A 68664-nucleotide genomic window follows, 5' to 3' on the forward strand; every position below is an offset into this window, starting at 1 on the left:
GTGTACACCTGTATATCCGGCTCCCCCCCGTGTCTGTGTATACCCGTATATACCGCTCCCCCCGTGTCTGTGGACGCCTGTATATCCGACTCCCCCCGTGTCTGTGTACACCTGTATATCCGGCTCCCCCCGTGTCTGTGGACACCTGTATATTCGGCTCCTCCCGTGTCTGCGGACGCCCGTATATACCTTTCCCCCCTGTCTGTGTACACCTGTATATCCGGCTCCCCCCTGTGTCTGTGTATACCCGTATATACCGCTCCCCCCGTGTCTGCATACACCTGTATATCCGGCTCCCCCCGTGTACACCTGTATATCCGGCTCCTCCCGTGTCTGTGGACACCTGTATATCCGGCTCCCCCCGTGTCTGTGGACACCTGTATATCCGGCTCCCCCCGTGTCTGTGTACACCTGTATATCCGGCTCCCCCCGTGTCTGTGTACACCTGTATATACCGCTGCCCCCGTGTCTGTGGACACCTGTATATCCGGCTCCCCCTGTGTCTGTGTACACCTGTATATCCGGCTCCCCCCGTGTCTGTGTACACCTGTATATCCGGCTCACCCCGTGTCTGTGTACGCCTGTATATACCGCTCCCTGGTGTCTGTGTACACCTGTATATCCGGCTCCCCCTGTGTCTGTGTACACCTGTATATCCGGCTCCCCCCGTGTCTGTGTACACCTTTATATCCTGCTCCCCCCGTGTCTGTGTACACCTGTATATACCGCTCCCCCCGTGTCTGTGTACACCTGTATATCCTGCTCCCCCTGTGTCTGTGTACACCTGTATATCCTGCTCCCCCCGTGTCTGTGTACACCTGTATATTCGGCTCCCCCCGTGTCTGTGGACACCTGTATATCCGCCTCCCCCCGTGTCTGTGGACACCTGTATATCCGGCTCCCCCCTTGTCTGTGTACACCTGTATATCCTGCTCCCCCCTGTGTCTGTGTATACCCGTATATACCGCTCCCCCCGTGTCTGCATACACCTGTATATCCGGCTCCCCCCGTGTACACCTGTATATCCGGCTCCCCCCGTGTCTGTGTACACCTGTATATCCGGCTCCCCCCGTGTCTATGGACACCTGTATATCCGGCTCCCCCCGTGTCTGTGGACTCCTGTATATCCGGCTCCCCCCGTGTCTGCGGACGCCCGTATACCCAGCTGCCCCCCGGTGTCTGCGGACGCCCATATACCCGGCTGCCCCTCCCGTGTCTGCGGACACCTGTATATCCGGCTCCCCCCGTGTCTGTGTACACATGTATATCCGGCTCCCCCCGTGTCTGTGTACACCTGTATATCCGGCTCCCCCTGTGTCTGTGTACGCCTGTATATCCAGCTCCCCCCGTGTCTGTGTACGCCTGTATATCCGGCTCCCCCCGTGTCTGTGTACGCCTGTATATACCGCTCCCCTGGTGTCTGTGTACACCTGTATATCCGGCTCCCCCCGTGTCTATGGACACCTGTATATCCGGCTCCCCCCGTGTCTGTGTACACCCGTATATACCGCTCCCCCCGTATCTGTGTATACCCGTATATACCGCTCCCCCCCGTGTCTGTGTACACCTGTGTATCCGGCTCCCCCCGTGTCTGTGTATACCTGTATATCCGGTTCCCCCCGTGTCTGTGTACACCTGTATATCCGGCTCCCCCCCGTGTCTGTGGACGCCTGTATATACCGCTCCCCCCGTGTCTGTGTACACCTGTATATACCGCTCCCCCCGTGTCTGTGTATACCCGTATATACCGCTCCCCCCGTGTCTGTGGACGCCTATATATCCGACTCCCCCCGTGTCTGTGGACACCTGTATATCCGGCTCCCCCCCATGTCTGTGTACACCTGTATATCCGGCTCCCCCCGTGTCTGCATACACCTGTATATCCGGCTCCCCCCGTGTACACCTGTATATCCGGCTCCCCCCGTGTCTGTGTACACCTGTATATCCTGCTCCCCCCCGTGTCTGTGTACACCTGTATATCCGTTCTCCCCCCGTGTCTGCATACACCTGTATATCCGGCTCCCCCCGTGTCTGTGGACACCTGTATATCCGGCTCCCCCCGTGTCTGTGGACACCTGTATATCCGGCTCCCCCCGTGTCTGCGGACACCTGTATATCCGGCTCCCCCCGTGTCTGTGGACACCTGTATATCCGGCTCCCCCCCTGTCTGTGTACACCTGTATATCCGGCTCCCCCCGTGTACACCTGTATATCCGGCTCCCCCCGTGTACACCTGTATATCCGGCTCCCCCCGTGTCTGTGTACACCTGTATATCCGGCTCCCCCCGTGTCTGCGGACGCCCGTATATACCGCTCCCCCCGTGTCTGTGTACACCTGTATATCCTGCTCCCCCCCGTGTCTGCGGACGCCCATATATACCGCTGCCCCCGTGTCTGTGTACACCTGTATATACCGCTCCCCCCGTGTCTGTGTACACCTGTATATACCGCTCCCCCCGTGTCTGTGTACACCTGTTTATACCGCTCCCCCCGTGTCTGTGTACACCTGTATATCCTGCTCCCCCCGTGTCTGTGTACACCTGTATATCCTGCTCCCCCCGTGTCTGTGTACACCCGTATATACCGCTCCCCCCGTATCTGTGTATACCCGTATATACCGCTCCCCCCCGTGTCTGTGTACACCTGTGTATCCAGCTCCCCCCGTGTCTGTGTATACCTGTATATCCGGCTCCCCCCGTGTCTGTGTACACCTGTATATCCGGCTCCCCCCCGTGTCTGTGTATACCCGTATATACCGCTCCCCCCCGTGTCTGTGGACGCCTGTATATACCGCTCCCCCCGTGTCTGTGTACACCTGTATATACCGCTCCCCCCGTGTCTTTGTATACCCGTATATACCGCTCCCACCGTGTCTGTGGACGCCTGTATATCCGACTCCCCCCGTGTCTGTGTACACCTGTATATCCGGCTCCCCCAGTGTCTGTGGACGCCTGTATATCCGACTCCCCCCGTGTCTGTGTACACCTGTATATCCGACTCCCCCCGTGTCTGTGTACACCTGTATATCCTGCTCCCCCCGTGTCTGTGTACACCCGTATATACCGCTCCCCCCGTATCTGTGTATACCCGTATATACCGCTCCCCCCCGTGTCTGTGTACACCTGTGTATCCAGCTCCCCCCGTGTCTGTGTATACCTGTATATCCGGCTCCCCCCGTGTCTGTGTACACCTGTATATCCGGCTCCCCCCCGTGTCTGTGTATACCCGTATATACCGCTCCCCCCCGTGTCTGTGGACGCCTGTATATACCGCTCCCCCCGTGTCTGTGTACACCTGTATATACCGCTCCCCCCGTGTCTTTGTATACCCGTATATACCGCTCCCCCCGTGTCTGTGGACGCCTGTATATCCGACTCCCCCCGTGTCTGTGTACACCTGTATATCCGGCTCCTCCCGTGTCTGCGGACGCCCGTATATACCTTTCCCCCCTGTCTGTGTACACCTGTATATCCTGCTCCCCCCTGTGTCTGTGTATACCCGTATATAACGCTCCCCCCGTGTCTGCATACACCTGTATATCCGGCTCCCCCCGTGTACATCTGTATATCCGGCTCCCCCAGTGTCTGTGGACACCTGTATATCCGGCTCCTCCCGTGTCTGCGGAAGCCCGTATATACCTTTCCCCCCTGTCTGTGTACACCTGTATATCCTGCTCCCCCCTGTGTCTGTGTATACCCGTATATACCGCTCCCCCCGTGTCTGCATACACCTGTATATCCGGCTCCCCCCGTGTCTGTGGACACCTGTATATCCGGCTCCCCCCGTGTCTGTGGACACCTGTATATCCGGCTCCCCCCGTGTCTGTGTACACCTGTATATCCGGCTCCCCCCGTGTACACCTGTATATCCGGCTCCCCCCGTGTACACCTGTATATCCGGCTCCCCCCGTGTACACCTGTATATCCGGCTCCCCCCGTGTCTGTGGACACCTGTATATCCGGCTCCCCCCGTGTCTGTGTACACCTGTATATCCGGCTCCCCCCGTGTCTGTGTACACCTGTATATCCGGCTCCCCCCGTGTCTGTGTACGCCTGTATATCCGGCTCCCCCCGTGTCTGTGGACACCTGTATATCCGGCTCCCCCCGTGTACACCTGTATATCCGGCTCCCCCCGTGTCTGTGGACACCTGTATATCCGGCTCCCCCCGTGTCTGTGGACACCTGTATATCCGGCTCCCCCCGTGTCTGTGGACACCTGTATATCCGGCTCCCCCCGTGTCTGTGTACGCCTGTATATCCAGCTCCCCCCGTGTCTGTGTACGCCTGTATATCCGGCTCCCCCCGTGTCTGTGTACACCTGTATATACCGCTCCCCCCGTGTCTGTGTACACCTGTATATACCGCTCCCCCCGTGTCTGTGTACACCTGTATATCCGACTCCCCCCGTGTCTGTGTACACCCGTATATACCGCTCCCCCCGTGTCTGTGGACGCCTGTATATCCGACTCCCCCCGTGTCTGTGTACACCTGTATATCCGACTCCCCCCGTGTCTGTGTACACCTGTATATCCAGCTCCCCCAGTGTCTGTGGACACCTGTATATCCGGCTCCTCCCGTGTCTGCGGACGCCCGTATATACCTTTCCCCCCTGTCTGTGTACACCTGTATATCCTGCTCCCCCCTGTGTCTGTGTATACCCGTATATACCTTTCCCCCCTGTCTGTGTACACCTGTATATCCGGCTCCCCCCGTGTACACCTGTATATCCGGCTCCCCCCGTGTCTGTGTACACCTGTATATCCGGCTCCCCCCGTGTCTGCGGACGCCCGTATATACCGCTGCCCCCGTGTCTGTGTACACCTGTATATACCGCTCCCCCCGTGTCTGCGGACGCCCGTATATACCGCTGCCCCCGTGTCTGTGTACACCTGTATATACCGCTCCCCCCGTGTCTGTGTACACCTGTATATACCGCTCCCCCCGTGTCTGTGTACACCTGTATATCCTGCTCCCCCCGTGTCTGTGTACACCCGTATATACCGCTCCCCCCGTATCTGTGTATACCCGTATATACCGCTCCCCCCCGTGTCTGTGTACACCTGTGTATCCGGCTCCCCCCGTGTCTGTGTATACCTGTATATCCGGCTCCCCCCGTGTCTGTGTACACCTGTATATCCGGCTCCCCCCCCGTGTCTGTGTATACCCGTATATACCGCTCCCCCCCGTGTCTGTGGACGCCTGTATATACCGCTCCCCCCGTGTCTGTGTACACCTGTATATACCGCTCCCCCCGTGTCTGTGTATACCCGTATATACCGCTCCCCCCGTGTCTGTGGACGCCTGTATATCCGACTCCCCCCGTTTCTGTGTACACCTGTATATCCGGCTCCCCCAGTGTCTGTGGACACCTGTATATCCGGCTCCTCCCGTGTCTGCGGACGCCCGTATATACCTTTCCCCCCTGCCTGTGTACACCTGTATATCCTGCTCCCCCCTGTGTCTGTGTATACCCGTATATACCGCTCCCCCCGTGTCTGCATACACCTGTATATCCGGCTCCCCCCGTGTCTGCGGACACATGTATATCCGGCTCCCCCCGTGTCTGCGGACACCTGTATATCCGGCTCCCCCCGTGTCTGCGGACGCCCGTATATACCGCTCCCCCCGTGTCTGTGTACACCTGTATATCCTGCTCCCCTCCGTGTCTGCGGACGCCCGTATATACTGCTGCCCCCGTGTCTGTGTACACCTGTATATACCGCTCCCCCCGTGTCTGTGTACACCTGTATATACCGCTCCCCCCGTGTCTGTGTACACCTGTATATACCGCTCCCCCCGTGTCTGTGTACACCTGTATATCCCGCTCCCCCCGTGTCTGTGTATACCTGTATATCCTGCTCCCCCCGTGTCTGTGTACACCTGTATATCCTGCTCCCCCCGTGTCTGTGTACACCTGTATATCCGGCTCCCCCCGTGTCTGTGGACACCTGTATATCCGGCTACCCCCCGTGTCTGTGGACACCTGTATATCCGGCTCCCCCTGTGTCTGTGGACACCTGTATATCCGGCTCCCCCCGTGTCTGTGGACTCCTGTATATCCGGCTCCCCCCGTGTCTGCGGACGCCCGTATACCCAGCTGCCCCCCGGTGTCTGCGGACGCCCATATACCCGGCTGCCCCCCCGGTGTCTGCGGACGCCCGTATACCCGGCTGCCCCCTCGGTGTCTGCGGACGCCCGTATACCCGGCTGCCCCCCCGGTGTCTGCGGACGCCCGTATACCCGGCTGCCCCCCCGGTGTCAGCGGACGCCTGTATATCCGGCTGCCCCCCCGGTGTCTGTGGTCGCCCGTTTACCCGGCTGTCCCCCCGGTGTCTGTGGACGCCCGTATACCCGGCTGCCCCCCGGTGTGTGTGGACGCCCGTATATCGGGCTCCCCTCGTGTCTGTGGACGCCTGTATGTCGGTGGTATGAGTTCTGGCCTGTGTGGTCTTTCTGGGAACAGCCAGGCCAGTGGACAAGATCATCTATTGACCCACATTTCCCACAACCTCATGTTGGACAGATTTGTGGGATGTTCTCAGGCCTTCAGGATTTTATGAAATCCCAACTTACAAGATATCTTTGCCTCTTAAGGTCCCGGCCGTTCCGCACTGACGTGATATTTTTGCCGGCCGTTCCGCACTGACGTGATATTTTTGCCGGCCGTTCCGCACTGACGTGATATTTTTGCCGGCCGTTCCGCACTGATGTGATATTTTTGCCGGCCGTTCCGCACTGACGTGATATTTTTGCCGGCCGTTCCGCACTGACGTGATATTGTTGCTGTCCGTTCCGCACTCACGTGATATTTTTCCCGGGTGTTTCGCACTGACGTGATATTTTTGCCGGCCGTTCCGCACTGACGTGATATTTTTCCCGGGTGTTTCGCACTGACGTGATATTTGTTCGGGGGCATTTATGCATATAGCATTTATGCATACTTTATCGAAGTGCCATAGTTTATCAAAGTGTCTCGGCAGTTAGATATGGCAGTTCTAATATTCATCTCTCTTCTCTTCTTACAGGTATATATATCTCACTCCTCTGCTCCGTGTAATCTCTTCTGAAATCTACATTGTATCTCCATGTTACTTGTAATGCTCTGCAGCTAATCAATCACTGGTATATATTTCTCACTCCTCTACGTTGTTTAATCTATGATACTTTAAGGCCATCACACTTACTTTAACAGTTTATGATCCATGTAGAGTTGCCAGTCTGGTTTTTTTTTCTGCAGTTTTATGGTCTCCTGTTGTCTTAAGCTAGTTGATTGATTGCTAACGAGTTAAATCTGTGTAGATCTAAGCAGATACGGCTCCCCCCGTGTCTGTGTACACCTGTATATCCGGCTCCCCCCGTGTCTGCGGACACCTGTATATCCGGCTCCCCCCGTGTCTGCGGACACCTGTATATCCGGCTCCCCCCGTGTCTGCGGACACCTGTATATCCGGCTCCCCCCGTGTCTGCGGACACCTGTATATCCGGCTCCCCCCGTGTCTGTGGACACCTGTATATCCGGCTCCCCCCGTGTCTGTGGACCCCTGTATATCCGGCTCCCCCCGTGTCTCTGGACACCTGTATATCCGGCTCCCCCCGTGTCTGTGGACACCTGTATATCCTGCTCCCCCCGTGTCTGTGTACACCCGTATATACCGCTCCCCCCGTATCTGTGTATACCCGTATATACCGCTCCCCCCCGTGTCTGTGTACACCTGTGTATCCAGCTCCCCCCGTGTCTGTGTATACCTGTATATCCGGCTCCCCCCGTGTCTGTGTACACCTGTATATCCGGCTCCCCCCCGTGTCTGTGTATACCCGTATATACCGCTCCCCCCCGTGTCTGTGGACGCCTGTATATCCAGCTCCCCCCGTGTCTGTGTACACCTGTATATACCGCTCCCCCCGTGTCTTTGTATACCCGTATATACCGCTCCCCCCGTGTCTGTGGACGCCTGTATATCCGACTCCCCCCGTGTCTGTGTACACCTGTATATCCGGCTCCCCCAGTGTCTGTGGACACCTGTATATCCGGCTCCTCCCGTGTCTGCGGACGCCCGTATATACCTTTCCCCCCTGTCTGTGTACACCTGTATATCCTGCTCCCCCCTGTGTCTGTGTATACCCGTATATACCGCTCCCCCCGTGTCTGCATACACCTGTATATCCGGCTCCCCCCGTGTACATCTGTATATCCGGCTCCCCCAGTGTCTGTGGACACCTGTATATCCGGCTCCCCCCGTGTCTGTGGACACCTGTATATCCGGCTCCCCCCGTGTCTGTGGACACCTGTATATCCGGCTCCCCCCGTGTCTGTGGACACCTGTATATCCGGCTCCCCCCGTGTCTGTGGACACCTGTATATCCGGCTCCCCCCGTGTACACCTGTATATCCGGCTCCCCCCGTGTACACCTGTATATCCGGCTCCCCCCGTGTCTGTGGACACCTGTATATCCGGCTCCCCCCGTGTCTGTGTACACCTGTATATCCGGCTCCCCCCGTGTCTGTGGACACCTGTATATCCGGCTCCCCCCGTGTCTGTGGACACCTGTATATCCGGCTCCCCCCGTGTCTGTGGACACCTGTATATCCGGCTCCCCCCGTGTCTGTGTACGCCTGTATATCCAGCTCCCCCCGTGTCTGTGTACGCCTGTATATCCGGCTCCCCCCGTGTCTGTGTACACCTGTATATACCGCTCCCCCCGTGTCTGTGTACACCTGTATATACCGCTCCCCCCGTGTCTGTGTATACCCGTATATACCACTCCCCCCCGTGTCTGTGGACGCCTGTATATACCGCTCCCCCCGTGTCTGTGTACACCTGTATATACCGCTCCCCCCGTGTCTGTGTATACCCGTATATACCGCTCCCCCGTGTCTGTGGACGCCTGTATATCCGACTCCCCCCGTGTCTGTGTACACCTGTATATCCGACTCCCCCCGTGTCTGTGTACACCTGTATATCCGGCTCCCCCAGTGTCTGTGGACACCTGTATATCCGGCTCCTCCCGTGTCTGCGGACGCCCGTATATACCTTTCCCCCCTGTCTGTGTACACCTGTATATCCTGCTCCCCCCAGTGTCTGTGTATACCCGTATATACCGCTCCCCCCGTGTCTGCATACACCTGTATATCCGGCTCCCCCCGTGTACACCTGTATATCCGGCTCCCCCCGTGTCTGTGTACACCTGTATATCCGGCTCCCCCCGTGTCTGCGGACGCCCGTATATACCGCTGCCCCCGTGTCTGTGTACACCTGTATATACCGCTCCCCCCGTGTCTGCGGACGCCCGTATATACCGCTGCCCCCGTGTCTGTGTACACCTGTATATACCGCTCCCCCCGTGTCTGTGTACACCTGTATATACCGCTCCCCCCGTGTCTGTGTACACCTGTATATCCTGCTCCCCCCGTGTCTGTGTACACCCGTATATACCGCTCCCCCCGTATCTGTGTATACCCGTATATACCGCTCCCCCCCGTGTCTGTGTACACCTGTGTATCCGGCTCCCCCCGTGTCTGTGTATACCTGTATATCCGGCTCCCCCCGTGTCTGTGTACACCTGTATATCCGGCTCCCCCCCGTGTCTGTGTATACCCGTATATACCGCTCCCCCCCGTGTCTGTGGACGCCTGTATATACCGCTCCCCCCGTGTCTGTGTACACCTGTATATACCGCTCCCCCCGTGTCTGTGTATACCCGTATATACCGCTCCCCCCGTGTCTGTGGACGCCTGTATATCCGACTCCCCCCGTGCCTGTGTACACCTGTATATCCGGCTCCCCCAGTGTCTGTGGACACCTGTATATCCGACTCCCCCCGTGTCTGCGGACACATGTATATCCGGCTCCCCCCGTGTCTGCGGGCACCTGTATATCCGGCTCCCCCCGTGTCTGCGGACGCCCGTATATACCGCTCCCCCCGTGTCTGTGTACACCTGTATATCCTGCTCCCCTCCGTGTCTGCGGACGCCCGTATATACCGCTGCCCCCGTGTCTGTGTACACCTGTATATACCGCTCCCCCCGTGTCTGTGTACACCTGTATATACAGCTCCCCCCGTGTCTGTGTACACCTGTATATCCCGCTCCCCCCGTGTCTGTGTACACCTGTATATAACACTCCCCTGGTCTGTGTACATCTGTATATCCGGATCCCCCCGTGTCTGTGTACACCTGTATATACCGCTCCCCCGTGTCTGTGTACACCTGTATATCCCGCTCCCCCCGTGTCTGTGTATACCTGTATATCCTGCTCCCCCCGTGTCTGTGTACACCTGTATATCCTGCTCCCCCCGTGTCTGTGTACACCTGTATATCCGGCTCCCCCCGTGTCTGTGGACACCTGTATATCCGGCTCCCCCCCGTGTCTGTGGACACCTGTATATCCGGCTCCCCCTGTGTCTGTGGACACCTGTATATCCGGCTCCCCCCGTGTCTGTGGACTCCTGTATATCCGGCTCCCCCCGTGTCTGCGGACGCCCGTATACCCAGCTGCCCCCCGGTGTCTGCGGACGCCCATATACCCGGCTGCCCCCCCGGTGTCTGCGGACGCCCGTATACCCGGCTGCCCCCCCGGTGTCTGCGGACGCCCGTATACCCGGCTGCCCCCCCGGTGTCTGCGGACGCCCGTATACCCGGCTGCCCCCCCGGTGTCAGCGGACGCCTGTATATCCGGCTGCCCCCCCGGTGTCTGTGGTCGCCCGTTTACCCGGCTGTCCCCCCGGTGTCTGTGGACGCCCATATACCCGGCTGCCCCCCGGTGTGTGTGGACGCCCGTATATCGGGCTCCCCTCGTGTCTGTGGACGCCTGTATGTCGGTGGTATGAGTTCTGGCCTGTGTGGTCTTTCTGGGAACAGCCAGGCCAGTGGACAAGATCATCTATTGACCCACATTTCCCACAACCTCATGTTGGACAGATTTGTGGGATGTTCTCAGGCCTTCAGGATTTTATGAAATCCCAACTTACAAGATATCTTTGCCTCTTAAGGTCCCGGCCGTTCCGCACTGACGTGATATTTTTGCCGGCCGTTCCGCACTGACGTGATATTTTTGCCGGCCGTTCCGCACTGACGTGATATTTTTGCCGGCCGTTCCGCACTGATGTGATATTTTTGCCGGCCGTTCCGCACTGACGTGATATTTTTGCCGGCCGTTCCGCACTGACGTGATATTGTTGCTGTCCGTTCCGCACTCACGTGATATTTTTCCCGGGTGTTTCGCACTGACGTGATATTTTTGCCGGCCGTTCCGCACGGACGTGATATTTTTCCCGGGTGTTTCGCACTGACGTGATATTTTTCGGGGGCATTTATGCATATAGCATTTATGCATACTTTATCGAAGTGCCATAGTTTATCAAAGTGTCTCGGCAGTTAGATATGGCAGTTCTAATATTCATCTCTCTTCTCTTCTTACAGGTATATATATCTCACTCCTCTGCTCCGTGTAATCTCTTCTGAAATCTACATTGTATCTCCATGTTACTTGTAATGCTCTGCAGCTAATCAATCACTGGTATATATTTCTCACTCCTCTACGTTGTTTAATCCATGATACTTTAAGGCCATCACACTTACTTTAACAGTTTATGATCCATGTAGAGTTGCCAGTCTGGTTTTTTTTTCTGCAGTTTTATGGTCTCCTGTTGTCTTAAGCTAGTTGATTGATTGCTAACGAGTTAAATCTGTGTAGATCTAAGCAGATACGGCTCCCCCCGTGTCTGTGTACACCTGTATATCCGGCTCCCCCCGTGTCTGCGGACACCTGTATATCCGGCTCCCCCCGTGTCTGCGGACACCTGTATATCCGGCTCCCCCCGTGTCTGCGGACACCTGTATATCCGGCTCCCCCCGTGTCTGCGGACACCTGTATATCCGGCTCCCCCCGTGTCTGCGGACACCTGTATATCCGGCTCCCCCCGTGTCTGTGGACACCTGTATATCCGGCTCCCCCCGTGTCTGCGGACACCTGTATATCCGGCTCCCCCCGTGTCTGCGGACACCTGTATATCCGGCTCCCCCCGTGTCTGCGGACACCTGTATATCCGGCTCCCCCCGTGTCTGTGGACACCTGTATATCCGGCTCCCCCCGTGTCTGTGTACACCCGTATATACCGCTCCCCCCGTGTCTGCGGACACCTGTATATACCGCTCCCCCCGTGTCTGTGGACACCTGTATATCCGGCTCCCCCCGTGTCTGTGGACACCTGTATATCCGGCTCCCCCCGTGTCTGTGGACACCTGTATATCCGGCTCCCCCCGTGTCTGTGGACACCTGTATATCCGGCTCCCCCCGTGTCTGTGTACACCTGTATATCCGGCTCCCCCCGTGTCTGTGGACACCTGTATATCGCTAAATGGCTGTGGAGAAAATCTAATCTGCCCGAAGATTTCCTCCATTATAAATTCATGCTGAAAACATATAACTCTGCGCTTCACCTCTCCAAACAAACCTACTTTAACAACCTCATCATCTCACTTTCCAATAATCCTAAACGACTCTTTGACACGTTTCATTCTCTCCTCAATCAAACAGCACAGGCCCCGACCACCGACCTCAGCGCTGACTATCTGGCCAATTATTTCAAAGAAAAAATTGACAGGAAATTTTCTCCCAATCCCCAAACGTTATGCATGCTTTCCCCCGCCACATTGTATCTTGCTCACTTTCTGACTTCGAACCGGTCACGGAAGATGAAGTGATCAGGCTCCTTGCATCTTCTCGCCCTACCACCTGCACCAGTGATCCTATTCCCTCACATCTCCTTCAGTCCCTTGCTCCAGCTGTCACCTCTCACCTAACTAAAATTTTCAACCTCTCCCTCTCATCTGGTATCTTTACCTCTACAAGCCAGCATACATCCATTACTTAAAAAACCATCCCTTGACCAGAACTGCACGGCCAACTACAGACCTGTTTCCAATCTTCCCTTTATCTCTAAACTCCTGGAACGCCTGGTCCACTCCCGTCTCATCCGCTATCTCTCAGACAACTCTCTTCTTGACCCTTTACAATCTGGTTTCCGCTCTTTACATTCTACTGAAACTGCCCTCACTAAAGTCTCTAATGATCTACTTACAGCTAAATCTAATGGTCACTGCTCCCTGCTGATTCTCCTGGATCTCTCCGCAGCATTCGACACTGTGGATCACCAGCTCCTCCTCACTATGCTCCGCACTGTTGGCCTCAAGGACATTGTTCTCTCCTGGTTCTCCTCCTATCTCTCTGACCGCTCCTTCTCGGTGTCTTTCGCCGGCTCCTCCTCCTCTCTCCTTCCCCTTACTGTCGGGGTTCCTCAAGGATCAGTCCTAGGCCCCCTTCTTTTCTCCTTATACACCGCTCCTATTGGACAAACAATCAGCAGATTCGGTTTTCAGTACCATCTCTATGCTGATGACACCAATTATACACCTCTGCTCCGGACATCACCCCTGCATTACTACAAAAGACCAGTGATTGTCTTTCTGCTGTGTCTAACATTATGTCCTCCCTCTACCTAAAACTGAATCTGTCAAAAACTGAACTCCTCGTCTTTCCTCCCTCCACTAACCTACCTGTGCCCGATATTGCCATTTCTGTTTGTGGCTCAACCATTACTCTCCAGCAACAAGCCCGCTGTCTTGGGGTCATGTTTGATTCAGATCTTTCCTTCACTCCTCACATCAAATCACTCGCTCGTTCATGTCATCTACACCTCAAAAACATCTCAAGAATCAGGACTTTTCTCACCTTTGACTCGGCAAAAACTCTTACTGTAGCTCTTATTCATTCTCGTCTTGACTATTGCAACTCTCTACTTATCGGTCTCCCTCTTACTAAACTCTCCCCTCTCCAATCCGTCCTTAATGCAGCAGCCAGGATCATATTCCTCGCCAACCGCTACACCGATGCCTCTTCCCTGTGCCAGTCATTGCACTGGTTACCCATCCAATATAGAGTTCAATTTAAACTTATCACGCTTACCCACAAAGCGCTCCATGCTTCAGTACCCCCCTACATCTCCTCCCTTGTCTCAGTCTACCACCCTACACGTGCCCTCCGTTCTGCCAGTGACTTAAAACTAAAATCCTCCATAATCCGAACTTCCCACTCTCGTCTCCAAGATTTCTCATGTGCTGCCCCAATTCTTTGGAATGCACTACCCAGGACAGTTCGATTAATTCCCAATACCCACAGTTTCAAGCGGACCCTAAAAACCCATTTCTTTAGACTGGCGTATCGTCTCCACACACTATCTGTCCGTCCCAGTTTTCCCCCATATTAAAATCTTCTTCAACTTCAGGTTCATACCATCCATGTACTTAATAGCCTCTGTCAGGACTGTACACATACTGGCAGGCGACCAGTCCATGTATTATTATCTATCCTATTTCGTATATCAAGGCTGCAATATGCAATATATGTACATTCTACCTTTTGTGTCTCCCCCATTTCCTCATAGACTGTAAGCTTGCGAGCAGGACCCTCACTCCTTTCGATATGAGATATGTTTATTCTGTATTGTCTGTATATGTCCCCCCTAAAATTTGTAAAGTGCTGCGGAATATGTTTGCTCCATAAAAATAAAAAATTATTATTATTTTTCCCGGCTGTTCCGCACGGACGTGGTAGTTTTCCCCGCCGTTCCGCACTGACGTGGTAGTTTTTCCCCGCCGTTCCGCACTGACGTGGTAGTTTTTCCCCGCCGTTCCGCACTGACGTGGTAGTTTTTCCCCGCCGTTCCGCACTGACGTGGTAGTTTTTCCCCGCCGTTCCGCACTGACGTGGTAGTTTTTCCCCCGCCGTTCCGCACTGACGTGGTAGTTTTTCCCCCGCCGTTCCGCACTGACGTGGTAGTTTTTCCCCGCCGTTCCGCACTGACGTGGTAGTTTTTCCCCGCCGTTCCGCACTGACGTGGTAGTTTTTCCCCGCCGTTCCGCACTGACGCGGTAGTTTTTCCCCGCCGTTCCGCACTGACGCGGTAGTTTTTCCCCGCCGTTCCGCACTGACGCGGTAGTTTTTCCCCGCCGTTCCGCACTGACGCGGTAGTTTTTCCCCGCCGTTCCGCACTGACGTGGTAGTTTTTCCCCCGCCGTTCCGCACTGACGCGGTAGTTTTTCTCCGCCGTTCCGCACTGACGCGGTAGTTTTTCCCCGCCGTTCCGCACTGACGCGGTAGTTTTTCCCCGCCGTTCCGCACTGACGCGATAGTTTTTCCCCGCCGTTCCGCACTGACGTGGTAGTTTTTCCCCGCCGTTCTGCACTGACGTGGTAGTTTTTCCCCGCCGTTCCGCACTGACGTGGTAGTTTTTCCCCGCCGTTCCGCACTGACGTGGTAGTTTTTCCCCGCCGTTCCGCACTGACGTGGTAGTTTTTCCCCCGCCGTTCCGCACTGGCGTGGTGTTTATCGGGATTTTACAATTACTTCGGGACCAAATATGACCTGGTTCGCACCATCTATCAGGACGTTATTCAGTTGGGGGCATTGTAGTGGCCTTCCAGTGCTGTGACTTAATGCATCATATCCGTCCCTTTGCTATGATGCCAGAAATCTCTATTCCATAAATATTGGATCGATACAAAATCCAAATGTTCATGTGTGGACAATGGAGATGCCACGACTGGACCCTCTCATCAGGATTCTTGCATAGGAGGTGTTAGATTCTCGCTTCCCTTCCGCTTTGTATCTATAAGCCCCAGTCTTGGTGGCCGTTTCCCACAATACATATCCTGCTTTAATCACCTGTCTACAGCAGGGAGTCCCAGCGTAAAGAGGTTGTCCACTACTAACAGGGCTGGGTGGCAAATTTTAGCCTGGGGGGTGTGAGGCAGTGATGAGGATCATATACGAGGGACGTTATATCTCCCCCAGAATGTGTACAGAGACCTATTAAATCCATTGGCGTGCACTGTAGTCACAGACACAGCTGCGGCTGCAATGCAGGAATGAAGGTGAGCATTGACCTGGTCAGGCTATCAGGCTAAGGCAGATTAGTAAAACCCGGCAGGGCCTTCATTTCTTGGAGGAGGCTACAGGAAGGCAGTGGGGCGGCCTCGACCCTCCAACCCGGGTTTTCCAGTGGCTCTTACCACAGGTCCTTTAAATCCCTGCACTAAGGATTAGTGTTGTTCAGTGTTGGGACCTGCTAGGAGCACAGCAGGGAAGCTCAGCAGGATGGAGGTGGCTGAACCACCGCCTGGGAAGCCTCTGCACCCGTCAGGCTCTGAGCGGCCCGGCGCGGCCGTTCCGTTGTTTATGGACTCGTGTTAACCCGGCTGTGAACCGGAGGACTTTTCTGTTTTACCCGTGAGTTGCTGAATAAAGCTGTTTATGTTGGACTTGCTTGTGTTACTGCATCAGTTACTGCATGGTGTGAACACCGCCGCCTTACAGGGGTAAGCACACAACAGCGGCCCACGAGTTGCTGCGGCCCGTCTTTAACCTACTTACCTCAGGCTGCTGCATAAAACAGTAACCAAGCTCACTAAATAGATACAGGAGCAAAACCGAGCTTAATACATGGATATGGGAAGAGAACGAAGCTTATTACACAGATACAGAAGTGGTGACGAGTTTCTATTAAACTTTTACTCTGATTGTTCCTCCTGGTTTTGGCTACAAATACTGATGTACAATACTGACCAAATACCCAACGTGTGAACAGGGCCTTAGGCCGGGGTCACAAGAGCGTATGTCCTCTTGTGCGAGAGAATTGGGGCCCATTATACAAATGACAACTCTGTCAAAGTGAGCTGAGTGTCATCTTACTGTGGTCTGATTGTCTCGCATGAGAGAAACGTAGCACAGGTGTGGAGAAGATGGCGAAAGTAATCTCCCCATCTCCTCCATTGCCTGACTCAGCAGATATCGGACTGCACTGGGATGACATCTGAGTGCAGTCGGGTGATTCACACGCACCCATAGACTTGTGATGTGATTCTCGGATGCTCCCACAGCATGCTGTGATCGTTCTCTAATACCATAACGGCATGAGAAATAAACCTCGGCGACGCGGATGCTCGACCTCGGCGGCATGCGTGCTCGACCTCGGCTCCATTTGGACAGGTCTCTTCACAGCACCAACCTTGGGATTGGTGGGGTCCCAACAGTTGAGAAGCTATCCCCTATGTGATGGATAGGAAATAACCTACAAAATTGTCACAATACTTTTTATAGGGGCGACCATTGCTTCAGGGTAGGAGATTGACGTTGGGCCTCTCAGATTAGCCCCTTCACGTATATTTACATCATATGTCACGTCCCTGAGTTTGGTACGGGCTCTGCTGCTGAGCCTGCATCTTACCCAACACATGGCAGCTGATTTAATCAGGTGTCATATGCCTTTAACAGTCACGGGACGATGGGAGCTCCACCCACAGTTGTTAACCAGTTAAATGCCAGCTGTAAGCGCGTCAGAAATCCCACCCATCAGCGCACTTGTCACGTGATCGGGGGACGCCGATGGGCTGTCATGACAGCCGGTGGTCTACTCATAACCCCCCCCTATGCCTGTCATTATGATACACCTGTTTATGCTGGCTCAAAGCCGGTGTTCATGGGAGATCGTCATTTCTGGTAAGGGGACTGTTACATACAGTAAAAAAAATAGGAAAACAGTTTTTAAAATTATGAAAAAATACACAAAAAAACCCTTTTTGCCACCAAATCCCCAAAAATGTAAATGCTAGGGGTCTTCGAAAATGGGGACAAATGCACAAAAAAATGTTCATACAAGTTTTGGATTTTTTCTTTACCACTTAAGTATAAATGCTTGGAATCTGCGTACTCGTACTGACCTGGAGAATCAGACTGCCGAGTCAGTTTTACCATATTGTAAACATAGTAAATAAAAAAACCAAAAAACAATTGTGGAACTGCATTTTTTTTGCAATTTCACAGCACATGGAATTTTTTTTCCACTTTTCCAGTACACTCTATGGTAAAAAAAAAAATGGTGCCCTTCAAAAGAACAACTCGTCCCGCAAAAAAACAAGCCCTCATAAGGCTAAGAGGACAGAAAAATAAAAAAGTTATGGCTCTTGAAAAAAAGGGGGAATGGAAACAAAAAATGGCAGTGGCGTGAAGGGGTGAAAGGGCGCTCCAAAATCACATCTGAATTTCATCCTGAATGTCTCTTTAATGTAGTAATTGGACCAGTTTTCTATAATACATTGAATACATATGTCCTGCTCGCTCTGCTGGGACTCCCAGACTTTTTCTTCCACTTCCATTCTCAAGACATTTAGTTATGAATCCCCAGTGCATGCTGGGATACTCACACGGGATGTTATCAGGGGGCTGCGGTCATTAGGAAATTGTTTAAATTATATTAGAACAATTATTCTAATTATTAAACTAAAGGGATTGTCTGGTCTTAAACTATAAGTCTACATTCACTCTGTGACTGCAGACTTGTGAATCCTCCCATCGCGCGCACTGCACACTGCAAGGATTCTCCGATCCCGAGAGCGGCGGACACATGACTGCAGGTATGTGATTTACATACTTCCATCCACATTCCTACTAGACTGTTTCCAGCCTCGCGCAATCTGCTCCCATCTAGTCGGCATGTGACTGCATATCTGCAAATCACACATACTTACAGTCGATGTGCCCACCGCTCCCAGCACCGGAGAATTCTCACAGCGTGCAGTGTGTCTTGTAGGAATGTCCCCATCGTGGTCCCCACCTTGTAGGTATCTGTCCCCATCGTTGTCCCCACCTTGTAGGTATCTGTCCCCAGCGTGGTCCCTACCTTGTAGGTATCTGTCCCCATCGTTGTCCCCACCTTGTAGGTATCTGTCCCCATCGTGGTCCCCACCTTGTAGGTATCTGTCCCCATCGTGGTCCCCACCTTGTAGGTATCTGTCCCCATCGTGGTCCCCACCTTGTAGGTATCTGTCCCCATCGTGGTTCCCACCTTGTAGGTATCTGTCCCCATCCAGGTCCCTACCTTGTAGGTATCTGTCCCCATCGTGGTCCCCACCTTGTAGGTATCTGTCCCCATCGTGGTTCCCACCTTGTAGGTATCTGTCCCCATCGTGGTTCCCACCTTGTAGGTATCTGTCCCCATCCAGGTCCCTACCTTGTAGGTATCTGTCCCCATCGTGGTCCCCACCTTGTAGGTATCTGTCCCCATCGTGGTTCCCACCTTGTAGGTATCTGTCCCCATCCAGGTCCCCATATTGCGGATACAATGGGGAAAAAAAGTACTTAGTCAGCCCCCAATTGTGCAAGTTCTCCCACTTACAAAGATGAGGTCGGCCTGTAATTGACATCATAGGTCGACCTCAACTATGAGAGACAAAATGAGAAAACAAATCCTGAAAATCACATTGTCTGATTTGGAAAGAATTTTTAAAATTTTGGTGGAAAATAAGAATTTGGTCAATTACAAAAAAGCCAGATTTCTGTCTCTCACAGACCTGTAACTTCTTCTGTAAGAGGCTCCTCGGTCCTCCACTCATTACCTGTAGAACTGGCACCGGTTTGAATCTGCAATAGGCAAGCAGCTTGGTGTGAAGAAATCAACTGTGGGAGCAATAATTAGAAAATAGAAGATATACAAGACCACTGATAATCTCCCTTGATATGGGGCTCCACACAAGATCTCATCCTGTGGGGTCAAAATGATCTCAAGAACGGTGAGCAAAAATCCCAGAACCACACAGGGGGACCTAGTGAATGATCTGCAGAGAGCTGGGACCAACGTTACACAGGCTACCATCAGTAACACACTATGCCGCCAGAGACTCAGATCCTGCAGTGCCCGACGTGTCCCCCTGCTTAAGCCATTACATGTCTGGGCCCTTCTGAAGTTTGCTAGAGAGCATTTGGATGATCCAGAAGAGTAATGGGAGAATGTCATATGGTCAGATGAAACCAAAGTACAACTGTTTGGTAGAAACACAACTCGACGTATTTGGAGGAGAAAGAATGCTGAGTTGCATCCAAAGAACACCATACCTCCTGTGAAGCATGGGGGTGGCAACATCATTCTTTGGGGCTGTTTCTCTGCCAAAGGACCAGAACGACTGATTCGTATACATGAAAGAATGAATGGGGCCATGTATCGTGAGATTTTGAGTGCAAACCTACTTCCATCAGCAAGGGCATTGAAGATAAAACGTGGCTGGGTCTTTCAGCATGACAATGATCCCAAGCACACCGCCAGGGCAACGAAGGAGTGGCTTCGTAAGAAGCATTTCAAGGTCCTGGAGTGGCCTAGCCAGTCTCCAGATCTAAACCCTATAGAAAACCTTTGGAAGGAGTTGAAAGTCCGTGTTCCCAGCGACAGCCCCAAAACATCACTGCTCTAGAGGAGATCTGCATGGAGGAATGGGCCAACATACCAACAGCAGTGTGTGCCAACCTTGTGAAGACTTACAGGAAACGTTTGAACTCTGTCATTGCCAACAAAGGATATACAGTTATATGAAAAAGTTTGGGCACCCATATTAATCTTAAGCTTAATGTTTTTTAAAAATTGGTGTTTTTGCAACAGCTATTTCAGTTTGATCTATGTAATAACTGTTGGACACAGTAATGTTTGTTCCTTGAAATGAGGTTTATTGTGCTAACATAAAATGTGCAATCTGCATTCAAGCAAAATTTGACAGGTGCATAAGTATGGGCACCCTTATCATTTTCTTGTTTTAAATACTCCTACCTACTTTTTACTGACGTACTAAAGCACTTTTTTTGGTTTTGTAACCTCATTGAGCTTTGAACTTCATAGCCAGGTGTATGCAATCATGAGAAAAGCTAGTTAAAGTGGCCACTTGCAAGTTGTTCTCCTGTTTGAATCTCCTCTGAAGAGTGGCATCATGGGCTCCTCAAAACAACTGTCAAATGATCTGAAAACAAAGATTATTCAACATAGTTGTTCAGGGGAAGGATACAAAAAGCTGTCTCAGAGATTTAACCTGTCAGTTTCCACTGTGAGGAACATAGTAAGGAAATTGAAGAACACAGGGACAGTTCTTTTTAAGGCCAGAAGTGGCAGGCCAAGAAAAACATCAGAAAGGCAGAGAAGAAGAATGGTGAGATCAGTCAAGGACAATCCTCAGACCACCTCCAGAGAGCTGCAGCGTCAACTTGCTGCAGATGGTGTCACTGTGCATCGGTCAACTATACAACGCACTTTGCACAAAGAGAAGCTGTTTCTGCAAGCACGCCACAAACAGAGTCGGCTGAGGTATGCAAAAGCACATTTGGAGAAGCCAATTTCTTTTTGGAAGAAGGTCCTGTGGACTGATGAAACCAAGATTGAGTTGTTTGGTCATACAAAAAGGCGTTATGCATGGCGGCAAAAAAAACTCAGCATTCCAAGAAAAACACTTGCTACCCACAGTAAAATTTGGTGGAGGTTCCATCATGCTTTGGAGCTGTGTGGCCAATGCCGGCACCGGGAATCTTGTTAAAGTTGAGGGACGCATGGATTCCACTCAGTATCAGCAGATTCTTGACAATAATGTTCAAGAATCAGTGACAAAGTTGAAGTTACGCAGGGGATGGATCTTTCAGCAAGACAATGATCCAAAACACCGCTCCAAATCTACTCAGGCATTCATGCAGAGGAACAATTACAATGTTCTGGAATGGCCATCCCAGTCCCCAGACCTGAATATCATTGAACATCTGTGGGATCATTTGAAGAGGGCTGTCCATGCTCGGCGACCATCAAACTTAACTGAACTGGAATTGTTTTGTAAAGAGGAATGGTCAAAAATACCTTCATCCAGGATCCAGGAAATCATTAAAAGCTACAGGAAGCGACTAGAGGCTGTTATTTTTGCAAAAGGAGGATCTACTAAATATTAATGTCACTTTTCTGGTGAGGTGCCCATACTTATGCACCTGTCAAATTTTGTTTGAATGCAGATTGCACATTTTCTGTTAGTACAATAAACTTCATTTCAAGGCAGAAACATTACTGTGTCCAACAGTTATTACATATATCAAACTGAAATAGCTGCTGCAAAAACACCAATTTATATAAAACATTAAGCTTAAGATTAATAGGGGTGCCCAAACTTTTTCATATAACTGTATAACAAAGTATTGAGATGAACTTTTGTAATTGACCAAATTCTTATTTTCCACCAAAATTTGAAAAAAAATTCTTTCCAAATCAGACAATGTGATTTTCAGGATTTGTTTTCTCATTTTGTCTCTCATAGTCGAGGTCGACCTCATCTTTATAAGTGGGAGAACTTGCACAATTGGGGGCTGACTAAGTACTTTTTTTTCCCCACTGTAAGTACTTCTTAAAGCATATCTAAACTTTCAATAAACTGTGCATAAATCAATAGTTCAGTACACGTTGTCTCTGTATGCTTGATGTTTTAGTTTGTTTTTCCTCTTAGCTCTATTTTATGTTCTATCTAAATGGTTTGATTATTATATCATAATAATGATTAAAAGCCTGAAGTCACCATTTTACTACAGTAAATTTATCACTTAACCATGAGCCGTGTATAAGGGAGTCGGAGGTTTGGCTTTCCGACTCCACAACCCTGGTTTACCCACAATTTTGGAAAGGTGCAAAGAATTTTGTCTGTCCCATTTTTGTGGTTGTGTGAAGTTACAGTGGGTACGGAAAGTATTCAGACCCTTTTAAGTTTTTCACTCTTTGTTTCATTGCAGCCATTTGGTAAATTCTAAAAAGTTCTTTTTTTTCTCATTAAAGTCCACTCTGCACCCCATCATGACTGGAAAAAACAGAAATGTAGAAATTTTTGCAAATTTATTAAAAAAGAAAAACTGAAATCTCACATGGTCATAAGTATTCAGACCCTTTGCTCAGACACTCATATTTAAGTCACATGCTGTCCATTTCCTTGTGATCCTCATTGAGATGGTTCTACTCCTTCACTGGAGTGCAGCTGTGTTTAATTAAACTGATAGGACTTGATTTGGAAAGGCACACACCTGTCTATATAAGACCTCACAGCTCACAGCGCATGTCAGACCAAAGGAGAATCATGAGCTCAAAGGAACTGCCCAAGGAGCTCAGAGACAGAATTGTGGCAAGGCACAGATCTGGCCGAGGTTACAAAAGAATCTCTGCATTACTCAAGGTTCCTAAGAGCACAGTGGCCTCCATAATCCTTAAATGGAAGAAGTTTGGGACCACCAGAAGTCTTCCTAGACCTGGTCGTTCAGTCAAATTGAACAATCGTGGGAAAAGAGTCTTGGTGAGAGAGGTAAAGAAGAACCCCAAGATCACTGTGGCTGAGCTCCAGAGATGCAGTAGGGAGATGGGAGGAAGTTCCACAAAGTCAACTATCACTGCAGCCCTCCACCAGTCGGGCCTTTATGGCAGAGTGGCCTGATGGAAGCCTCTCCTTAGTGCAAGACATATGAAAGCCTGCATAGAGTTTGCTCAAAAACACATGAAGGACTCCCAGACTATGAGAAATAAGATTCTCTGGTCTGATGAGACGAAGATAGAACTCTTTGGTGATAATTCTAAGCGGTATGTGTGGAGAAAACCAGGCACTGCTCATCACCTGCACAATATAATCCGAACAGTGAAACATGGTGGTGGCAGCATCATGCTATGGGGGTGTTTTTCAGCTGCAGGGACAGGACGACTGGTTGCAATTGAAGGAAACATGAATGCAGCCAAGTACACAGATATCCTGGATGAAAACCTCTTCCAGAACGCTCAGGACCTCAGACTTGGCTGAAGGTTCACCTTCCAACAAGACAATGACCCTAAGCACACAGCTAAAATAACAAAGGAGTGGCTTCAGAACAACTCTGTGACCATTCTTGACTGGCCAGAGCCCTGATTTAAACCCAATTGAGCATCTCTGGAGAGACCTGAAAATGGCTGTCCACCAACGTTCACCATCCAACCTGACGGAACTGGAGAGGATCTGCAAGGAAGAATGGCCGAGGATCCCCAAATCCAGGGGTGAAAAACTTGTTGCATCATTCCCAAGAAGACTCATGGCTGTTCTAGCTCATAAGGGGCTTCTCCTCAATACTGAGCAAAGGGTCTGAATACTTATGACCATGGGATATTTCAGTTTTTCTTTTTTAATAAATTTGCAAAAAATTCTACATTTCTGTTTTTTTCAGTCAAGATGGGGTGCAGAGTGTACTTTAAAGAGAAAAAAAAAATTAACTTTATAGAATTTACCAAATGGCTGCAATGAAACAGTGAAAAATGTAAAGGGGTCTGAATACTTTCCGTACCCACTGTATGTCCAATTTTCCATTTTTTTTGTGTTGTTCAAATACGCAAATGTATTTATTTACTGCTTAGTATATATGTGTTTATAGGTATATATACAGAACAGACCAAAAGTTTGGACACACCTTCTCATTTAAAGATTTTTCTGTATTTTCTTGACTATGAAAATTGTACATTCACACTGACGGCATCAAAACTATGAATTACCACATGTGGAATTATATACTTAACAAAAAAGTGTGACACAACTGAAAATATGTCTTATATTCTAGGTTCTTCAAAGTTGTGTTGTGTTGTGCAGAAGTCTGGTGGATACACAGCTGATAGTCCTACTGAATAGACTGTTAGAATTTGTATTATTGCAAGAAAAAAGCAGCTAAGTAAAGAAAAACGAGTGGCCATCATTACTTTAAGAAATGAAGGTCAGTCAGCGCGAAAAATTGGGCAAACTTTGAAAGTGTCCCCAAGTGCAGTTGCAAAAACCATCAAGCGCTACAAAGAAACTGGCTCACATGAGGACCAACCCAGGAAAGGAAGACCAAGAGTCACCTCTGCTTCTGAGGATAAGTTTATCCGAGTCACCAGCCTCAGAAATCGCAGGTTAACAGCAGCTCAGATTAGAGACCAGGTCAATGCCACACAGAGTTCTAGCAGCAGACACATCTCTTCAACAACTGTTAAGAGGAGACTTTGTGCAGCAGGCCTTCATGGTAAAATAGCTGCTAGGAAACCACTGCTAAGGACAGGCAACAAGCAGAAGAGACTTGTTTGGGATAAAGAACACAAGGAATGGACATTAGACCAGTGGAAATCTGTGCTTTGGTCTGATGAGTCTAAATTTGACATCTTTGGTTCCAACCACCGTGTCTTTGTGCGACGCAGAAAAGGTGAACGGATGGACTCTACATGCCTGGTTCCCACCGTGAAGCATGGAGGAGGAGGTGTGATGGTGTGGGGGGGCTTTGCTGGTGACACTGTTGGGGATTTATTCAAAATTGAAGGCATACTGAACCAGCATGGCTACCACAGCATCTTGCAGCGCCATGCTATTCCATCCGGTTTGCGTTTAGTTGGACCATCATTTATTTTTCAACAGGACAATGACCTCAAACACACATCCAGGCTGTGTAAGGGCTATTTGACCAAGAAGGAGAGTGATGGGGTGCTACGCCAGATGACCTAGCCTCCACAGTCACCAGACCTGAACCATATCGAGATGGTTTGGGGTGAGCTGGACCACAGAGTGAAGGCAAAAGGGCCAACAAGTGCTAAGCATCTCTGGGAACGCCTTCAAGATTGCTGGAAGACCATTTCCGGTGACTACCTCTTGAAGCTCATCAAGAGAATGCCAAGAGTGTGCAAAGCAGTCATCAAAGCAAAAGGTGGCTACTTTGAAGACCCTAGAATATAAGACATATTTTCAGTTGTTTCACACTTTTTTGTTAAGTATATAATTCCACATGTGTTAATTCATAGTTTTGATGCCTTCAGGGTGAATGTACAATTATCATAGTCATGAAAATACAGAAAAATCTTTAAATGAGAAGGTGTGTCCAAACTTTTGGTCTGTACTGTAGATATATTGCTTTGTGTGTATACAGTGCATATACTGCCATATGTATGTATATACATGTATGTGTGTGTATATATAAATTACTGCTCTGTACTCTGGTCTTCTCTCCAGAGGTGGTGTTGATGCAGGATATGGCGGCTCTGGGCTCCTCTCCACAGGTCTGTGCGCCTCTGCGCTTGTGGTGATTACTCGGGGGACGGGGGCTCCGGGCTCCTCACCATGTGTGGTGGTGACATGGGGGTCAGCAGATCTCTGCTCCTATGGTGGTAACGCGGGTGACGTCGTCTCTGGACTCCTCTTCACGCATGGTGGTAACGCGGGTAACGTCGTCTCTGAACTCCTCTTCACATATGGTGGTAACGCGGGTGACGTCGTCTCTGGACTCCTCTTCACATATGGTGGTAACGCGGGTGACGTCGTCTCTGGACTCCTCTTCACATATGGTGGTAACGCGGGTGACGTCGTCTCTGGACTCCTCTTCACATATGGTGGTAACGCGGGTGACGTCGTCTCTGGACTCCTCTTCACATATGGTGGTAACGCGGGTGACGTCGTCTCTGGACTCCTCTTCACATATGGTGGTAACGCGGGTGACGTCGTCTCTGGACTCCTCTTCACATATGGTGGTAACGCGGGTGACGTCGTCTCTGGACTCCTCTTCACATATGGTGGTAACGCGGGTGACGTCGTCTCTGGACTCCTCTTCACATATGGTGGTAACGCGGGTGACGTCGTCTCTGGACTCCTCTTCACATATGGTGGTAACGCGGGTGACGTCGTCTCTGGACTCCTCTTCACATATGGTGGTAACGCGGGTGACGTCGTCTCTGGACTCCTCTTCACATATGGTGGTAACGCGGGTGACGTCGTCTCTGGACTCCTCTTCACATATGGTGGTAACGCGGGTGACGTCGTCTCTGGACTCCTCTTCACATATGGTGGTAACGCGGGTGACGTCGTCTCTGGACTCCTCTTCACATATGGTGGTAACGCGGGTGACGTCGTCTCTGGACTCCTCTTCACGCATGGTGTTGATGCAGACAACGATGACTCTGGGGGCTCCTCCCCATATGTGGTGGTGACATGTGGTGTGGGACAGCAGCTGTGATCCACCAGTCAGGACAGTCTCCTCCTACCACTTACTACCAATTATGGAGCCCGCAGTAAAGAAGCAACAGATTTAATATGAAAAACTGTTAACAAAATATAGAAAAATGTACACAAGGTGTGCGCACGAGTCTGCAGGTCCCTTTCATGAATGGATGCCGATTTACCAGTGAAGTGACATTATATTTTGGAGGGAAGGCGCCCCATGACAGACCAGTCACGTGATCAGGTCCAGTCTTGATGATGGAGGCTTGGTCCCTTCCTGGCTCCAGTCGTGGACATGTTAGTAATGCAGTTGGGTCATGCTGCGGCCGGGGCTCCGCCACATGATATATGCGGCAATTACAAACTGTATGCGTGGTTAGTAATTCACAGCCTCGTGTATGTATAGTATATACACCCAGTATATCTACGCTTAACCAGGCTATGAGGAACCCCTTCCACCCTCTCATCATCCTAGATCAGTGCCAATCCCCCATTACATGGCATCTCAGGTCACCGACTCTTTCTTCCTTCTGAATGGAGACCTCAGCCGCTTCCACAAAGAAGATTTGGGTTTGGATTTGCGTTCGCTCGCCAGAGCCGCCTCCTTCTCTTTCCTCCGGATCTCACGGACCAGAGCGTGGAAAACATCATCGATGTAATAACGGAAAGCCGCCGACGTCTCAAAGAATGGACAGCTGAACTCTCGCGCTAACGAGATGCCTTCATCCTTGGAGACCTGAGAATGAGAAGATGTGAGGTCAGGACTGAGGGCGTCACTTGTCCGTATGTAATGAGAATTCCCCGCACTATACCTGGCGGAGCCGGGAGAGATCTGACTTATTTCCCACCAGCACCACGGGCGTGTCATCTGTCCGCCGCACGCGATAGATAAGCTGCTTGAATTCACGAACTTCATGAAAGCTGCGGCGGTCGGTGATGGAGTAGCAGATGATGAAGCCTTCGCCGGCTCTCATGTACTGGTCCCGCATTGCTGTAAACTCAGCCTGCATAAAAAATAGCAGAGGAACAGCTGAAGGAGCACTGCATAGGTCAGCCATAACACAGCCCCACGCCAGAGGGAGTGTCACCACATAAGACGACTTGCTAGAGAGCCTGCAGGCTACTACAACCCCTGGCAAAAATTCTGGAATCACCGGGCTCGGAGGATGTTCATTCAGTTCTTTAATGCTGTTGAAAAAAAGCAGATCACAGACATGGCACAAAACTAAAGTCATTTCAAATGGAAACTTTAGGGCTTTAAGAAACACTAAAAGAAATCAAGATAAAAAATGTGGTACTCAGTAAGGGTAATTTTTTTCAGACCAAGCAGATGGAAAAAATTATGGAATCACTCAATTCTGAGGCGAAAATTATGGAATCACCCTGTAAATTTTCATTTCCAAAACTAACACCTGCATCAAATTAGATCTGCTCGTTAGTCTGTATCTAAAAAGGAGTGATCACACCTTGGAGAGCTGTTGCACCAAGTGGACTGACAGGAATCATGGCTCCAACACGAGAGATGTCAATTGAAACAAAGGAGAGGATTATCAAACTCTTAAAAGAAGGTAAATCATCAAGCAATGTTGCAAAAGATGTTGGTTGTTCACAGTCAGCTGTGTCTAAAATCTGGACCAAATACAAACAACATGGTAAGGTTGTTAAAGGTAAACATAGTGGTAGACCAAGGAAGACATCAAAGTGTCAAGACCGGAAACTTAAAGCAATATGTCTCCAAAACAGGAAATGCACAACAAAACAAATGAGGAACAAATGGGAGGAAACTGGAGTCAATGTCTGTGACCGAACTGTAAGAAACCGCCTAAAGGAAATGGGATTTACATACAGAAAAGCTAAACATAAGCCATCATTAACACCGAAACAGAAAAACACAAGGTTACAATGGGCTAAGGAAAAGCAATCGTGGACTGTGGATGACTGGATGAAAGTCATATTCAGTGATGAATCGCGAATCTGCATTGGGCAAGGTGATGATGCTGGAACTTTTGTTTGGTGCCGTTCCAATGAGATTTATAAAGATGACTGCATGAAGAGAACATGCACATTTCCACAGTCATTGATGATATGGGGCTGCATGTCAGGTAAAGGCACTGGGGAGATGGCTGTCATTACATCTTCAATAAATGCCCAAGTTTACATTGATATTTTGGACAGTTTTCTTATCCCATCAATTGAATGGATGTTTGGGGATGATGACATCATTTTTCAAGATGATAATGCATCCTGCCATAGAGCAAAAACTGTGAAAACATTCCTTGAAAGAAGACACACAAGGTCAATGTCATGGCCTGCAAATACTCCGGATCTCAACCCAAGTGAAAATCTTTGGTGAAAGTTGAAGAAAATGGTCCATGACAAGGCTCCAACCTGCAAAGCTGATCTGGCAACAGCAATCAGACAAAGTTGCAGCCAGATTGATGACGAGTACTGTTTGTCACTCATTAAGTCCATGCCTCAGAGACTGAAAGCTGTTATTAAAGCCAGAGGTGGTGCAACAAAATACTAGTGATGTATTGGAGTGTTCTTTTGTGTGTTTGTTTTTGATGATTCCATAATTTTTTCCATCTGCTTGGTCTGAAAAAAATTACCCTTACTGAGTACCACATTTTTTATCTTGATTTCTTTTAGTGTTTCTTAAAGCACTAAAGTTGCCATTTGAAATGACTTTAGTTTTGTGCCATGTCTGTGATCTGATTTTTTTCAACAACATTAAACAACTGAGTGAACATCCTCCGAGCCCGGTGATTCCATAATTTTTGCCAGGGGTTGTATATGTCCCATCCGCCCTACCTGTCCGGCAGTATCCAGGATGTCCAGGTTAGCTGGTTCATCATCAATCCGTATGCGTATTTTATAAGCGTCCTCTGGAAATTGGGAGAGAATCCAAAAGTCACTCGTGAGAGAAGAGAATGCGTTAAATCTGTAGCCAATAGGAAGGGTCCTACTCACCAATGGTGGGGTCATGATCCTCCGGAAAGCGATGGCTGATGAACTGCATGGTCATTGCTGTGTACGTAGATGTGCACATTACAGAGCAGCCACTCACCACAGACACCCAACAAGCTCCAACTAACCACAGAGCAGCTCCTGTGTGCCAACTCATACTCACCGCTCTTCCCCACACCGCCCGCTCCCAGCATGACCAGCTTGTACTCCCGTGGCTGTGCCGACTGTGCCGGAGTGGTGGTGCGGCTACTAACTGCATCCATCTGGAATAATGGCCCACTATAAGTATGAGGAGGGACAACACAAGATGTGAAGCACAGCCCTACCATATTAGTACCCATATTCCCACCCTGCATCCCCCTCCGTGTGCCTGTTGTATCCCTGTCCTCCACCCTAAGCCCCTCGTATTCCCGTCCACTGCCCTGTGCCTCTCTTGTCCCCTTCCTCCCTCGTGTATGCCTCGGGTCTCCTTCCTCCCTCGTGTGCCCCTTGCGTCCCCTTCCTCCCTAGGGTGCCCCTTGCGTCTCCTTCCGCCCCTCATATCCACATCCACTGTCCATGTCCCTGTCCTCCGCCCTATGCCCCTCGTGTCCCCTTCCTCCCGCGTGTGCCCCCTCACGTGCCCCCTCACGTCCCCTTACTCCCGCGTGTGCCCCCTCACGTCCCCTTACTTCCTCGTGTGCCCCTTGCGTCGTTACCCCCTTTGCCCTCGTATCACCTTCTCTGACTTGTGCCCCTCGTGTCCCCTTCCTCCTTAGTGTGCCCCCTCACGTCCCCTTAATCCCTCGTGTGCCCCTCATGTCCCCTTCCTCCCGCGTGTGCCCCCTCACCTCCCCTTCCTCCCTCGTGTGCCCCCTCACCTCCCCTTCCTCCCTCGTGTGCCCCCTCACCTCCCCTTCCTCCCTCGTGTGCCCTTCCTCCCTCGTGTGCCCCCTCGTGTCCCCTTCCTCCCTCGTGTGCCCCCTCCTCCCTCGTGTGCCCCTCGTGTCCCCTTCCTCCCTCGTGTGCCCCTCGTGTCCCCTTCCTCCCTCGTGTGCCCCTCGTGTCCCCTTCCTCCCTCGTGTGCCCTTCCTCCCTCGTGTGCCCACTCACGTCCCCTTCCTCCCTCGTGTGCCCCTCGTGTCCCCTTCCTCCCTCGTGTGCCCCTCGTGTCCCCTTCCTCCCTCGTGTGCCCCTCGTGTCCCCTTCCTCCCTCGTGTGCCCCCTCGTGTCCCCTTCCTCCCTCGTGTGCCCCTCGTGTCCCCTTCCTCCCTCGTGTGCCCACTCACGTCCCCTTCCTCCCTCGTGTGCCCCTCGTGTCCCCTTCCTCCCTCGTGTGCCCACTCACGTCCCCTTCCTCCCTCGTGTGCCCACTCACGTCCCCTTCCTCCCTCGTGTGCCCCTCGTGTCCCCTTCCTCCCTCGTGTGCCCCTCGTGTCCCCTTCCTCCCGCGTGTGCCCCTCGTGTCCCCTTCCTCCCGCGTGTGCCCCTCACGTCCCCTTCCTCCCGCGTGTGCCCCTCACGTCCCCTTCCTCCCGCGTGTGCCCCTCACGTCCCCTTCCTCCCGCGTGTGCCCCTCACGTCCCCTTCCTCCCGCGTGTGCCCCTCACGTCCCCTTCCTCCCGCGTGTGCCCCTCACGTCCCCTTCCTCCCGCGTGTGCCCCTCACGTCCCCTTCCTCCCGCGTGTGCCCCTCACGTCCCCTTCCTCCCGCGTGTGCCCCTCACGTCCCCTTCCTCCCGCGTGTGCCCCTCACGTCCCCTTCCTCCCGCGTGTGCCCCTCACGTCCCCTTCCTCCCGCGTGTGCCCCTCACGTCCCCTTCCTCCCGCGTGTGCCCCTCACGTCCCCTTCCTCCCGCGTGTGCCCCTCACGTCCCCTTCCTCCCGCGTGTGCCCCTCACGTCCCCTTCCTCCCTCGTGTGCCCCTCACGTTCCCTTCCTCCCTCGTGTGCCCCCTCACGTCCCCTTCCTCCCTCGTGTGCCCCCTCACGTCCCCTTCCTCCCTCGGGTGCCCCTCACGTCCCCTTCCTCCCTCGGTTGCCCCTCACGTCCCCTTCCTCCCGCGGGTGCCCCTCACGTCCCCTTCCTCCCGCGGGTGCCCCTCACGTCCCCTTCCTCCCGCGGGTGCCCTTCCTCCCGCGTGTGCCCCTCACGTCCCCTTCCTCCTGCGTGTGCCCCTCACGTCCCCTTCCTCCCTCGTGGGCCCCCTCACGTCCCCTTCCTCCCTCGTGGGCCCCCTCACGTCCCCTTCCTCCCTCGTGGGCCCCCTCACGTCCCCTTCCTCCCTCGTGGGCCCCCTCACGTCCCCTTCCTCCCTCGTGTGCCCCCTCACGTCCCCTTCCTCCCTCGTGTGCCCCCTCACGTCCCCTTCCTCCCTCGTGTGCCCTTCCTCCCGCGTGTGCCCACTCACGTCCCCTTCCTCCCTCGTGTGCCCCTCGTGTCCCCTTCCTCCCTCGTGTGCCCCTCGTGTCCCCTTCCTCCCTCGTGTGCCCCTCGTGTCCCCTTCCTCCCTCGTGTGCCCCTCGTGTCCCCTTCCTCCCTCGTGTGCCCCTCGTGTCCCCTTCCTCCCTCGTGTGCCCCTCGTGTCCCCTTCCTCCCTCGTGTGCCCCTCGTGTCCCCTTCCTCCCTCGTGTGCCCCTCGTGTCCCCTTCCTCCCTCGTGTGCCCCTCGTGTCCCCTTCCTCCCTCGTGTGCTCCTCGTGTCCCCTTCCTCCCTCGTGTGCCCCCTCACGTCCCCTTCCTCCCTCGTGTGCCCTTCCTCCCGCGTGTGCCCCTCGTGTCCCCTTCCTCCCTCGTGTGCCCCTCGTGTCCCCTTCCTCCCTCGTGTGCCCCTCGTGTCCCCTTCCTCCCTCGTGTGCCCCTCGTGTCCCCTTCCTCCCTCGTGTGCCCCTCGTGTCCCCTTCCTCCCTCGTGTGCTCCTCGTGTCCCCTTCCTCCCTCGTGTGCCCCCTCACGTCCCCTTCCTCCCTCGTGTGCCCTTCCTCCCGCGTGTGCCCCTCACGTCCCCTTCCTCCCGCGTGTGCCCTTCCTACCGCGTGTGCCCCTCACGTCCCCTTCCTCCCTCGTGTGCCCCTCACGTCCCCTTCCTCCCGCGTGTGCCCTTCCTCCCGCGTGTGCCCCTCACGTCCCCTTCCTCCCGCGTGTGCCCTTCCTACAGCGTGTGCCCCTCACGTCCCCTTCCTCCCGCGTGTGCCCTTCCTCCCGCGTGTGCCCCCTCACGTCCCCTTCCTCTCTCGTGTGCCGCTCACGTCCCCTTCCTCCCGCGTGTGCCCCTCACGTCCCCTTCCTCCCGCGTGTGCCCCTCACGTCCCCTTCCTCCCGCGTGTGCCCCTCACGTCCCCTTCCTCCCTCGGGTGCCCCTCACGTCCCCTTCCTCCCTCGGGTGCCCCCTCACGTCCCCTTCCTCCCTCGGGTGCCCCTCACGTCCCCTTCCTCCCTCGGGTGCCCCTCACGTCCCCTTCCTCCCGCGGGTGCCCCTCACGTCCCCTTCCTCCCGCGGGTGCCCCTCACGTCCCCTTCCTCCCTCGGGTGCCCCTCACGTCCCCTTCCTCCCTCGGGTGCCCCTCACGTCCCCTTCCTCCCGCGGGTGCCCCTCACGTCCCCTTCCTCCCGCGGGTGCCCCTCACGTCCCCTTCCTCCCGCGGGTGCCCCTCACGTCCCCTTCCTCCCGCGGGTGCCCCTCACGTCCCCTTCCTCCCGCGGGTGCCCCTCACGTCCCCTTCCTCCCGCGGGTGCCCCTCACGTCCCCTTCCTCCCTCGTGTGCCCCCTCACGTCCCCTTCCTCCCTCGTGTGCCCCCTCACGTCCCCTTCCTCCCTCGTGTGCCCCCTCACGTCCCCTTCCTCCCTCGTGTGCCCCCTCACGTCCCCTTCCTCCCGCGTGTGCCCACTCACGTCCCCTTCCTCCCTCGTGTGCCCCTCGTGTCCCCTTCCTCCCTCGTGTGCCCCTCGTGTCCCCTTCCTCCCTCGTGTGCCCCTCGTGTCCCCTTCCTCCCTCGTGTGCCCCTCGTGTCCCCTTCCTCCCTCGTGTGCCCCTCGTGTCCCCTTCCTCCCTCGTGTGCCCCTCGTGTCCCCTTCCTCCCTCGTGTGCCCCTCGTGTCCCCTTCCTCCCTCGTGTGCCCCTCGTGTCCCCTTCCTCCCTCGTGTGCCCCTCGTGTCCCCTTCCTCCCTCGTGTGCCCCTCGTGTCCCCTTCCTCCCTCGTGTGCCCCTCGTGTCCCCTTCCTCCCTCGTGTGCCCCTCGTGTCCCCTTCCTCCCTCGTGTGCCCCTCGTGTCCCCTTCCTCCCTCGTGTGCCCCTCGTGTCCCCTTCCTCCCTCGTGTGCCCCTCGTGTCCCCTTCCTCCCTCGTGTGCCCCTCGTGTCCCCTTCCTCCCTCGTGTGCCCCTCGTGTCCCCTTCCTCCCTCGTGTGCCCCTCGTGTCCCCTTCCTCCCTCGTGTGCCCCTCGTGTCCCCTTCCTCCCTCGTGTGCCCCTCGTGTCCCCTTCCTCCCTCGTGTGCCCCTCGTGTCCCCTTCCTCCCTCGTGTGCTCCTCGTGTCCCCTTCCTCCCTCGTGTGCCCTTCCTCCCGCGTGTGCCCCTCACGTCCCCTTCCTCCCGCGTGTGCCCTTCCTCCCGCGTGTGCCCCCTCACGTCCCCTTCCTCTCTCGTGTGCCGCTCACGTCCCCTTCCTCCCGCGTGTGCCCCTCACGTCCCCTTCCTCCCTCGTGTGCCCCCTCACGTCCCCTTCCTCCCTCGTGTGCCCCCTCACGTCCCCTTCCTCCCTCGTGTGCCCCCTCACGTCCCCTTCCTCCCTCGTGTGCCCCCTCACGTCCCCTTCCTCCCGCGGTTGCCCCTCACGTCCCCTTCCTCCCGCGGGTGCCCCTCACGTCCCCTTCCTCCCGCGTGTGCCCTTCCTCCCGCGTGTGCCCCTCACGTCCCCTTCCTCCCGCGTGTGCCCCTCACGTCCCCTTCCTCCCGCGTGTGCCCCTCACGTCCCCTTCCTCCCTCGTGTGCCCCCTCACGTCCCCTTCCTCCCTCGTGTGCCCCCTCACGTCCCCTTCCTCCCTCGTGTGCCCTTCCTCCCGCGTGTGCCCCTCACGTCCCCTTCCTCCCGCGTGTGCCCTTCCTCCCGCGTGTGCCCCTCACGTCCCCTTCCTCCCGCGTGTGCCCTTCCTCCCGCGTGTGCCCCCTCACGTCCCCTTCCTCTCTCGTGTGCCGCTCACGTCCCCTTCCTCCCGCGTGTGCCCCTCACGTCCCCTTCCTCCCTCGTGTGCCCCCTCACGTCCCCTTCCTCCCTCGTGTGCCCCCTCACGTCCCCTTCCTCCCTCGTGTGCCCCCTCACGTCCCCTTCCTCCCTCGTGTGCCCCCTCACGTCCCCTTCCTCCCTCGTGTGCCCCCTCACGTCCCCTTCCTCCCTCGTGTGCCCCCTCACGTCCCCTTCCTCCCTCGTGTGCCCCCTCACGTCCCCTTCCTCCCTCGTGTGCCCCCTCACGTCCCCTTCCTCCCGCGGTTGCCCCTCACGTCCCCTTCCTCCCGCGGGTGCCCCTCACGTCCCCTTCCTCCCGCGTGTGCCCTTCCTCCCGCGTGTGCCCCTCACGTCCCCTTCCTCCCGCGTGTGCCCCTCACGTCCCCTTCCTCCCTCGTGTGCCCCCTCACGTCCCCTTCCTCCCTCGTGTGCCCCCTCACGTCCCCTTCCTCCCTCGTGTGCCCCCTCACGTCCCCTTCCTCCCTCGTGTGCCCCCTCACGTCCCCTTCCTCCCTCGTGTGCCCTTCCTCCCGCGTGTGCCCACTCACGTCCCCTTCCTCCCTCGTGTGCCCCTCGTGTCCCCTTCCTCCCTCGTGTGCCCCTCGTGTCCCCTTCCTCCCTCGTGTGCCCCTCGTGTCCCCTTCCTCCCTCGTGTGCCCCTCGTGTGCCCCTCGTGTCCCCTTCCTCCCTCGTGTGCCCCTCGTGTCCCCTTCCTCCCTCGTGTGCCCCTCGTGTCCCCTTCCTCCCTCGTGTGCCCCTCGTGTCCCCTTCCTCCCTCGTGTGCTCCTCGTGTCCCCTTCCTCCCTCGTGTGCCCTTCCTCCCGCGTGTGCCCCTCACGTCCCCTTCCTCCCGCGTGTGCCCTTCCTCCCGCGTGTGCCCCTCACGTCCCCTTCCTCCCTCGTGTGCCCCTCGTGTCCCCTTCCTCCCTCGTGTGCCCCTCGTGTCCCCTTCCTCCCTCGTGTGCCCCTCGTGTCCCCTTCCTCCCTCGTGTGCTCCTCGTGTCCCCTTCCTCCCTCGTGTGCCCTTCCTCCCGCGTGTGCCCCTCACGTCCCCTTCCTCCCGCGTGTGCCCCTCACGTCCCCTTCCTCCCGCGTGTGCCCTTCCTCCCGCGTGTGCCCCCTCACGTCCCCTTCCTCCCGCGTGTGCCCCTCACGTCCCCTTCCTCCCTCGTGTGCCCCCTCACGTCCCCTTCCTCCCTCGTGTGCCCCCTCACGTCCCCTTCCTCCCTCGTGTGCCCCCTCACGTCCCCTTCCTCCCTCGTGTGCCCCCTCACGTCCCCTTCCTCCCTCGTGTGCCCCCTCACGTCCCCTTCCTCCCTCGTGTGCCCCCTCACGTCCCCTTCCTCCCTCGTGTGCCCCCTCACGTCCCCTTCCTCCCTCGTGTGCCCCCTCACGTCCCCTTCCTCCCTCGTGTGCCCCCTCACGTCCCCTTCCTCCCTCGTGTGCCCCCTCACGTCCCCTTCCTCCCTCGTGTGCCCCCTCACGTCCCCTTCCTCCCTCGTGTGCCCCCTCACGTCCCCTTCCTCCCTCGTGTGCCCCCTCACGTCCCCTTCCTCCCTCGTGTGCCCCCTCACGTCCCCTTCCTCCCTCGTGTGCCCCCTCACGTCCCCTTCCTCCCTCGTGTGCCCCCTCACGTCCCCTTCCTCCCTCGTGTGCCCCCTCACGTCCCCTTCCTCCCTCGTGTGCCCCCTCACGTCCCCTTCCTCCCTCGTGTGCCCCCTCACGTCCCCTTCCTCCCTCGTGTGCCCCCTCACGTCCCCTTCCTCCCTCGTGTGCCCCCTCACGTCCCCTTCCTCCCTCGTGTGCCCCCTCACGTCCCCTTCCTCCTTCGTGTGCCCCCTCGTGTCCCCTTCCTCCCTCGTGTGCCCCCTCGTGTCCCCTTCCTCCCTCGTGTGCCCCTCGTGTCCCCTTCCTCCCTCGTGTCCCCTTCCCCCCTCTCTAGTGAGTCGCTCGTGTTCCCTTCCTCCCTCGTGTGCCCCTCGTGTCCCCTTCCTCCCTCGTGTGCCCCTCGTGTCCCATTCCTCCCTCGTGTGCCCCTCGTGTCCCATTCCTCCCTCGTGTCCCCTTCCTCCCTCGTGTCCCTTCCCCCCCTCTCTAGTGAGTCGCTCGTGTCCCCTTTCTCCCTCGTGTGCCCCTCGTGTCCCCTTCCTCCCTCGTGTGCCCCTCGTGTCCCCTTCCTCCCTCGTGTGCCCCTCGTGTCCCATTCCTCCCTCGTGTCCCCTTCCTCCCTCGTGTCCCTTCCCCCCCTCTCTAGTGAGTCGCTCGTGTCCCCTTTCTCCCTCGTGTGCCCCTCGTGTCCCCTTCCTCCCTCGTGTGCCCCTCGTGTCCCCTTCCTCCCTCGTGTGCCCCTCGTGTCCCCTTCCTCCCTCGTGTGCCCCTCGTGTCCCTTTCCCCCCTCTCTAGTGAGTCGCTCGTGTCCCCTTCCTCCCTCGTGTGCCCCTCGTGTCCCCTTCCTCCCTCGTGTGCCCCTCGTGTCCCCTTCCTCCCTCGTGTGCCCCTCGTGTCCCTTTCCCCCCTCTCTAGTGAGTCGCTCGTGTCCCCTTCCTCCCTCGTGTGCCCCTCGTGTCCCCTTCCTCCCTCGTGTGCCCCTCGTGTCCCCTTCCTCCCTCGTGTGCCCCTCGTGTCCCCTTCCTCCCTCGTGTGCCCCTCGTGTCCCCTTCCTCCCTCGTGTGCCCCTCGTGTCCCCTTCTGCCCTCGTGTGCCCCTCGTGTCCCCTTCTGCCCTCGTGTCCCTTCCCCCCCCTCTCTAGTGAGTCGCACGTGTCCCCTTCCTCCCTCGTGTGCCCCTCGTGTCCCCTTCCTCCCTCGTGTCCCTTCCCCCCCTCTCTAGTGAGTCGCTCGTGTCCCCTTCCTCCCTCGTGTGCCCCTCGTGTCCCCTTCCTCCCTCGTGTCCCCTTCCTCCCTCGTGTGCCCCTCGTGTCCCCTTCCTCGCTCGTGTCCCCTTCCTCCCTCGTGTGCCCCTCGTGTCCCCTTCCTCCCTCGTGTGCCCCTCGTGTCCCCTTCCTCCCTCGTGTCCCCTTCCTCCCTCGTGTGCCCCTCGTGTCCCCTTCCTCCCTCGTGTGCCCCTCGTGTCCCCTTCCTCCCTCGTGTGCCCCTCGTGTCCCCTTCCTCCCTCGTGTGCCCCTTGTGTCCCTTCCCCCCCTCTCTAGTGAGTCGCTCGTGTCCCCTTCCTCCCTCGTGTGCCCCTCGTGTCCCCTTCCTCCCTCGTGTGCCCCTCGTGTCCCCTTCCTCCCTCGTGTCCCCTTCCTCCCTCGTGTGCCCCTCGTGTCCCCTTCCTCCCTCATGTGCCCCTCGTGTCCCCTTCTGCCCTCGTGTCCCTTCCCCCCCCTCTCTAGTGAGTCGCTCGTATCCCCTTCCTCCCTCGTGTGCCCCTCGTGTCCCTTCCCCCCCTCTCTAGTGAGTCGCTCGTGTCCCCTTCCTCCCTCGTGTGCCCCTCGTGTTCCCTTCCTTCCTCGTGTGCCCCTCGTGTCCCCTTCCTCCCTCGTGTCCCCCTCGTGTCCCCTTCCTCCCTCGTGTGCCCCTCGTGTCCCCTTCCTCCCTCGTGTGCCCCTCGTGTCCCCTTCCTCCCTCGTGTCCCTTCCCCCCCTCTCTAGTGAGTCGCTCGTGTCCCCTTCCTCCCTCGTGTGCCCCTCGTGTCCCCTTCCTCCCTCGTGTGCCCCTCGTGTCCCCTTCCTCCCTCGTGTGCCCTTCCTCCCTCGTGTGCCCCTCGTGTCCCCTTCTGCCCTTGCTTCCCGTATATCCCCATGTCCCTGTCCTCCACTCTGTGTCCCTTTGTATACTTGTCCCCCCATATCCAGTGTGTCCTCGACACCTCACCTAACGTGTATACTCCAGTATATATAACTCTCCTGTGTGTTTCTATATGTATGTGTGTAAATATATATATACATAGACCATTCACCACCCTGTGTAAAGCCCTGTGCATGCACCTCTCCCCTCCCCTGTGTGTATATATATATATACACTTCTTACCTCCACCACTGCGGGGGTTTCTGGGAGTGCAGGAGATGATGTCATGGTCATATGACCAGTCACGAGGGTGGAGTGGGAGGAGTCATGTTGCTTTATTCATCTCTATGGCAATGAGTAGAGGGTAGCGTCTAGTTTGGAGTTGATTTGTCGAGAGGGAGGAGGGATATCGTGGAATCATGACGTCACCGAGAGGGGCGGGGCCTTCTCAGTCTAGTGGATATTAGCCGTGCAGCTGTAGCAGTGTGTACATTGTGCGAGGACGGGAGGACTGATGATGAGCAGCCCCTGTAGTTGTGCTGTGGAGAGGACTCTGCTGAGGTTCCTGTACTGAGCTGTGTGCCCTGGCTATGGCTCTGCTGAGGTTCCTGTGCTGAGCTCTGTGCCCTGGGTATGGCTCTGCTGAGGTTCCTGTGCTGAGCTGTGTGCCCTGGCTATGGCTCTGCTGAGGTTCCTGTGCTGAGCTGTGTGTCCTGGCTATGGCTCTGCTGAGGTTCATGTGCTGAGCTGTGTGCCCTGGCTATGGCTCTGCTGAGGTTCCTGTACTGAGCTGTGTGCCCTGGCTATGGCTCTGCTGAGGTTCCTATGCTGAGCTGTGTGCTCTGGCTATGGCTATGCTGAGGTTCCTGTGCTGAGCTGTGTGCCCTGGCTATGGCTCTGCTGAGGTTCCTGTACTGAGCTGTGTGCTCTGGCTATGGCTCTGCTGAGGTTCCTGTACTGAGCTGTGTGCTCTGGCTATGGCTCTGCTGAGGTTCCTGTGCTGAGCTGTGTGCTCTGGCTATGGCTCTGCTGAGGTTCCTGTACTGAGCTGTGTGCTCTGGCTATGGCTCTGCTGAGGTTCCTGTACTGAGCTGTGTGCTCTGGCTATGGCTCTGCTGAGGTTCCTGTGCTGAGCTCTGTGCTCTGGCTATGGCTCTGCTGAGGTTCCTGTGCTGAGCTCTGTGCCCTGGCTATGGCTCTGCTGAGGTTCCTGTACTGAGCTGTGTGCCCTGGCTATGGCTCTGCTGAGGTTCCTGTACTGAGCTGTGTGCCCTGGCTATGGCTCTGCTGAGGTTCCTATGCTGAGCTGTGTGCTCTGGCTATGGCTATGCTGAGGTTCCTGTGCTGAGCTGTGTGCCCTGGCTATGGCTCTGCTGAGGTTCCTGTACTGAGCTGTGTGTCCTGGCTATGGCTCTGCTGAGGTTCCTGTGCTGAGCTGTGTGCTCTGGCTATGGCTCTGCTGAGGTTCCTGTACTGAGCTGTGTGCCCTGGCTATGGCTCTGCTGAGGTTCCTGTACTGAGCTGTGTGCCCTGGCTATGGCTCTGCTGAGGTTCCTGTACTGAGCTGTGTGCTCTGGCTATGGCTCTGCTGAGGTTCCTGTGCTGAGCTGTGTGCCCTGGCTATGGCTCTGCTGAGGTTCCTGTGCTGAGCTGTGTGCCCTGGCTATGGCTCTGCTGAGGTTCCTGTACTGAGCTGTGTGCCCTGGCTATGGCTCTGCTGAGGTTCCTGTACTGAGCTGTGTGCTCTGGCTATGGCTCTGCTGAGGTTCCTGTACTGAGCTGTGTGCCCTGGCTATGGCTCTGCTGAGGTTCCTGTACTGAGCTGTGTGCCCTGGCTATGGCTCTGCTGAGGTTCCTGTACTGAGCTGTGTGCCCTGGCTATGGCTCTGCTGAGGTTCCTGTGCTGAGCTGTGTGCCCTGGCTATGGCTCTGCTGAGGTTCCTGTGCTGAGCTGTGTGCCCTGGCTATGGCTCTGCTGAGGTTCCTGTGCTGAGCTGTGTGCCCTGGCTATGGCTCTGCTGAGGTTCCTGTGCTGAGCTGTGTGCCCTGGCTATGGCTCTGCTGAGGTTCCTGTACTGAGCTGTGTGTCCTGGCTATGGCTCTGCTGAGGTTCCTGTACTGAGCTGTGTGCTCTGGCTATGGCTCTGCTGAGGTTCCTGTACTGAGCTGTGTGCTCTGGCTATGGCTCTGCTGAGGTTCCTGTACTGAGCTGTGTGCTCTGGCTATGGCTCTGCTGAGGTTCCTGTACTGAGCTGTGTGCCCTGGCTATGGCTCTGCTGAGGTTCCTGTACTGAGCTGTGTGCCCTGGCTATGGCTCTGCTGAGGTTCCTGTGCTGAGCTCTGTGCTCTGGCTATGGCTCTGCTGAGGTTCCTGTACTGAGCTGTGTGCTCTGGCTATGGCTCTGCTGAGGTTCCTGTGCTGAGCTGTGTGCTCTGGCTATGGCTCTGCTGAGGTTCCTGTGCTGAGCTCTGTGCCCTGGCTATGGCTCTGCTGAGCTTCCTGTGCTGAGCTGTGTGCCCTGGCTATGGCTCTGCTGAGGTTCCTGTACTGAGCTCTGTGCTCTGGCTATGGCTCTGCTGAGGTTCCTGTACTGAGCTCTGTGCTCTGGCTATGGCTCTGCTGAGGTTCCTGTACTGAGCTCTGTGCTCTGGCTATGGCTCTGCTGAGGTTCCTGTACTGAGCTGTGTGCCCTGGCTATGGCTCTGCTGAGGTTCCTGTACTGAGCTCTGTGCTCTGGCTATGGCTCTGCTGAGGTTCCTGTACTGAGCTCTGTGCTCTGGCTATGGCTCTGCTGAGGTTCCTGTGCTGAGCTCTGTGCTCTGGCTATGGCTCTGCTGAGGTTCCTGTGCTGAGCTCTGTGCTCTGGCTATGGCTCTGCTGAGGTTCCTGTACTGAGCTGTGTGCTCTGGCTATGGCTCTGCTGAGGTTCCTGTGCTGAGCTGTGTGCCCTGGCTATGGCTCTGCTGAGGTTCCTGTGCTGAGCTGTGTGCCCTGGCTATGGCTCTGCTGAGGTTCCTGTGCTGAGCTGTGTGCCCTGGCTATGGCTCTGCTGAGGTTCCTGTGCTGACCTGTGTGCCCTGGCTATGGCTCTGCTGAGGTTCCTGTACTGACCTGTGTGCCCTGGCTATGGCTCTGCTGAGGTTCCTGTGCTGAGCTGTGTGCCCTGGCTATGGCTCTGCTGAGGTTCCTGTACTGAGCTGTGTGCCCTGGCTATGGCTCTGCTGAGGTTCCTGTACTGAGCTCTGTGCTCTGGCTATGGCTCTGCTGAGGTTCCTGTACTGAGCTGTGTGCTCTGGCTATGGCTCTGCTGAGGTTCCTGTGCTGAGCTGTGTGCCCTGGCTATGGCTCTGCTGAGGTTCCTGTGCTGAGCTGTGTGCCCTGGCTATGGCTCTGCTGAGGTTCCTGTGCTGACCTGTGTGCCCTGGCTATGGCTCTGCTGAGGTTCCTGTGCTGACCTGTGTGCCCTGGCTATGGCTCTGCTGAGGTTCCTGTGCTGACCTGTGTGCCCTGGCTATGGCTCTGCTGAGGTTCCTGTGCTGAGCTGTGTGCACTGGCTATGGCTCTGCTGAGGTTCCTGTGCTGAGCTGTGTGCCCTGGCTATGGCTGTGCTGAGGTTCCTGTACTGAGCTCTGTGCCCTGGCTATGGCTGTGCTGAGGTTCCTGTGCTGAGCTCTGTGCCCTGGCTATGGCTCTGCTGAGGTTCCTGTACTGACCTGTGTGCCCTGGCTATGGCTCTGCTGAGGTTCCTGTGCTGAGCTCTGTGCCCTGGCTATGGCTCTGCTGAGGTTCCTGTACTGAGCTGTGTGTCCTGGCTATGGCTCTGCTGAGGTTCCTGTGCTGAGCTGTGTGCACTGGCTATGGCTCTGCTGAGGTTCCTGTGCTGAGCTGTGTGCCCTGGCTATGGCTGTGCTGAGGTTCCTGTGCTGAGCTGTGTGCTCTGGCTATGGCTGTGCTGAGGTTCCTGTGCTGAGCTGTGTGCTCTGGCTATGGCTCTGCTGAGGTTCCTGTGCTGAGCTGTGTGCCCTGGCTATGGCTCTGCTGAGGTTCCTGTGCTGAGCTGTGTGCCCTGGCTATGGCTCTGCTGAGGTTCCTGTGCTGAGCTGTGTGCCCTGGCTATGGCTCTGCTGAGGTTCCTGTGCTGAGCTGTGTGCCCTGGCTATGGCTCTGCTGAGGTTCCTGTGCTGAGCTGTGTGCCCTGGCTATGGCTCTGCTGAGGTTCCTGTACTGAGCTGTGTGCCCTGGCTATGGCTCTGCTGAGGTTCCTGTACTGAGCTGTGTGCCCTGGCTATGGCTCTGCTGAGGTTCCTGTACTGAGCTGTGTGCCCTGGCTATGGCTCTGCTGAGGTTCCTGTGCTGAGCTGTGTGCCCTGGCTATGGCTCTGCTGAGGTTCCTGTGCTGAGCTGTGTGCCCTAGCTATGGCTCTGCTGAGGTTCCTGTGCTGAGCTGTGTGCCCTGGCTATGGCTCTGCTGAGGTTCCTGTGCTGAGCTGTGTGCCCTGGCTATGGCTGTGCTGAGGTTCCTGTGCTGAGCTCTGTGCCCTGGCTATGGCTCTGCTGAGGTTCCTGTACTGAGCTGTGTGCCCTGGCTATGGCTCTGCTGAGGTTCCTGTACTGAGCTGTGTGCCCTGGCTATGGCTGTGCTGAGGTTCCTGTGCTGAGCTGTGTGCCCTGGCTATGGCTGTGCTGAGGTTCCTGTGCTGAGCTGTGTGCTCTGGCTATGGCTCTGCTGAGGTTCCTGTGCTGAGCTGTGTGCCCTGGCTATGGCTCTGCTGAGGTTCATGTACTGAGCTGTGTGCTCTGGCTATGGCTCTGCTGAGGTTCCTGTACTGAGCTCTGTGCCCTGGCTATGGCTCTGCTGAGGTTCCTGTACTGAGCTCTGTGCCCTGGCTATGGCTCTGCTGAGGTTCCTGTACTGAGCTGTGTGCTCTGGCTATGGCTCTGCTGAGGTTCCTGTACTGAGCTGTGTGCACTGGCTATGGCTCTGCTGAGGTTCCTGTGCTGAGCTGTGTGCCCTGGCTATGGCTCTGCTGAGGTTCCTGTGCTGAGCTGTGTGCTCTGGCTATGGCTCTGCTGAGGTTCCTGTGCTGAGCTGTGTGCTCTGGCTATGGCTCTGCTGAGGTTCCTGTGCTGAGCTGTGTGTCCTGGCTATGGCTCTGCTGAGGTTCCTGTACTGAGCTGTGTGCTCTGGCTATGGCTCTGCTGAGGTTCCTGTGCTGAGCTGTGTGCCCTGGCTATGGCTCTGCTGAGGTTCCTGTACTGAGCTGTGTGCTCTGGCTATGGCTCTGCTGAGGTTCCTGTACTGAGCTTTGTGTCCTGGCTATGGCTCTGCTGAGGTTCCTGTACTGAGCTGTGTGCCCTAGCTATGGCTCTGCTGAGGTTCCTGTGCTGAGCTGTGTGCCCTGGCTATGGCTCTGCTGAGGTTCCTGTACTGAGCTGTGTGCTCTGGCTATGGCTCTGCTGAGGTTCCTGTACTGAGCTGTGTGCTATGGCTCTGCTGAGGTTCCTGTGCTGAGCTGTGTGCCCTGGCTATGGCTCTGCTGAGGTTCCTGTACTGAGCTGTGTGCTCTGGCTATGGCTCTGCTGAGGTTCCTGTACTGAGCTGTGTGCTCTGGCTATGGCTCTGCTGAGGTTCCTGTACTGAGCTGTGTGCACTGGCTATGGCTCTGCTGAGGTTCCTGTGCTGAGCTGTGTGCCCTGGCTATGGCTCTGCTGAGGTTCCTGTGCTGAGCTGTGTGCCCTGGCTATGGCTCTGCTGAGGTTCCTGTACTGAGCTGTGTGCTCTGGCTATGGCTCTGCTGAGGTTCCTGTACTGAGCTGTGTGCTCTGGCTATGGCTCTGCTGAGGTTCCTGTACTGAGCTGTGTGCTCTGGCTATGGCTCTGCTGAGGTTCCTGTGCTGAGCTGTGTGCTCTGGCTATGGCTCTGCTGAGGTTCCTGTGCTGAGCTGTGTGTCCTGGCTATGGCTCTGCTGAGGTTCCTGTACTGAGCTGTGTGCCCTGGCTATGGCTCTGCTGACTGCTGAGGTTCCTGTACTGAGCTGTGTGCTCTGGCTATGGCTCTGCTGAGGTTCCTGTACTGAGCTGTGTTCCCTGGCTATGGCTCTGCTGAGGTTCCTGTACTGAGCGGTGTGTCCTGGCTATGGCTCTGCTGAGGTTCCTGTACTGAGCTGTGTGCCCTGGCTATGGCTCTGCTGAGGTTCCTGTACTGAGCTGTGTGCCCTGGCTATGGCTCTGCTGAGGTTCCTGTACTGAGCTGTGTGCCCTGGCTATGGCTCTGCTGAGGTTCCTGTACTGAGCTGTGTGCTCTGGCTATGGCTCTGCTGAGGTTCCTGTGCTGAGCTGTGTGCCCTGGCTATGGCTCTGCTGAGGTTCATGTACTGAGCTGTGTGCTCTGGCTATGGCTCTGCTGAGGTTCCTGTACTGAGCTGTGTGCCCTGGCTATGGCTCTGCTGAGGTTCCTGTGCTGAGCTGTGTGCTCTGGCTATGGCTCTGCTGAGGTTCCTGTACTGAGCTGTGTGCCCTGGCTATGGCTCTGCTGAGGTTCCTGTGCTGAGCTGTGTGCTCTGGCTATGGCTCTGCTGAGGATCCTGTGCTGAGCTGTGTGCTCTGGCTATGGCTCTGCTGAGGTTCCTGTGCTGAGCTGTGTGCCCTGGCTATTGTTCTGCTGAGGTTCCTGTGCTGAGCTGTGTGCCTTGGCTATGGCTCTGCTGAGGTTCCTGTGCTGAGCTGTGTGCCCTGGCTATGGCTCTGCTGAGGTTCCTGTACTGAGCTGTGTGCCCTGGCTATGGCTCTGCTGAGGTTCCTGTACTGAGCTGTGTGTCCTGGCTATGGCTCTGCTGAGGTTCCTGTACTGAGCTGTGTGTCCTGGCTATGGCTCTGCTGAGGTTCCTGTACTGAGCTGTGTGCTCTGGCTATGGCTCCGCTGAGGTTCCTGTACTGAGCTGTGTGCTCTGGCTATGGCTCCGCTGAGGTTCCTGTACTGAGCTGTGTGCCCTGGCTATGACTCCGCTGAGGTTCCTGTGCTGAGCTGTGTGCCCTGGCTATGGCTCTGCTGAGGTTCCTGTGCTGAGCTGTGTGCTCTGGCTATGGCTCTGCTGAGGTTCCTGTGCTGAGCTGTGTGCTCTGGCTATGGCTCTGCTGAGGTTCCTGTGCTGAGCTGTGTGCCCTGGCTATGGCTCTGCTGAGGTTCCTGTGCTGAGCTGTGTGCCCTGGCTATGGCTCTGCTGAGGTTCCTGTGCTGAGCTGTGTGCCCTGGCTATGGCTCTGCTGAGGTTCCTGTGCTGAGCTGTGTGCTCTGGCTATGGCTCTGCTGAGGTTCCTGTACTGAGCTGTGTGCTCTGGCTATGACTCCGCTGAGGTTCCTGTACTGAGCTGTGTGCCCTGGCTATGGCTCCGCTGAGGTTCCTGTACTGAGCTGTGTGCTCTGGCTATGGCTCTGCTGAGGTTCCTGTACTGAGCTGTGTGCCCTGGCTATGGCTCTACTGAGGTTCCTGTGCTGAGCTGTGTGCCCTGGCTATGGCTCTGCTGAGGTTCCTGTGCTGAGCTGTGTGCTCTGGCTATGGCTCTGCTGAGGTTCCTGTACTGAGCTGTGTGCCCTGGCTATGGCTCTGCTGAGGTTCCTGTGCTGAGCTGTGTGCCCTGGCTATGGCTCTGCTGAGGTTCCTGTGCTGAGCTCTGTGCCCTGGCTATGGCCCTGCTGAGGTTCCTGTGCTGAGCTCTGTGCCCTGGCTATGGCTCTGCTGAGGTTCCTGTGCTGAGCTCTGTGCCCTGGCTATGGCTCTGCTGAGGTTCCTGTGCTGAGCTGTGTGCTCTGGCTATGGCTCTGCTGAGGTTCCTGTACTGAGCTGTGTGCTCTGGCTATGGCTCTGCTGAGGTTCCTGTACTGAGCTGTGTGCTCTGGCTATGGCTCTGCTGAGGTTCCAGTACTGAGCTGTGTGCCCTGGCTATGGCTCTGCTGAGGTTCCAGTACTGAGCTGTGTGCCCTGGCTATGGCTCTGCTGAGGTTCCAGGACTGAGCTGTGTGCCCTGGCTATGGCTCTGCTGAGGTTCCAGGACTGAGCTGTGTGCCCTGGCTATGGCTCTGCTGAGGTTCCAGGACTGAGCTGTGTGCCCTGGCTATGGCTCTGCTGAGGTTCCTGTACTGAGCTGTGTGCCCTGGCTATGGGCTATGGCTCTGCTGAGGTTCCTGTGCTGAGCTGTGTGCCCTGGCTATTGTTCTGCTGAGGTTCCTGTGCTGAGCTGTGTGCCCTGGCTATGGCTCTGCTGAGGTTCCTGTGCTGAGCTGTGTGCTCTGGCTATGGCTCTGCTGAGGTTCCTGTACTGAGCTGTGTGTCCTGGCTATGGCTCTGCTGAGGTTCCTGTACTGAGCTGTCTGCCCTGGCTATGGCTCTGCTGAGGTTCCTGTGCTGAGCTGTGTGCCCTGGCTATGGCTCTTCTGAGGTTCCTGTGCTGAGCTGTGTGCCCTGGCTATGGCTCTGCTGAGGTTCCTGTACTGAGCTGTGTGCCCTGGCTATGGGCTATGGCTCTGCTGAGGTTCCTGTACTGAGCTGTGTGCCCTGGCTATGGCTCTGCTGAGGTTCCTGTGCTGAGCTGTGTGCCCTGGCTATGGCTCTGCTGAGGTTCCTGTGCTGAGCTGTGTGCCCTGGCTATGGCTCTGCTGAGGTTACTGTACTGAGCTGTGTGTCCTGGCTATGGCTCTGCTGAGGTTCCTGTGCTGAGCTGTGTGCTCTGGCTATGGCTCTGCTGAGGTTCCTGTCCTGGCTATGGCTCTGCTGAGGTTCCTGTCCTGGCTATGGCTCTGCTGAGGTTCCTGTCCTGGCTATGGCTCTGCTGAGGTTCCTGTCCTGGCTATGGCTCTGCTGAGGTTCCTGTCCTGGCTATGGCTCTGCTGAGGTTCCTGTCCTGGCTATGGCTCTGCTGAGGTTCCTGTGCTGAGCTCTGTGCTCTGGCTATGGCTCTGCTGAGGTTCCTGTGCTGAGCTCTGTGCCCTGGCTATGGCTCTGCTGAGGTTCCAGTACTGAGCTGTGTGCCCTGGCTATGGCTCTGCTGAGGTTCCTGTGCTGAGCTGTGTGCCCTGGCTATGGCTCTGCTGAGGTTCCTGTACTGAGCTGTGTGCCCTGGCTATGGCTGTGCTGAGGTTCCTGTACTGAGCTGTGTGCCCTGGCTATGGCTCTGCTGAGGTTCCTGTACTGAGCTGTGTGCCCTGGCTATGGCTCTGCTGAGGTTCCTGTACTGAGCTGTGTGCCCTGGCTATGGGCTATGGCTCTGCTGAGGTTCCTGTGCTGAGCTGTGTGCCCTGGCTATGGCTCTGCTGAGGTTCCTGTTCTGATCTGTGTGCCCTGGTTATGGCTCTGCTGAGGTTCCTGTACTGAGCTGTGTGTCCTGGCTATGGCTCTGCTGAGGTTCCTGTGCTGAGCTGTGTGCCCTGGCTATGGCTCTGCTGAGGTTCCTGTGCTGAGCTGTGTGCCCTGGTTATGGCTCTGCTGAGGTTCCTGTACTGAGCTGTGTGCTCTGGCTATGGCTCTGCTGAGGTTCCTGTACTGAGCTGTGTGCCCTGGCTATGGCTCTGCTGAGGTTCCTGTACTGAGCTGTGTGTCCTGGCTATGGCTCTGCTGAGGTTCCTGTACTGAGCTGTGTGTCCTGGCTATGGCTCTGCTGAGGTTCCTGTGCTGAGCTGTGTGCCCTGGCTATGGCTCTGCTGAGGTTCCTGTGCTGAGCTGTGTGCTCTGGCTATGGCTCTGCTGACGTTCCTGTACTGAGCTGTGTGCCCTGGCTATGGGCTATGGCTCTGCTGAGGTTCCTGTGCTGAGCTGTGTGCTCTGGCTATTGTTCTGTTGAGGTTCCTGTGCTGAGCTGTGTGCCCTGGCTATGGCTCTGCTGAGGTTCCTGTACTGAGCTGTATGCCCTGGCTATGGCTCTGCTGAGGTTCCTGTGCTGAGCTCTGTGCCCTGGCTATGACTCCGCTGAGGTTCCTGTACTGAGCTGTGTGCCCTGGCTATGGCTCTGCTGAGGTTCCTGTGCTGAGCTGTGTGCCCTGGCTATGGCTCTGCTGAGGTTCCTGTGCTGAGCTGTGTGCCCTGGCTATGGCTCTGCTGAGGTTCCTGTACTGAGCTGTGTGCCCTGGCTATGGCTCTGCTGAGGTTCCTGTACTGAGCTGTGTGCCCTGGCTATGGCTCTGCTGAGGTTCCTGTACTGAGCTGTGTGCTCTGGCTATGGCTCTGCTGAGGTTCCTGTACTGAGCTGTGTGCCCTGGCTATGGCTCTACTGAGGTTCCTGTGCTGAGCTGTGTGCCCTGGCTATGGCTCTGCTGAGGTTCCTGTACTGAGCTGTGTGCCCTGGCTATGGCTCTGCTGAGGTTCCTGTACTGAGCTGTGTGCCCTGGCTATGGCTCTGCTGAGGTTCCTGTGCTGAGCTGTGTGCTCTGGCTATGGCTCTGCTGAGGTTCCTGTGCTGAGCTCTGTGCCCTGGCTATGGCCCTGCTGAGGTTCCTGTGCTGAGCTCTGTGCCCTGGCTATGGCTCTGCTGAGGTTCCTGTGTTGAGCTCTGTGCCCTGGCTATGGCTCTGCTGAGGTTCCTGTGCTGAGCTGTGTGCCCTGGCTATGGCTCTGCTGAGGTTCCTGTGCTGAGCTGTGTGCCCTGGCTATGGCTCTGCTGAGGTTCCTGTGCTGAGCTGTGTGCCCTGGCTATGGCTCTGCTGAGGTTCCTATGCTGAGCTGTGTGCCCTGGCTATGGCTCTGCTGAGGTTCCTATGCTGAGCTGTGTGCCCTGGCTATGGCTCTGCTGAGGTTCCTATGCTGAGCTGTGTGCCCTGGCTATGGCTCTGCTAAGGTTCCTGTACTGAGCTGTGTGCCCTGGCTATGGCTCTGCTGAGGTTCCTGTACTGAGCTGTGTGCCCTGGCTATGGCTCTGCTGAGGTTCCTGTGCTGAGCTGTGTGCCCTGGCTATGGCTCTGCTGAGGTTCCTGTGCTGAGCTGTGTGCCCTGGCTATGGCTCTGCTGAGGTTCCTGTACTGAGCTGTGTGCCCTGGCTATGGCTCTGCTGAGGTTCCTATACTGAGCTGTGTGCCCTGGCTATGGCTCTGCTGAGGTTCCTATACTGAGCTGTGTGCCCTGGCTATGGCTCTGCTGAGGTTCCTGTGCTGAGCTGTGTGCCCAGGATATGGCTCTGCTGAGGTTCCTGTGCTGAGCTGTGTGCCCAGGATATGGCTCTGCTGAGGTTCCTGTGCTGAGCTGTGTGCCCTGGCTATGGCTCTGCTGAGGTTCCTGTGCTGAGCTGTGTGCCCTGGCTATGGCTCTGCTGAGGTTCCTGTGCTGAGCTGTGTGCCCTGACTATGGCTCTGCTGAGGTTCCTGTACTGAGCTGTGTGCCCTGGCTATGGCTCTGCTGAGGTTCCTGTACTGAGCTGTGTGCCCTGGCTATGGGCTATGGCTCTGCTGAGGTTCCTGTGCTGAGCTGTGTGCCCTGGCTATGGCTCTGCTGAGGTTCATGGACTGAGCTGTGTGCTCTGGCTATGGCTCTGCTGAGGTTCCTGTACTGAACTGTGTGCCCTGGCTATGGCTCTGCTGAGGTTCCTGTACTGACCTGTGTACCCTGGCTATGGGCTATGGCTCTGCTGAGGTTCCTGTACTGAGCTGTGTGCCCTGGCTATGGGCTATGGCTCTGCTGAGGTTCCTGTGCTGAGCTCTGTGCCCTGGCTATGGCTCTGCTGAGGTTCCTGTGCTGAGCTGTGTGCTCTGGCTATGGCTCTGCTGAGGTTCCTGTACTGAGCTGTGTGCTCTGGCTATGGCTCTGCTGAGGTTCCTGTACTGAGCTGTGTGCTCTGGCTATGGCTCTGCTGAGGTTCCTGTGCTGAGCTGTGTGCCCTGGCTATGGCTCTGCTGAGGTTCCAGTACTGAGCTCTGTGCCCTGGCTATGGCTCTGCTGAGGTTCCAGGACTGAGCTGTGTGCCCTGGCTATGGCTCTGCTGAGGTTCCAGGACTGAGCTGTGTGCCCTGGCTATGGCTCTGCTGAGGTTCCAGTACTGAGCTGTGTGCCCTGGCTATGGCTCTGCTGAGGTTCCTGTACTGAGCTGTGTGCCCTGGCTATGGGCTATGGCTCTGCTGAGGTTCCTGTGCTGAGCTGTGTGCTCTGGCTATGGCTCTGCTGAGGTTCCTGTGCTGAGCTGTGTGCCCTGGCTATTGTTCTGCTGAGGTTCCTGTGCTGAGCTGTGTGCCCTGACTATGGCTCTGCTGAGGTTCCTGTGCTGAGCTGTGTGCTCTGGCTATGGCTCTGCTGAGGTTCCTGTACTGAGCTGTGTGTCCTGGCTATGGCTCTGCTGAGGTTCCTGTACTGAGCTGTGTGCCCTGGCTATGGCTCTGCTGAGGTTCCTGTACTGAGCTGTGTGCCCTGGCTATGGGCTATGGCTCAGCTGAGGTTCCTGTACTGAGCTGTGTGCCCTGGCTATGGCTCTGCTGAGGTTCCTGTGCTGAGCTGTGTGCCCTGGCTATGGCTCTGCTGAGGTTCCTGTGCTGAGCTGTGTGTCCTGGCTATGGCTCTGCTGAGGTTCCTGTGCTGAGCTGTGTGCTCTGGCTATGGCTCTGCTGAGGTTCCTGTCCTGGCTATGGCTCTGCTGAGGTTCCTGTCCTGGCTATGGCTCTGCTGAGGTTCCTGTCCTGGCTATGGCTCTGCTGAGGTTCCTGTGCTGAGCTCTGTGCTCTGGCTATGGCTCTGCTGATGTTCCTGTGCTGAGCTCTGTGCCCTGGCTATGGCTCTGCTGAGGTTCCTGTACTGAGCTGTGTGCCCTGGCTATGGCTCTGCTGAGGTTCCTGTGCTGAGCTGTGTGCCCTGGCTATGGCTGTGCTGAGGTTCCTGTACTGAGCTGTGTGCCCTGGCTATGGCTGTGCTGAGGTTCCTGTACTGAGCTGTGTGCCCTGGCTATGGCTCTGCTGAGGTTCCTGTACTGAGCTGTGTGCCCTGGCTATGGCTCTGCTGAGGTTCCTGTACTGAGCTGTGTGCCCTGGCTATGGGCTATGGCTCTGCTGAGGTTCCTGTGCTGAGCTGTGTGCCCTGGCTATGGCTCTGCTGAGGTTCCTGTGCTGAGCTGTGTGCCCTGGTTATGGCTCTGCTGAGGTTCCTGTACTGAGCTGTGTGTCCTGGCTATGGCTCTGCTGAGGTTCCTGTGCTGAGCTGTGTGCTCTGGCTATGGCTCTGCTGAGGTTCCTGTGCTGAGCTGTGTGCTCTGGCTATGGCTCTGCTGAGGTTCCTGTGCTGAGCTGTGTGCTCTGGCTATGACTCTGCTGAGGTTCCTGTGCTGAGCTGTGTGCTCTGGCTATGGCTCTGCTGAGGTTCTTTTGCTGAGCTGTGTGCTCTGGCTATGGCTCTGCTGAGGTTCCTGTGCTGAGCTGTGTGCCCTGGCTATGGCTCTGCTGAGGTTCCTGTGCTGAGCTGTGTGCCCTGGCTATGGCTCTGCTGAGGTTCATATACTGAGCTGTGTGCTTTGGCTATGGCTCTGCTGAGGTTCCTGTGCTGAGCTGTGTGCTTTGGCTATGGCTCTGCTGAGGTTCCTGTGCTGAGCTGTGTGTCCTGGCTATGGCTCTGCTGAGGTTCCTGTGCTGAGCTGTGTGCCCTGGCTATGGCTCTGCTGAGGTTCCTGTACTGAGCTGTGTGCTTTGGCTATGGCTCTGCTGAGGTTCCTGTGCTGAGCTGTGTCCTGGCTATGGCTCTGCTGAGGTTCCTGTACTGAGCTGTGTGCCCTGGCTATGGCTCTGCTGAGGTTCCTGTGCTGAGCTGTGTGCCCTGGCTATGGCTCTGCTGAGGTTCCTGTGCTGAGCTGTGTGCCCTGGCTATGGCTCTGCTGAGGTTCCTGTACTGAGCTGTGTGCCCTGGCTATGGCTCTGCTGAGGTTCCTGTACTGAGCTGTGTGCCCTGGCTATGGCTCTGCTGAGGTTCCTGTACTGAGCTGTGTGCTCTGGCTATGGCTCTGCTGAGGTTCCTGTACTGAGCTGTGTGCCCTGGCTATGGCTCTGCTGAGGTTCCTGTGCTGAGCTGTGTGCCCTGGCTATGGCTCTGCTGAGGTTCCTGTACTGAGCTGTGTGCCCTGGCTATGGCTCTGCTGAGGTTCCTGTACTGAGCTGTGTGCCCTGGCTATGGCTCTGCTGAGGTTCCTGTACTGAGCTGTGTGCCCTGGCTATGGCTCTGCTGAGGTTCCTGTACTGAGCTCTGTGCCATGGCTATGGCTCTGCTGAGGTTCCTGTACTGAGCTGTGTGCTCTGGCTATGGCTCTGCTGAGGTTCCTGTGCTGAGCTGTGTGTCCTGGCTATGGCTCTGCTGAGGTTCCTGTGCTGAGCTGTGTGCTCTGGCTATGGCTCTGCTGAGGTTCCTGTGCTGAGCTCTGTGCCCTGGCTATGGCTCTGCTGAGGTTCCTGTACTGAGCTGTGTGCCCTGGCTATGGCTCTGCTGAGGTTCCTGTGCTGAGCTGTGTGCCCTGGCTATGGCTCTGCTGAGGTTCCAGTACTGAGCTGTGTGCTCTGGCTATGGCTCTGCTGAGGTTCCTGTGCTGAGCTGTGTGCCCTGGCTATGGCTCTGCTGAGGTTCCTGTGCTGAGCTGTGTGCTCTGGCTATGGCTCTGCTGAGGTTCCTGTGCTGAGCTCTATGCCCTGGCTATGGCTCTGCTGAGGTTCCTGTGCTGAGCTGTGTGCCCTGGCTATGGCTCTGCTGAGGTTCCTGTGCTGAGCTGTGTGCTCTGGCTATGGCTCTGCTGAGGTTCCTGTACTGAGCTGTGTGCCCTGGCTATGGCTCTGCTGAGGTTCCTGTGCTGAGCTGTGTGCCCTGGCTATGGCTCTGCTGAGGTTCATGTACTGAGCTGTGTGCTTTGGCTATGGCTCTGCTGAGGTTCCTGTGCTGAGCTGTGTGTCCTGGCTATGGCTCTGCTGAGGTTCCTGTGCTGAGCTGTGTGCCCTGGCTATGGCTCTGCTGAGGTTCCTGTGCTGAGCTGTGTGCCCTGGCTATGGCTCTGCTGAGGTTCCTGTACTGAGCTCTGTGCTCTGGCTATGGCTCTGCTGAGGTTCCTGTACTGAGCTCTGTGCTCTGGCTATGGCTCTGCTGAGGTTCCTGTGCTGAGCTGTGTGCCCTGGCTATGGCTCTGCTGAGGTTCCTGTGCTGAGCTGTGTGCACTGGCTATGGCTCTGCTGAGGTTCCTGTGCTGAGCTGTGTGCCCTGGCTATGGCTCTGCTGAGCTTCCTGTACTGAGCTGTGTGCCCTGGCTATGGCTCTGCTGAGCTTCCTGTACTGAGCTGTGTGCCCTGGCTATGGCTCTGCTGAGGTTCCTGTACTGAGCTGTGTTCTCTGGCTATGGCTCTGCTGAGGTTCCTGTACTGAGCTGTGTGCCCTGGCTATGGCTCTGCTGAGGTTCCTGTACTGAGCTGTGTGCCCTGGCTATGGCTCTGCTGAGGTTCCTGTGCTGAGCTGTGTGCCCTGGCTATGGCTCTGCTGAGGTTCATGTACTGAGCTGTGTGCTTTGGCTATGGCTCTGCTGAGGTTCCTGTGCTGAGCTGTGTGTCCTGGCTATGGCTCTGCTGAGGTTCCTGTACTGAGCTGTGTGCCCTGGCTATGGCTCTGCTGAGGTTCCTGTACTGAGCTGTGTGCCCTGGCTATGGCTCTGCTGAGGTTCCTGTGCTGAGCTGTGTGCCCTGGCTATGGCTCTGCTGAGGTTCCTGTGCTGAGCTGTGTGCCCTGGCTATGGCTCTGCTGAGGTTCCTGTACTGAGCTGTGTGCCCTGGCTATGGCTCTGCTGAGGTTCCTGTGCTGAGCTGTGTGCTCTGGCTATGGCTCTACTGAGGTTCCTGTACTGAGCTGTGTGCTATGGCTCTGCTGAGGTTCCTGTACTGAGCTGTGTGCCCTGGCTATGGCTCTGCTGAGGTTCCTGTGCTGAGCTGTGTGCCCTGGCTATGGCTCTGTTGAGGTTCCTGTGCTGAGCTGTGTGCTCTGGCTATGGCTCTGCTGAGGTTCCTGTGCTGAGCTGTGTGCCCTGGCTATGGCTTTGCTGAGGTTCCTGTACTGAGCTGTGTGCTCTGGCTATGGCTCTGCTGAGGTTCCTGTACTGAGCTGTGCGCCCTGGCTATGGCTCTGCTGAAGTTCCTGTACTGAGCTGTGTGCTCTGGCTATGGCTCTGCTGAAGTTCCTGTACTGAGCTGTGTGCTCTGGCTATGGCTCTGCTGAGGTTCCTGTGCTGAGCTCTGTGTCCTGGCTATGGCTCTGCTGAGGTTCCTGTGCTGAGCTGTGTGCTCTGGCTATGGCTCTGCTGAGGTTCCTGTGCTGAGCTGTGTGCCCTGGCTATGGCTCTGCTGAGGTTCCTGTACTGAGCTGTGTGCCCTGGCTATGGCTCTGCTGAGGTTCCTGTGCTGAGCTGTGTGCCCTGGCTATGGCTCTGCTGAGGTTCCTGTGCTGAGCTGTGTGCCCTGGCTATGGCTCTGCTGAGGTTCCTGTGCTGAGCTGTGTGCCCTGGCTATGGCTCTGCTGAGGTTCCTGTGCTGAGCTGTGTGCTCTGGCTATGGCTCTGCTGAGGTTCCTGTGCTGAGCTCTGTGCCCTGGCTATGGCTCTGCTGAGGTTCCTGTACTGAGCTGTGTGCTCTGGCTATGGCTCTGCTGAGGTTCCTGTACTGAGCTGTGTGCTCTGGCTATGGCTCTGCTGAGGTTCATGTGCTGAGCTGTGTGCCCTGGCTATGGCTCTGCTGAGGTTCCTGTGCTGAGCTGTGTGCCCTGGCTATGGCTCTGCTGAGGTTCCTGTGCTGAGCTGTGTGCCCTGGCTATGGCTCTGCTGAGGTTCCTGTGCTGAGCTGTGTGCCCTGGCTATGGCTCTGCTGAGGTTCATGTACTGAGCTGTGTGCTTTGGCTATGGCTCTGCTGAGGTTCATGTACTGAGCTGTGTGTCCTGGCTATGGCTCTGCTGAGGTTCCTGTGCTGAGCTGTGTGCCCTGGCTATGGCTCTGCTGAGGTTCCTGTGCTGAGCTGTGTGGCCTGGCTATGGCTCTGCTGAGGTTCCTGTACTGAGCTGTGTGCTCTGGCTATGGCTCTGCTGAGGTTCCTGTACTGAGCTGTGTGCCCTGGCTATGGCTCTGCTGAGGTTCCTGTGCTGAGCTGTGTGCCCTGGCTATGGCTCTGCTGAGCTTCCTGTACTGAGCTGTGTGCCCTGGCTATGGGCTATGGCTCTGCTGAGGTTCCTGTACTGAGCTCTGTGCTCTGGCTATGGCTCTGCTGAGGTTCCTGTGCTGAGCTCTGTGCTCTGGCTATGGCTCTGCTGAGGTTCCTGTACTGAGCTGTGTGCCCTGGCTATGGCTCTGCTGAGGTTCCTGTACTGAGCTGTGTGCCCTGGCTATGGCTCTGCTGAGGTTCCTGTACTGAGCTGTGTGTCCTGGCTATGTCTCTGCTGAGGTTCCAGTACTGAGCTGTGTGTCCTGGCTATGGCTCTGCTGAGGTTCCTGTGCTGAGCTGTGTGCTCTGGCTATGGCTCTGCTGAGGTTCCTGTGCTGAGCTGTGTGCCCTGGCTATGGCTCTGCTGAGGTTCCTGTGTTGAGCTGTGTGCCCTGGCTATGGCTCTGCTGATGTTCCTGTACTGAGCTGTGTGCTCTGGCTATGGCTCTGCTGAGGTTCCTGTACTGAGCTGTGTGCCCTGGCTATGGCTCTGCTGAGGTTCCTGTGCTGATCTGTGTGCCCTGGCTATGGCTCTGCTGAGCTTCCTGTACTGAGCTGTGTGCCCTGGCTATGGGCTATGGCTCTGCTGAGGTTCCTGTACTGAGCTGTGTGCTATGGCTCTGCTGAGGTTCCTGTGCTGAGCTGTGTGCCCTGGCTATGGCTCTGCTGAGGTTCCTGTGCTGAGCTGTGTGCCCTGGCTATGGCTCTGCTGAGGTTCCTGTGCTGAGCTGTGTGCCCTGGCTATGGCTCTGCTGAGGTTCCTGTGCTGAGCTGTGTGTCCTGGCTATGGCTCTGCTGAGGTTCCTGTACTGACCTGTGTGCCCTGGCTATGGCTCTGCTGAGGCTCCTGTGCTGAGCTCTGTGCCGTGGCTATGGCTCTGCTGAGGTTCCTGTGCTGAGCTGTGTGCTCTGGCTATGGCTCTGCTGAGGTTCCTGTACTGAGCTGTGTGCTCTGGCTATGGCTCTGCTGAGGTTCCTGTGCTGAGCTGTGTGTCCTGGCTATGGCTCTGCTGAGGTTCCTGTACTGAGCTGTGTGCACTGGCTATGGCTCTGCTGAGGTTCCTGTGCTGAGCTGTGTGCCCTGGCTATGGCTCTGCTGAGGTTCCTGTACTGAGCTGTGTGCCCTGGCTATGGCTGTGCTGAGGTTCCTGTGCTGAGCTCTGTGCCCTGGCTATGGCTCTGCTGAGGTTCCTGTACTGACCTGTGTGCCCTGGCTATGGCTCTGCTGAGGTTCCTGTGCTGAGCTGTGTGTCCTGGCTATGGCTCTGCTGAGGTTCCTGTACTGAGCTGTGTGCTCTGGCTATGGCTCTGCTGAGGTTCATGGACTGAGCTGTGTGCCCTGGCTATGGCTCTGCTGAGGTTCCTGTACTGAGCTCTGTGCTCTGGCTATGGCTCTGCTGAGGTTCCTGTGCTGAGCTCTGTGCCCTGGCTATGGCTCTGCTGAGGTTCCTGTACTGAGCTGTGTGTCCTGGCTATGGCTCTGCTGAGGTTCCTGTACTGAGCTGTGTGCACTGGCTATGGCTCTGCTGAGGTTCCTGTGCTGAGCTGTGTGCCCTGGCTATGGCTCTGCTGAGGTTCCTGTACTGAGCTGTGTGCCCTGGCTATGGCTGTGCTGAGGTTCCTGTGCTGAGCTGTGTGCTCTGGCTATGGCTCTGCTGAGGTTCCTGTACTGAGCTCTGTGCCCTGGCTATGGCTCTGCTGAGGTTCCTGTACTGAGCTGTGTGCCCTGGCTATGGCTCTGCTGAGGTTCCTGTACTGAGCTGTGTGCCCTGGCTATGGCTCTGCTGAGGTTCCTGTACTGAGCTGTGTGTCCTGGCTATGGCTCTGCTGAGGTTCCTGTACTGAGCTGTGTGCACTGGCTATGGCTCTGCTGAGGTTCCTGTGCTGAGCTGTGTGCCCTGGCTATGGCTCTGCTGAGGTTCATGTACTGAGCTGTGTGCTCTGGCTATGGCTCTGCTGAGGTTCCTGTGCTGAGCTCTGTGCTCTGGCTATGGCTCTGCTGAGGTTCCTGTGCTGAGCTGTGTGTCCTGGCTATGGCTCTGCTGAGGTTCCTGTACTGAGCTGTGTGCTCTGGCTATGGCTCTGCTGAGGTTCCTGTGTTGAGCTGTGTGCCCTGGCTATGGCTCTGCTGAGGTTCCTGTACTGAGCTGTGTGCTCTGGCTATGGCTCTGCTGAGGTTCCTGTGCTGAGCTGTGTGCTCTGGCTATGGCTCTGCTGAGGTTCCTGTACTGAGCTGTGTGCCCTGGCTATGGCTCTGCTGAGGTTCCTGTGCTGAGCTGTGTGCTCTGGCTATGGCTCTGCTGAGGTTCCTGTACTGAGCTGTGTGCCCTGGCTATGGCTCTGCTGAGGTTCCTGTACTGAGCTGTGTGCCCTAGCTATGGCTCTGCTGAGGTTCCTGTGCTGAGCTGTGTGCCCTGGCTATGGCTCTGCTGAGGTTCCTGTACTGAGCTGTGTGCTCTGGCTATGGCTCTGCTGAGGTTCCTGTACTGAGCTGTGTGCTCTGGCTCTGCTGAGGTTCCTGTGCTGAGCTGTGTGCCCTGGCTATGGCTCTGCTGAGGTTCCTGTACTGAGCTGTGTGCTCTGGCTATGGCTCTGCTGAGGTTCCTGTACTGAGCTGTGTGCTCTGGCTATGGCTCTGCTGAGGTTCCTGTACTGAGCTGTGTGCACTGGCTATGGCTCTGCTGAGGTTCCTGTGCTGAGCTGTGTGCCCTGGCTATGGCTCTGCTGAGGTTCCTGTGCTGAGCTGTGTGCCCTGGCTATGGCTCTGCTGAGGTTCCTGTACTGAGCTGTGTGCTCTGGCTATGGCTCTGCTGAGGTTCCTGTACTGAGCTGTGTGCTCTGGCTATGGCTCTGCTGAGGTTCCTGTGCTGAGCTGTGTGCTCTGGCTATGGCTCTGCTGAGGTTCCTGTGCTGAGCTGTGTGTCCTGGCTATGGCTCTGCTGAGGTTCCTGTACTGAGCTGTGTGCTCTGGCTATGGCTCTGCTGAGGTTCCTGTGCTGAGCTGTGTGCCCTGGCTATGGCTCTGCTGACTGCTGAGGTTCCTGTACTGAGCTGTGTGCTCTGGCTATGGCTCTGCTGAGGTTCCTGTACTGAGCTGTGTGCCCTGGCTATGGCTCTGCTGAGGTTCCTGTACTGAGCTGTGTGTCCTGGCTATGGCTCTGCTGAGGTTCCTGTACTGAGCTGTGTGCCCTGGCTATGGCTCTGCTGAGGTTCCTGTACTGAGCTGTGTGCCCTGGCTATGGCTCTGCTGAGGTTCCTGTACTGAGCTGTGTGCCCTGGCTATGGCTCTGCTGAGGTTCCTGTACTGAGCTGTGTGCTCTGGCTATGGCTCTGCTGAGGTTCCTGTGCTGAGCTGTGTGCCCTGGCTATGGCTCTGCTGAGGTTCCTGTACTGAGCTGTGTGCCCTGGCTATGGCTCTGCTGAGGTTCCTGTGCTGAGCTGTGTGCTCTGGCTATGGCTCTGCTGAGGTTCCTGTACTGAGCTGTGTGCCCTGGCTATGGCTCTGCTGAGGTTCCTGTGCTGAGCTGTGTGCTCTGGCTATGGCTCTGCTGAGGTTCCTGTGCTGAGCTGTGTGCTCTGGCTATGGCTCTGCTGAGGTTCCTGTGCTGAGCTGTGTGCCCTGGCTATGGCTCTGCTGAGGTTCCTGTGCTGAGCTGTGTGCTCTGGCTATGGCTCTGCTGAGGTTCCTGTGCTGAGCTGTGTGCCCTGGCTATTGTTCTGCTGAGGTTCCTGTGCTGAGCTGTGTGCCCTGGCTATGGCTCTGCTGAGGTTCCTGTACTGAGCTGTGTGCCCTGGCTATGGCTCTGCTGAGGTTCATGTACTGAGCTGTGTGCTCTGGCTATGGCTCTGCTGAGGTTCCTGTACTGAGCTGTGTGCTCTGGCTATGGCTCTGCTGAGGTTCATGTACTGAGCTGTGTGCTCTGGCTATGGCTCTGCTGAGGTTCCTGTACTGAGCTGTGTGCTCTGGCTATGGCTCTGCTGAAGTTCCTGTACTGAGCTGTGTGCTCTGGCTATGGCTCTGCTGAGGTTCATGTACTGAGCTGTGTGCTCTGGCTATGGCTCTGCTGAGGTTCCTGTACTGAGCTGTGTGCTCTGGCTATGGCTCTGCTGAGGTTCCTGTACTGAGCTGTGTGCTCTGGCTATGGCTCCGCTGAGGTTCCTGTACTGAGCTGTGTGCCCTGGCTATGACTCCGCTGAGGTTCCTGTACTGAGCTGTGTGCCCTGGCTATGGCTCTGCTGAGGTTCCTGTGCTGAGCTGTGTGCTCTGGCTATGGCTCTGCTGAGGTTCCTGTGCTGAGCTGTGTGCTCTGGCTATGGCTCTGCTGAGGTTCCTGTGCTGAGCTGTGTGCTCTGGCTATGGCTCTGCTGAGGTTCCTGTGCTGAGCTGTGTGCCCTGGCTATGGCTCTGCTGAGGTTCCTGTACTGAGCTGTGTGCTCTGGCTATGGCTCTGCTGAGGTTCCTGTACTGAGCTGTGTGCTCTGGCTATGGCTCTGCTGAGGTTCCTGTGCTGAGCTGTGTGCTCTGGCTATGGCTCTGCTGAGGTTCCTGTGCTGAGCTGTGTGCTCTGGCTATGGCTCTGCTGAGGTTCCTGTGCTGAGCTGTGTGCTCTGGCTATGGCTCTGCTGAGGTTCCTGTACTGAGCTGTGTGCTCTGGCTATGACTCCGCTGAGGTTCCTGTACTGAGCTGTGTGCCCTGGCTATGGCTCTGCTGAGGTTCCTGTACTGAGCTGTGTGCTCTGGCTATGGCTCTGCTGAGGTTCCTGTACTGAGCTGTGTGCCCTGGCTATGGCTCTGCTGAGGTTCCTGTACTGAGCTGTGTGCCCTGGCTATGGCTCTGCTGAGGTTCCTGTACTGAGCTGTGTGTCCTGGCTATGGCTCTGCTGAGGTTCCTGTACTGAGCTGTGTGCACTGGCTATGGCTCTGCTGAGGTTCCTGTGCTGAGCTGTGTGCCCTGGCTATGGCTCTGCTGAGGTTCATGTACTGAGCTGTGTGCTCTGGCTATGGCTCTGCTGAGGTTCCTGTGCTGAGCTCTGTGCTCTGGCTATGGCTCTGCTGAGGTTCCTGTGCTGAGCTGTGTGTCCTGGCTATGGCTCTGCTGAGGTTCCTGTACTGAGCTGTGTGCTCTGGCTATGGCTCTGCTGAGGTTCCTGTGTTGAGCTGTGTGCCCTGGCTATGGCTCTGCTGAGGTTCCTGTACTGAGCTGTGTGCTCTGGCTATGGCTCTGCTGAGGTTCCTGTGCTGAGCTGTGTGCTCTGGCTATGGCTCTGCTGAGGTTCCTGTACTGAGCTGTGTGCCCTGGCTATGGCTCTGCTGAGGTTCCTGTGCTGAGCTGTGTGCTCTGGCTATGGCTCTGCTGAGGTTCCTGTACTGAGCTGTGTGCCCTGGCTATGGCTCTGCTGAGGTTCCTGTACTGAGCTGTGTGCCCTAGCTATGGCTCTGCTGAGGTTCCTGTGCTGAGCTGTGTGCCCTGGCTATGGCTCTGCTGAGGTTCCTGTACTGAGCTGTGTGCTCTGGCTATGGCTCTGCTGAGGTTCCTGTACTGAGCTGTGTGCTATGGCTCTGCTGAGGTTCCTGTGCTGAGCTGTGTGCCCTGGCTATGGCTCTGCTGAGGTTCCTGTACTGAGCTGTGTGCTCTGGCTATGGCTCTGCTGAGGTTCCTGTACTGAGCTGTGTGCTCTGGCTATGGCTCTGCTGAGGTTCCTGTACTGAGCTGTGTGCACTGGCTATGGCTCTGCTGAGGTTCCTGTGCTGAGCTGTGTGCCCTGGCTATGGCTCTGCTGAGGTTCCTGTGCTGAGCTGTGTGCCCTGGCTATGGCTCTGCTGAGGTTCCTGTACTGAGCTGTGTGCTCTGGCTATGGCTCTGCTGAGGTTCCTGTACTGAGCTGTGTGCTCTGGCTATGGCTCTGCTGAGGTTCCTGTGCTGAGCTGTGTGCTCTGGCTATGGCTCTGCTGAGGTTCCTGTGCTGAGCTGTGTGTCCTGGCTATGGCTCTGCTGAGGTTCCTGTACTGAGCTGTGTGCTCTGGCTATGGCTCTGCTGAGGTTCCTGTGCTGAGCTGTGTGCCCTGGCTATGGCTCTGCTGACTGCTGAGGTTCCTGTACTGAGCTGTGTGCTCTGGCTATGGCTCTGCTGAGGTTCCTGTACTGAGCTGTGTGCCCTGGCTATGGCTCTGCTGAGGTTCCTGTACTGAGCTGTGTGTCCTGGCTATGGCTCTGCTGAGGTTCCTGTACTGAGCTGTGTGCCCTGGCTATGGCTCTGCTGAGGTTCCTGTACTGAGCTGTGTGCCCTGGCTATGGCTCTGCTGAGGTTCCTGTACTGAGCTGTGTGCCCTGGCTATGGCTCTGCTGAGGTTCCTGTACTGAGCTGTGTGCTCTGGCTATGGCTCTGCTGAGGTTCCTGTGCTGAGCTGTGTGCCCTGGCTATGGCTCTGCTGAGGTTCCTGTACTGAGCTGTGTGCCCTGGCTATGGCTCTGCTGAGGTTCCTGTGCTGAGCTGTGTGCCCTGGCTATGGCTCTGCTGAGGTTCCTGTGCTGAGCTGTGTGCTCTGGCTATGGCTCTGCTGAGGTTCCTGTGCTGAGCTGTGTGCCCTGGCTATGGCTCTGCTGAGGTTCCTGTGCTGAGCTGTGTGCTCTGGCTATGGCTCTGCTGAGGTTCCTGTGCTGAGCTGTGTGCCCTGGCTATTGTTCTGCTGAGGTTCCTGTGCTGAGCTGTGTGCCCTGGCTATGGCTCTGCTGAGGTTCCTGTACTGAGCTGTGTGCCCTGGCTATGGCTCTGCTGAGGTTCCTGTACTGAGCTGTGTGTCCTGGCTATGGCTCTGCTGAAGTTCCTGTACTGAGCTGTGTGCTCTGGCTATGGCTCTGCTGAGGTTCCTGTACTGAGCTGTGTGCTCTGGCTATGGCTCCGCTGAGGTTCCTGTACTGAGCTGTGTGCCCTGGCTATGACTCCGCTGAGGTTCCTGTACTGAGCTGTGTGCCCTGGCTATGGCTCTGCTGAGGTTCCTGTGCTGAGCTGTGTGCTCTGGCTATGGCTCTGCTGAGGTTCCTGTGCTGAGCTGTGTGCTCTGGCTATGGGTCTGCTGAGGTTCCTGTGCTGAGCTGTGTGCTCTGGCTATGGCTCTGCTGAGGTTCCTGTGCTGAGCTGTGTGCCCTGGCTATGGCTCTGCTGAGGTTCCTGTACTGAGCTGTGTGCTCTGGCTATGGCTCTGCTGAGGTTCCTGTACTGAGCTGTGTGCTCTGGCTATGGCTCTGCTGAGGTTCCTGTGCTGAGCTGTGTGCTCTGGCTATGGCTCTGCTGAGGTTCCTGTGCTGAGCTGTGTGCTCTGGCTATGGCTCTGCTGAGGTTCCTGTGCTGAGCTGTGTGCTCTGGCTATGGCTCTGCTGAGGTTCCTGTACTGAGCTGTGTGCTCTGGCTATGACTCCGCTGAGGTTCCTGTACTGAGCTGTGTGCCCTGGCTATGGCTCTGCTGAGGTTCCTGTACTGAGCTGTGTGCTCTGGCTATGGCTCTGCTGAGGTTCCTGTACTGAGCTGTGTGCCCTGGCTATGGCTCTAGTGAGGTTCCTGTGCTGAGCTGTGTGCCCTGGCTATGGCTCTGCTGAGGTTCCTGTGCTGAGCTGTGTGCTCTGGCTATGGCTCTGCTGAGGTTCCTGTACTGAGCTGTGTGCCCTGGCTATGACTCTGCTGAGGTTCCTGTACTGAGCTGTGTGCCCTGGCTATGGCTCTGCTGAGGTTCCTGTGCTGAGCTGTGTGCTCTGGCTATGGCTCTGCTGAGGTTCCTGTGCTGAGCTCTGTGCCCTGGCTATGGCCCTGCTGAGGTTCCTGTGCTGAGCTCTGTGCCCTGGCTATGGCTCTGCTGAGGTTCCTGTGCTGAGCTGTGTGCTCTGGCTATGGCTCTGCTGAGGTTCCTGTACTGAGCTGTGTGCTCTGGCTATGGCTCTGCTGAGGTTCCTGTACTGAGCTGTGTGCTCTGGCTATGGCTCTGCTGAGGTTCCTGTGCTGAGCTGTGTGCCCTGGCTATGGCTCTGCTGAGGTTCCAGTACTGAGCTGTGTGCCCTGGCTATGGCTCTGCTGAGGTTCCAGGACTGAGCTGTGTGCCCTGGCTATGGCTCTGCTGAGGTTCCAGGACTGAGCTGTGTGCCCTGGCTATGGCTCTGCTGAGGTTCCTGTACTGAGCTGTGTGCCCTGGCTATGGGCTATGGCTCTGCTGAGGTTCCTGTGCTGAGCTGTGTGCTCTGGCTATGGCTCTGCTGAGGTTCCTGTACTGAGCTGTGTGCTCTGGCTATGGCTCTGCTGAGGTTCCTCTGCTGAGCTGTGTGCCCTGGCTATGGCTCTGCTGAGGTTCCAGTACTGAGCTGTGTGCCCTGGCTATGGCTCTGCTGAGGTTCCAGGACTGAGCTGTGTGCCCTGGCTATGGCTCTGCTGAGGTTCCAGGACTGAGCTGTGTGCCCTGGCTATGGCTCTGCTGAGGTTCCTGTACTGAGCTGTGTGCCCTGGCTATGGGCTATGGCTCTGCTGAGGTTCCTGTGCTGAGCTGTGTGCCCTGGCTATTGTTCTGCTGAGGTTCCTGTGCTGAGCTGTGTCCCCTGGCTATGGCTCTGCTGAGGTTCCTGTGCTGAGCTGTGTGCTCTGGCTATGGCTCTGCTGAGGTTCCTGTACTGAGCTGTGTGTCCTGGCTATGGCTCTGCTGAGGTTACTGTACTGAGCTGTCTGCCCTGGCTATGGCTCTGCTGAGGTTCCTGTGCTGAGCTGTGTGCCCTGGCTATGGCTCTTCTGAGGTTCCTGTACTGAGCTGTGTGCCCTGGCTATGGGCTATGGCTCTGCTGAGGTTCCTGTACTGAGCTGTGTGCCCTGGCTATGGCTCTGCTGAGGTTCCTGTGCTGAGCTTTGTGCCCTGGCTATGGCTCTGCTGAGGTTCCTGTGCTGAGCTGTGTGCCCTGGCTATGGCTCTGCTGAGGTTCCTGTGCTGAGCTGTGTGCCCTGGCTATGGCTCTGCTGAGGTTACTGTACTGAGCTGTGTGTCCTGGCTATGGCTCTGCTGAGGTTCCTGTGCTGAGCTGTGTGCTCTGGCTATGGCTCTGCTGAGGTTCCTGTGCTGAGCTCTGTGCCCTGGCTATGGCTCTGCTGAGGTTCCTGTGCTGAGCTGTGTGCTCTGGCTATGGCTCTGCTGAGGTTCCTGTGCTGAGCTGTGTGCTCTGGCTATGGCTCTGCTGAGGTTCCTGTACTGAGCTGTGTGCTCTGGCTATGGCTCTGCTGAGGTTCCTGTGCTGAGCTGTGTGCCCTGGCTATGGCTCTGCTGAGGTTCCAGTACTGAGCTGTGTGCCCTGGCTATGGCTCTGCTGAGGTTCCAGGACTGAGCTGTGTGCCCTGGCTATGGCTCTGCTGAGGTTCCAGGACTGAGCTGTGTGCCCTGGCTATGGCTCTGCTGAGGTTCCTGTACTGAGCTGTGTGCCCTGGCTATGGCTCTGCTGAGGTTCCTGTACTGTGCTGTGTGTCCTGGCTATGTCTCTGCTGAGGTTCCAGTACTGAGCTGTGTGTCCTGGCTATGGCTCTGCTGAGGTTCCTGTGCTGAGCTGTGTGCTCTGGCTATGGCTCTGCTGAGGTTCCTGTACTGAGCTGTGTGTCCTGGCTATGGCTCTGCTGAGGTTACTGTACTGAGCTGTCTGCCCTGGCTATGGCTCTGCTGAGGTTCCTGTGCTGAGCTGTGTGCCCTGGCTTTGGCTCTTCTGAGGTTCCTGTACTGAGCTGTGTGCCCTGGCTATGGGCTATGGCTCTGCTGAGGTTCCTGTACTGAGCTGTGTGCCCTGGCTATGGCTCTGCTGAGGTTCCTGTGCTGAGCTTTGTGCCCTGGCTATGGCTCTGCTGAGGTTCCTGTGCTGAGCTGTGTGCCCTGGCTATGGCTCTGCTGAGGTTCCTGTGCTGAGCTGTGTGCCCTGGCTATGGCTCTGCTGAGGTTACTGTACTGAGCTGTGTGTCCTGGCTATGGCTCTGCTGAGGTTCCTGTGCTGAGCTGTGTGCTCTGGCTATGGCTCTGCTGAGGTTCCTGTCCTGGCTATGGCTCTGCTGAGGTTCCTGTCCTGGCTATGGCTCTGCTGAGGTTCCTGTCCTGGCTATGGCTCTGCTGAGGTTCCTGTCCTGGCTATGGCTCTGCTGAGGTTCCTGTGCTGAGCTCTGTGCTCTGGCTATGGCTCTGCTGAGGTTCCTGTGCTGAGCTCTGTGCCCTGGCTATGGCTCTGCTGAGGTTCCTGTACTGAGCTGTGTGCCCTGGCTATGGCTCTGCTGAGGTTCCTGTGGTGAGCTGTGTGCCCTGGCTATGGCTGTGCTGAGGTTCCTGTACTGAGCTGTGTGCCCTGGCTATGGCTGTCCTGAGGTTCCTGTACTGAGCTGTGTGCCCTGGCTATGGCTCTGCTGAGGTTCCTGTACTGAGCTGTGTGCCCTGGCTATGGCTCTGCTGAGGTTCCTGTACTGAGCTGTGTGCCCTGGCTATGGGCTATGGCTCTGCTGAGGTTCCTGTGCTGAGCTGTGTGCCCTGGCTATGGCTCTGCTGAGGTTCCTGTGCTGAGCTGTGTGCCCTGGTTATGGCTCTGCTGAGGTTCCTGTACTGAGCTGTGTGTCCTGGCTATGGCTCTGCTGAGGTTCCTGTGCTGAGCTGTGTGCCCTGGCTATGGCTCTGCTGAGGTTCCTGTGCTGAGCTGTGTGCCCTGGTTATGGCTCTGCTGAGGTTCCTGTACTGAGCTGTGTGCTCTGGCTATGGCTCTGCTGAGGTTCCTGTACTGAGCTGTGTGCCCTGGCTATGGCTCTGCTGAGGTTCCTGTGCTGAGCTGTGTGCCCTGGCTATGGCTCTGCTGAGGTTCCTGTGCTGAGCTGTGTGCCCTGGCTATGGCTCTGCTGAGGTTCCTGTACTGAGCTGTGTGCTCTGGCTATGGCTCTGCTGAGGTTCCTGTACTGAGCTGTGTGCCCTGGCTATGGCTCTACTGAGGTTCCTGTGCTGAGCTGTGTGCCCTGGCTATGGCTCTGCTGAGGTTCCTGTGCTGAGCTGTGTGCTCTGGCTATGGCTCTGCTGAGGTTCCTGTGCTGAGCTGTGTGCCCTGGCTATGGCTCTGCTGAGGTTCCTGTGCTGAGCTGTGTGCCCTGGCTATGGCTCTGCTGAGGTTCCTGTACTGAGCTGTGTGCCCTGGCTATGGCTCTGCTGAGGTTCCTGTGCTGAGCTGTGTGCTCTGGCTATGGCTCTGCTGAGGTTCCTGTGCTGAGCTCTGTGCCCTGGCTATGGCCCTGCTGAGGTTCCTGTGCTGAGCTCTGTGCCCTGGCTATGGCTCTGCTGAGGTTCCTGTGCTGAGCTCTGTGCCCTGGCTATGGCTCTGCTGAGGTTCCTGTACTGAGCTCTGTGCCCTGGCTATGGCTCTGCTGAGGTTCCTGTGCTGAGCTGTGTGCCCTGGCTATGGCTCTGCTGAGGTTCCTGTGCTGAGCTGTGTGCCCTGGCTATGGCTCTGCTGAGGTTCCTGTGCTGAGCTGTGTGCCCTGGCTATGGCTCTGCTGAGGTTCCTATGCTGAGCTGTGTGCCCTGGCTATGGCTCTGCTGAGGTTCCTATGCTGAGCTGTGTGCCCTGGCTATGGCTCTGCTGAGGTTCCTGTACTGAGCTGTGTGCCCTGGCTATGGCTCTGCTGAGGTTCCTGTGCTGAGCTGTGTGCCCTGGCTATGGCTCTGCTGAGGTTCCTGTGCTGAGCTGTGTGCCCTGGCTATGGCTCTGCTGAGGTTCCTGTACTGAGCTGTGTGCCCTGGCTATGGCTCTGCTGAGGTTCCTGTACTGAGCTGTGTGCCCTGGCTATGGCTCTGCTGAGGTTCCTGTGCTGAGCTGTGTGCCCAGGATATGGCTCTGCTGAGGTTCCTGTGCTGAGCTGTGTGCCCAGGATATGGCTCTGCTGAGGTTCCTGTGCTGAGCTGTGTGCCCTGGCTATGGCTCTGCTGAGATTCCTGTGCTGAGCTGTGTGCCCTGGCTATGGCTCTGCTGAGGTTCCTGTGCTGAGCTGTGTGCCCTGGCTATGGCTCTGCTGAGGTTCCTGTACTGAGCTGTGTGCCCTGGCTATGGCTCTGCTGAGGTTCCTGTACTGAGCTGTGTGCCCTGGCTATGGGCTATGGCTCTGCTGAGGTTCCTGTGCTGAGCTGTGTGCCCTGGCTATGGCTCTGCTGAGGTTCATGGACTGAGCTGTGTGCCCTGGCTATGGCTCTGCTGAGGTTCCTGTACTGAGCTGTGTGCCCTGGCTATGGCTCTGCTGAGGTTCCTGTACTGACCTGTGTACCCTGGCTATGGCTCTGCTGAGGTTCCTGTACTGAGCTGTGTGCCCTGGCTATGGCTCTGCTGAGGTTCCTGTACTGACCTGTGTACCCTGGCTATGGCTCTGCTGAGGTTCCTGTACTGAGCTGTGTGCCCTGGCTATGGCTCTGCTGAGGTTCCTGTACTGAGCTGTGTGCCCTGGCTATGGCTCTGCTGAGGTTCCTGTACTGACCTGTGTACCCTGGCTATGGCTCTGCTGAGGTTCCTGTACTGAGCTGTGTGCCCTGGCTATGGCTCTGCTGAGGTTCCTGTACTGAGCTGTGTGCCCTGGCTATGGGCTATGGCTCTGCTGAGGTTCCTGTGCTGAGCTGTGTGCCCTGGCTATGGCTCTGCTGAGGTTCCTGTACTGAGCTGTGTGCCCTGGCTATGGCTCCGCTGAGGTTCCTGTGCTGAGCTGTGTGCCCTGGCTATGGCTCTGCTGAGGTTCCTGTG

At 56.1% G+C, this 68664-nt stretch overlaps 1 protein-coding gene across 2 annotated transcripts; it reads right to left on the reverse strand.

Annotated features, from left to right (window-relative positions):
* Positions 1-27335: 27335 nt before the first annotated feature.
* RIT1 (Ras like without CAAX 1) lies at positions 27336-39112 on the reverse strand. Of its 2 annotated transcripts, none has more exons than XM_073637255.1 (6): positions 38986-39112; positions 29982-30097; positions 29822-29878; positions 29663-29736; positions 27664-27855; positions 27336-27587 (listed from the first exon to the last, which is right to left on the reverse strand). In XM_073637255.1, the coding sequence occupies exons 2-6, from the start codon at positions 30079-30081 to the stop codon at positions 27357-27359; spliced, it is 654 nt and encodes a 217-aa protein (XP_073493356.1). In that variant the 5' UTR covers positions 30082-30097; positions 38986-39112; the 3' UTR covers positions 27336-27356. The 2 variants fall into 2 exon arrangements, with proteins under 2 accessions (XP_073493356.1, XP_073493355.1); XM_073637254.1 differs by having other exon boundaries at positions 29982-30081; positions 38986-39097.
* Between the last annotated feature and the right edge of the window lie 29552 nt (positions 39113-68664).

The sequence above is a fragment of the Phyllobates terribilis genome, unplaced genomic scaffold (assembly GCF_046119375.1).
Source record: "Phyllobates terribilis strain yellow unplaced genomic scaffold, ASM4611937v1 Scaffold_6__1_contigs__length_29720123, whole genome shotgun sequence".
In the NCBI taxonomy this organism is placed as follows: Eukaryota; Metazoa; Chordata; class Amphibia; order Anura; family Dendrobatidae; genus Phyllobates; species Phyllobates terribilis.

Coding starts and splice junctions, on each gene's coding strand:
- RIT1 (XM_073637254.1), bottom strand. CDS start 39,036: ATGACCATGACATCATCTCCTGCACTCCCAGAAACCCCCGCAGTGGTG. Junction 30,082..38,985: donor AAACCCCCGCAGTGGTGGAG/GTAAGAAGTGTA, acceptor CCATTATTCCAG/ATGGATGCAGTTAGTAGCCG. Junction 29,737..29,821: donor GGATCATGACCCCACCATTG/GTGAGTAGGACC, acceptor CCCAATTTCCAG/AGGACGCTTATAAAATACGC.